The sequence below is a fragment of the Meriones unguiculatus genome, chromosome 15 (assembly GCF_030254825.1).
Source record: "Meriones unguiculatus strain TT.TT164.6M chromosome 15, Bangor_MerUng_6.1, whole genome shotgun sequence".
Classification (NCBI taxonomy): domain Eukaryota; kingdom Metazoa; phylum Chordata; class Mammalia; order Rodentia; family Muridae; genus Meriones; species Meriones unguiculatus.
This window is the reverse complement of record NC_083362.1, coordinates 53094604-53155551: the sequence shown is the minus strand read 5'-3', so window position 1 is coordinate 53155551 and position 60948 is coordinate 53094604. Positions and strand designations below refer to the sequence as shown.

General features: G+C 38.7%; 1 protein-coding gene across 1 annotated transcript; it reads right to left on the bottom strand.

Annotated features, from left to right (window-relative positions):
- Positions 1-17862: 17862 nt before the first annotated feature.
- On the bottom strand, positions 17863-19501 carry LOC110566700 (gamma-crystallin E-like). The gene is made up of 2 exons (XM_021664593.2): positions 19259-19501; positions 17863-18199 (listed from the first exon to the last, which is right to left on the bottom strand). The coding sequence occupies exons 1-2, from the start codon at positions 19379-19381 to the stop codon at positions 17927-17929; spliced, it is 396 nt and encodes a 131-aa protein (XP_021520268.2). The 5' UTR covers positions 19382-19501; the 3' UTR covers positions 17863-17926.
- Positions 19502-60948: the final 41447 nt, after the last annotated feature.

Genomic DNA, 60948 nt, shown 5'->3' with positions numbered 1-60948 from the left:
GGGTGGGGGATGGGGCGACAGGCAGACTCTGTCCTGCTGGCCAGCCAATCTACCTGAATCAATGAGTTCCAACAACAGTGAGAATCCCCTCCAAGCCTCTGTCCGCATATGCACATGCGCACATGCGCCTGCTCTGCTTGTCTCTCTGTCTTTCTGTTTCTGTCTCTCTGTCTCTTTCTCTCCACCTCTGTCTCTGTGTCTCTGTCTGTCTCTGTCTCTTTCTCTGTCTCTGTCTATCTTTCTGTCCCTGTCTCTCTCTTTCTTTCTCTCTCAAGCAAAGGAGAGGGAGAAGGACCAAGCAGAAAAACTTTTGGGAGAATATTTGAGGTTCTTTGTCCCTTTCTCAACCAGAAAACATTTTATTTCCTCTACAGAATTCATTTGATTTACACTCTTAAAGAGGATAGCACTGATTGAAATATGAGTTTAAATGGGTCACCAAAAGAACTCTCCAACTTTCAGATCCTCGTAGTTTATTTTAGAGTAACCACTCTGCTTTCCATTTCCTCTCATTTCTCACCAGTATTTCTTCATGCCAATAATGGACTGAACATCAAAATATAATTTTGAAACCAGTGACTGTAAGATTAGGGAAAAAAATGAATCAGCCAACAGGTTGTGCCTTTTTCCCAAGAAACTACTCTTACAATGAAAACCAAGGAAAAGGCCTTTTTTAAAACAGCCATTTGGGGTTTTAAAAAAAAAAAGCTTTCTTTTAACTCTGACTTGAATGTGCTCTCCCCATTTGTACCACATTTTCTAAAATCCCAAGGCCCAAAACTAGACATTTTTATCTTAACAGTGAATCCCTGTAGCCATATTTCCTTGCATTATAATACCATTTCAGACTCCAGGCTTTAGTATTTAGGGTTGGAAACTGAATTGCTATGTTGCTAAGAGATTAAACCCTAGGTTAAAATTCTGACAACCAAGCTTCTGTTGGCACATCTGTTACTGACTCTGTGGGAAATGATTTACATTGTGCATATTCGTTTGTTAAAAAACACAATGCTTCCATCAACTTCTCGATTAAAGGATGAGATATAAGAACCAATTATAAGACAGAGAATTGTAGAAAGTTATTAATGAGAAGGCACCTTTGCTTTTTTTAATTGTACCATTATTTTATCTGTGGTATCATGAGCCATATTTCTTTAAGCTGTCTTTCTCCCCTCCTTCATCCAGTGTGTATGTGTGTGAATGCAGGTGTGTGTGTGTGTGTGTGTGTGTGTGTGCACATGAGTGTGTTTGTGCGTGCCTTTTCGTGCAGTATGTATACAGAGATCAGAGAACAATTTATGGGATTTGGTTCTCCCCTTCCACCATGTGGGTTACAGGCTCAAATCAGGTAGTCATGCTTGAGAGCAAGCCATCTCACAGGCCCTCACACAATCGATTTTCTTTTTTAAAAAAACATTTCTTATTATTTAAAACAATTCTTAAATGTAATACATTTTGATCAAATTCTTCCCTTCCACAAGTTTGTCTGTATCTTTTTTCTTCCATATTCACCCAACTTTAAGTTCTTTCTCAAAAGTCAACCCAAAAGCCCAATGACAAAAGCCAAGGAAAAAAATCCCAAGAACAAAACATCCATAGAAAACAAAACAGAACATGACTTCCCCTCCCCCCCAAAAAAAAACCAAAAAAACAAAAAAACAAAACCCAAACACAACAAACTGTCACCAAATAAAAGCATGCACGAGTGAGTGTTTGTGCACACACACACAGGCACACACACACATGATGCATGCACACATGCACAAGCAAATAAACAAACAACAGCAAAAAGCTGATCTACTCTTCCTGAATGTGAGTTCTCCCTGGAGTGGCTGATCTATCCAGCATCACTCCACTGGAGAAAACTGATTTTCTCTCTCCCAGCAGGTACAAATGATAGTGCCTGTATTAACCCTTTCCGTAATGGCTAGGCTTATAATCATCCATTCAATTTTCAAAATATATTTAAAAAATAAAATATAATATCAAACAAAAATTATTACCTTAGAGTTGGATAAGACAGACCAACAGAAAGAGAAGAATCCAAGACAAGACACAAGAGTCAGAGACCCACTCATTCATATGTTCAGGGATTAGAGAAATACAGTCAACTGGAATCCATAGTAGAATTATAGAGGACCTGGTTCAGACCTGTGTGTGCCCTCTGCACGCTGATCAGTCTCTGTGAGTTCATATATGCTTTGCTCATGTTGATTTAGAGGGCCTTGTTTTCTTGGTCTCCTCCATTCCTCCGACTCTTACATTCTTTCTAGCTCCTCTTTTTGTTCAGGGGATCCCTGAACTCTGAGAGGCAGGATTTGATGGAGACATCCCATTTAGGGTTGAGTGTTCCAAGGTCTCTCACTCTCTATGCAATGGGTGGTTGTGAGTCTTGGTATTTGTTTCCATTTGAAGCCAGAGGAAGGTTCTCTGAAGATGGCTGAAAAGGGCACTGACCTATGAGTATACAATATCATTAAAAATCTGTTTATCATTATATTTCTTTTTCGTTCTTTTCTTTTGTTTTGTTTTAGACCAGTATTATTTGGTTTTGCTATCTATTCCCAGGTTCTTGATTACCCAAACAGTGTCAGGTATGGGTTCTATGTCATGGAGTAAACCTTAAGTCAGATCTGTTATTGGTTGGCTATCCCCACAATCTTTGGGTCACCATTGTCATATCATACCTTACACCATTGTAAATAAAGGTTTTATTACTGTCTTGTCTTTTCAGTGAGATGCAGAACACTATCCTGTAACAAAGATACTAGCTCAATGAAGGCACCAGCTTGACCTCTTCATGATTGTTGAGTCATGTAATTGTTGTCTTCAGTTTGGGGAGAGCAACCTACAGTCTTGGCAACAGTCTGAGTTGTTTGGGGATTCCTGGGGAGTCTCTCTGGCCAACAACTGAATTAAATGTAATGCACTGGAGTTTCATTTGGTGACGAGATGGCTAGTCATGTCTCCTCCTCTCCCACTAGTTGGTGATTTCATTTAAATTATCTTCATATGAGATTCCTATATGTTTCAGCATTATCCTTCAAGTTTACCTTAACTTTAGTTGTCTCTTCCTCCCTTTTGCCACCTATCCCCACCTCTTCACTTGATCCACCTAGCCCAGTGATCCCTTTCTCCAAAAATATCTTTTCCATTTTCTTTCCTAATGAGATCTGTCTATTCCATTTAGTTCTGTGGTTCTCAACCTTCCTAATCCTGCTACACTTTAATATAGTTCCTCGTGTTGTGGTGACCCCTAACTATAAAATCGTTTTGTTGCTGCCTCATAACTGTAATTTTGCTACTGTTGTGAATCATAATGTAAATATCTGATATGCATCCTTCAAAGGGGTCATGTTCCACAGGCTGAGAACCAATCCTCTAGTCCCTTACTCTATACATGCCTTCTGTGGTTCCACAGATTGTAACTTGGTTATTATGCACTGAACAGCTAATATCCATAACAAGTGAGAACATATGATATTTGTCTTTCTGGGTCTGAATTACCTCACTCAGGATTTTTTTTTTCTAGTTCCATCCATTAGCCTGGAAAGTTCATGAAGTCTTGTTTTGTTGTAACAACTGAGTAATTCTCCATTGTGTATATGTACCATATTTTCTTTATTTTTCTGTTGAGGGACATCTAGGTTGTTTCCAATTTTTGACTATTATGAATAGAGCAACAACAAACATGGTTGAGCAAATGTCACTGTGGTAGGATTAAGCATCCTTTGAGTATACATCTAATGGTGGAATAGCTGGATCTTGAAGTAGACTGATTCAAAACTTCCTGAGGAATCACCACACTAATTTCCATGGTGGTTGTACAAATTGGCATTCCCACCAGCAATGGAGGAGTGTTCCTCTTACTCCAAATCCTCAATAGGATGACCTGTCACTTGTTTTGTTGAGCTTAGTCATTCATACGGGTATAAAATGAAATTTCAAGATGGTTTTGGGTTTCATTTCATGATAGCAGAAGATGTTAGACATTCTTTCAAGCGTTTCTCAGCCATTTGAGTTCCCGCTATTGAAAATTCTGTTTAAATATGTATCTCATTTTAAAGTTGAGTTATTCATTTTCTTGATATCTAGTTTCTTGAGCTCTTTACACATTTTGAGTATTATCTATACATTGGATGTGTAGTTCATATTTTTCCCCCTCATTCTGTAGGCTGCCACTTTGGCTAAATGAGTCCTTTGCCTCACAGAAGCTCTTCAATTTCATGAGGTTTCACTTACTAACTGTTGATCTTGGTGCTAATGTCTGTGCTAATGTGCTCTGTTTAGAAAGTCTTCTGTGCCAATGAGTTCAAGGCTATTCTCCACTTTGTCTTCTATCAGGTTCAGTGTATCTGGTTTTATGTTGAGGTCTTTGATCCATTCGGAGTTGAGGTGCAGGGTAATAAGCACAATTTGATGGAGTCCATGTTTTTGAAGTATGTCCATATGATCTTCTGGATTTCCATGGTGTCTGTTGTTATGTTCCCCTTTTTGTTTCTAATGTAATTTGCATATCCTCTCTCTGTCTTTTAGTTCATTTAGATAAAGGTTTGTCAATCTTATTGATTTTCTCAAAGAATCAAGTCTTTGTTTCATTGATTCTTTGTGGTTTTCTTTTTTTTTAATTTCTATTTTATTGATTTCAGCACTGAGTTTAATTATTTCTTGCTGTCTATTCCTTTAAGGTATGTTTTTCCCCTCCTCCTCCTCCTCCTCCTCCTCCTCCTCCTCCTCCTCCTCCTCCTCCTCCTCCTCCTCCTCCTCCTCCTCCTCCTCTTTCTTCTTCTTCTTCTAGAGACTTTAGGAGTCTAGTTAAAGTTGCTGGTATGAGAGTTCTCCAATTCTTTTCAGATAGGCACTTAAGTGCCATGAACTTGCCTCTTAGAACAGCCTTCATTGTGCCCCTAAAGTTTAGGTATGTTATGTATTAATTTTCATTCCATTATGGAAAGTCTTTTATTTCTTTGTTAATTTCTGTCTTGACCTTTGTTTCATTGACTAGAGAATTCTTCAGTTTCCATGAATTTGCCAGCTTTCCATTTCTTCTGTTGTTGTTGATAGCCAGCTTCAATTCCATGGTGGTCAGATAGGAGCCAGGGTGTTATTTTTATTTTCTTGTACCTGTTGAGACTTGCTTTGTGTCTGGGTATATGGTCCATTTTGGAGGAAGTTCCATGAAGTTCTGAAAAGAAGGTATATTCTTTTGTGTTTGGGCAAAAAGTTCTGCAAATATTTGTTAGGCACATTGGTTTATAACTTCAGTTATCTCCTTCATTTCTTTGTTTAGTTCTTGTCTGGATGATCCGTCTATTGGCGAGAGAGATAGTCTCCCACCATCAGTGTGTGAGGGTCATTATGTAGTATAATTAGTAGTAATGTTTCTTTTACAAACCTGGGTGCACTTGGGTTTGTGGCATAGATGTTAAAAATTGAAATGCTCTCTAGGTGTTTTTTTTTTTCCTTAAGTGAGTATGTAGTCTCCTTCCCTATTTCTGATTAGTTTGGTTTGAAGTCTATTTTGTCAGATATTAAAATGGCTACAGCAGCTTGTTTATTAGGTCTATTTGTTGGGAATATCTTTTTCCAACTCTTTGAGGTGATGGCTATCTTGAGTTTAATGTGTGTTTCTTGAAGACAGAAGAGGAATGGGCCTTTTTTTCTGTCATTCTTTTAGTTTGTATCTTTTTATTGGAGAATTGAGATTATCTGTATTAATAGATATCAGTGAGCAATTGTTGACTTCTGTTACTGTATTTGTTCTCTCTCTCTTTCTCTCTCTCTCTCTGTGTGTGTGCATATTTTTTGACATTGCAGATCTGAAATTATTTATCTTTGTGTTTTCTTGTATGTTAACCTCTTTAGGTTGGTGTTTACCTTCTAACACCTTCTGTAGGGCTGGATTTTTAGATAGATATTGCTTGAATTTTTGTTTTATAATGGAATGCCTTATTTTTCTTCATCTCTGGGATAGCTGAGTATAGTTGTCTGTGCTGGAGTTTGTGGTCTTTGTAGAACTTCTGTCCAGGCTTTTCTGACTTTTAGTTTCTCTTAAGAATTCAGCTGTAATTCTCATAAGTTTGTCTATATATATTACTTGTTCTTTTCCCCTTGTAGCTTTTAATATATTTCTTATGCACATTTACTGTTTGGATTATTATGTACTAAGGGGACTTTCTTTTCTGTTCCAGTTTATTTGGTGTTCTATGTATTTCTTGTATTTACATGGGCATCTCATTCTTCAGGTTAAGAATAATTTCTACCATAATTTTGTTGAAAATATTTTTTGTGCCTTTCTTTGACTTTGATTCTTCTCCTTCCTCCATTCCTACTAATTTTAGGTTTTTGATTTGATAGTATCCCAGATTTCTTGGGTGTTTTGTGCCAGGAGAATTTTTAGATGTAACATTTTCTTTGGCCAAAGTATCTAATTCTTCTGTTGGGTCTTTAATGCCTGAAATTCTGTCTTCCATCTCTTGTAAATTCTGTTGGTGCATCATGACTCTGTGGTTTCATTTCAAGCTCTCAAGCTTTTTATTTCCAGATTTCCCTATGTTTGGGCTTTATTTACTGATTCTATTTCTACTTTCAGGTCTTGAACTATTTTATTTATTTCCTTCTACTGTTTTTTCATAGATTTATTGTGTTTTCATAGATTTCTTTAAGGGATGTATTCATTTCTTCCTTATAGACCTCCATCATATTTATAAAGGTTGTTCCAGTGCCTTTTATTTGTGCTTCAAATATGTTGGGATACTCAAGACTTCCTGTGGTAGAGTTTCTGGGCTCTAGTGAAGAAATATTATCCTGGTTGTAATTGATTTTTTTTTTCAGTATTGGCTGTGTTTTTTTTTTTTTCACATGTTTTTAGACATCTGGAGTTGGGAAGGTTATAATTCTATATGCTGATGTATGGCTTTATATTTGTTCAGTGTATGTTTTATTCCATGGTTTCTGTTTCCTCTCTACTTCTTATGAGACTGTGGTGGTTGTGTGATTACTGTAGGAAAATTACTGGGGTCTTGTTAGGTGTGCTCATTGGAGGTCCAAGAACAGTGGTGGGGCTTCACAAGAGGAAGGAAAGCTGGGTAGTCCACCAGATTCTGCCTAGTTGGTCCCCTTGGGATGTATGCAGGGAGTGAGGGAAATGCCATCAGAAGATCTGCTGGAGAGGTGGAGATGAGGGAGACTGGATTTAAAAAAGCAGAGGGAGATGTGATGGTCTGCAGTTAGCCTATCTGTTTCTCTGCCAAGGGCAGCCTGTGAGTTTGCAGGGAGTGCCTGATGGAGCTGGGGATGGAATAATGAAAATAGTGGGGGATGGGAGCTTCGAAGAGGAAGACCCAGTGCTATCCATGAGGGATAGGACAGGGGTGCTATCTCAGGTGTTCTTCTGTAGAGATGAGAAAGAGGCTGGGAGATTGGACTTGAAGCAATGGAGAAAGAGGTGAAGATCTGCAGTTAGCCTCCCTGCCTGCTTGGCAGGAATTACAATCTGTCATGAATTATTATGAATAATGCTGCCCTGAGTTTTTGCTAGTAAGTTTTTGTGTAGATATAGGTTTTAATTTAATTTGTACAAGTACAGATAAAATGATATATCAGTGTTTAATGATTTGAAGAACTAGCACACTGTTTCCAAAGTGGCTGTACCATTTATATATTCCTACAACACAGCATATGACAGTTTTAATTTTTCTACGTTCACATCCTTTTTATTATCTGACTTTTAAACATTATTACAGGCATTCCTGTGGGTGTGCAGTCGTGTCTTATGACAACCCATTAATAATGTTGAGTATCTTTTCCACTGCATATTGGACACTTCTATGCATTTATAGAAAATACCTATCAAGATATCTTTTTCATTTTAAATTCCATTATTAGTCTCATATTTCTAGAGATGCAATTGCCACTTTGCATTTTCCCATTTTTCAAGTTCTGTAACTCCTGGCATGAAGATGATTTTACTTGATTAGTTAAGAAGCATCCCTCTCTTTCCAGGAAACTTCTTCTGACTATGCATCATTTCCCACAATCTCTTCGTTTGTGAACAAAAGTTTTCTTGGTAAATTGAAGCTGCAGTTTTAGTCTAAGTGAAAGTTTAGTGCTATAAATTAATGAATGTAATTTTTGTTACCAGTAATCACAAACAATGTAGCCTCTTAGCTTTCCCTTATACTCAGTAGATGCCAGAGATCTTATAGACACTTAAATTGTGGTACAAGGCACTTTAAGTCTCATCAACTAAAGTGAACTTTTTTTTTTTTAAGATTTAAGTGTGGAATTTGGTTTTAGACTTAAATATTTTCTTTCCTATTGCTTTTGGAAAATGGTATGACAAATTATTGAGGTGAGGGATCCTAAAAAATATGTCAAAAGAATTCTTTAAGATCTTTATACATACTAAAGAAAAAAAAATCGCTCTTTGTTTTCTTTATGCTACAGAAAATCACTGTCCGTTAATGAAGCCTGAGGCTGCCTGTGGTACATTGAAATTTTTTTTTAATTTTTCATCAATTACACTTTATTCATTCTGCATCCCCCCATAAGCCCATCCCTCCTCCCCTCCCAATCCCACCCTCCCTCCTCCCTCTGCTTGCATGCCACTCCCCAAGTTCACTAATAGGGGAGGTTCTCCTCTCCTTTCTGATCTTAGTCTGTCAGTTCACATCAAAAGTGGCTGCATTGTCCTCTACTATGGCCTGGTAAGGCTGCTCCCCCCCAGAGGGAGGTGATCAAAGAGGAGGCCAATCAGATTATGTCAGAGGCAGTCCCTCTTCACATTACTATAGAACCCAATTGGACTCTGAACTGCCCTGGGCTACATCTGTGCAGGGGTTCTGGGTTATCTCCATGAATAGTCCTTGGTTGGAGTATGAGTCTCTGGGAAGTTCCCTGTGTTCAAATTTTCTTGTTCTGTTGCTCTCCTTGTGGAGACCCTGTCCTCTCCAGCTCTTACTATTTCCCAGTTCTTACCTAAAATTCCATTCACTCTGCCCAACAGTTGTCCATCAGGCTCAGCATCTGCTTTGATAGTCTGAAGGGCAGAGGCTTTCAGAGGCCCTCTGTGGTAGGTTCCTAGGTTGTTTCCTGTTTTCTTCTTCTTCTGATGTCCATCCTCTTTGCCTTTCCGGATGGGGATTGGACATTTTAGTTAGGGTCCTCTCTCTTGCTTAGTTTCTTTAGATGCACAGGTTTTAGTGGGTTTGTCCTATGTTGTATGTCTATATGAGTGAGTATATATCATGTGTGTCTTTTTGCTTCTGGGACAACTCACTCAGGATGATCCTCTCCAGATCCCACCATTTACCTGCGAATTTCATGATTTCCTTATTTTTCATTGCTGAGTAATAAATTTTAACAGTAAAATCGTCTTCAGCAAAAATGAAACCATGAAGTCTCTCTAAAGCCAAAAAAGTAAATAATGGAAGGAGTTTTTTATTTAATAAAACTGAAATAATATGGATTTCAGAATTTATAGTGACCTCCCATCACATGACAGAGCCTCGTGTATGAAGATGGTGAGCAATCCTCAGCTCCTCTTGCCCAGTAGGGAAGGGCAAGGCAACACCACCTGTCCAATTCAGATATCCCCTTTCGGTTGGAGTCAGTGTCTCTCCTTTCAACACTTACTTCTTACACAGTGTGTTTCCACTTTTCTTTTCTCATCAACTTAGTTTTGACCAAAAATTCGTTGAGTAGATTATTCCCCCCAAAGCCTTTCCCCAGACACATTCACATTCCACAGAAAATTCTTAAAGAAAAGAACTTTACTTAAGCAATGAAATAAATTTCCCACAGGAGGCTAGCGTGATTCTAAGAATTTTTTTTGACTTATTGAAAGTTCTTCTTCTTTTTTTTTTTTTAAGATAATGGCAGATGTTCTTCATAGTTTCATTTAAATAAGAGAAAATATTCAACATGCATTTGTACAGCCAGATTTGTCTTAGCCTCAATTTATTTACTTATTTTTATTTGTTTATTTATTTATACAAATAAGCATTATATTGAATAATTTAATTACTTCTCTAATGTTTCCACTTCAGTCATTTATATTAGTGCACAAACTGGTTCCACGTTCAATACAAATGTCAACTCTCTTCTGGACGATTATCTAAAGGGTATGCTAAATGCTAAAGGAAGTTTTAGAAAAGAATTACTTTAAAGATATTCTTAGCAATTTATTCATACACCCTCCCCAGAAGAACCAATTTTTAAAATCTAGCACAACATTTAATGTTTGTTTAAAAAGAGTCATATTAATATATAAATAAAAGTTATTTAAGCAATAGATTTCTTTTTATGTAGAGCATAGGACATTCAGGGCTGGCATGGAGACAGAAGAAAACACATCACACTGTCCTCTAGCTTCTTAGAAAACTCAGTGGGTAGCTGACCAATGTGCTTCTCTTTATTCATGAATTGTGTAAGGTGCAGGCAGGAGGGACAGGTTCTTCCTATACTGCAAAGAGGGAAAGAAAAGAAATGCTTCTCATTTCTTCATGTTGGTTTAATTTCCTTTTATGAAAAAGTATTTTCTTTTTTTCTAATGAGTAGGCAGTATGCTTTTTTATTTTTTTATTTAACTTTTATTAATTACACTTTATTAATTTTGTATCTCCCCATAAGCCCCTCCCTTCCCTCCTCCCGGTCCCACCCTCCCCCCCTTTCTTCATGCATGCCCCTCCCCAAGTCCACTGATAGGGGAGGTCCTCCTCTCCTTCTTTCTGATCTTAGTCTATCAGTTCTCATCAGAAGTGGCTGCATTGCCAGGGTTCTTTTAAAAGCCTGCAAGTCATTTTTGCAAGTAACTGTAGTCTTCAGGTTATTGATCACAGATACAGAAATGAGAACTACAGAAATGCAGCAGGCTAGTTTTCTTTTTAAGACAAATTCCATGTAAAGTGCTTTCAACTCAAATTGCCACAATGAAAAAAATAGTGTCTGTTTTGTGTTTGTCCCAAATTTCTTACACCATCTTTCACATCCAATGGGACCCCAAAGAAAAAATAAGTTTCTCCTTTTCCATTTGCAGATCTGCAGCTCTGCAAGATGATGGTTCCGTTCTGCTAATGCATCTAATCCCAAATTACCTAGTTTCTGAAGTGCAGAAAATGATAATCAGCTTCATTTTATGGGATGCTCTCAGTCACAAATAGTGGAGCTAATTCTAATCCAAGCGTTATGTCTTGTCTACATTAAAAGGAAATCTCATTTGGGCTTGAGTTTTATGCTGGGTGATAAATATGGATCTATTTGCTTTTTTTACATGTAGAAAATGCACGTAGAAACCATTTGTTGAAGAAACTGTCTTTTTCCCATTTTTTTGGGAACTTAAAAGGAGAGAATTGTCTTTCTAATAATTTAGTTTCCTTTCTTTACTAATTGATGGATAACATAAAAAAGAAAGGGCTTGCTCATATTCATATGGTACCTTGGGAACAGCATGCTTGAAATGGTCACAATTTATTCAGAGGAGCAACAACTTACCTCTTTAAAATTTAGACATGGAGCTTGTAGATCTGGACTGAGACACTGCTCATGTGTGATGATGGTTTCAATGAGAATGACTCCCACAGGCTTACATATATGAATAAATATTTGAATATTTGTGGACATTCTACATAATAATTAGCATGGTGTCTTGAAAAACCATAACAGTCATAAGAAATTAAAAAAATAAAACACTTCTAGAGCCCTTTCAGATGAAAGAGCGCTGATGACCAAATACAATGTAAGACTCTGTATTGTTTTTGCAATTAAAAAAATTATTGAAAAAAAGCATGTGAAACCATAACATAGTCACATAATCCTATGAGAATATTTCATAGACTGAAGCAATAAGCAGAATTTATACCATTAACTATTAACCTCAAAAAGAATACATTTTTAAAAGTGGTTTATTCTGAACCAGCTGTGAATGGCCACACCTGGGACCAAGGTTCAAGTTGTCCTGAATAATGTGTTACAATATGGAAGTGATTATGTGCACTTTTATAGTCATACAACAAAAGAAATTTATGTGACATCACCTTCCAAATGCATTGGTGGGAAAGACAAGGAAAACTGTGTTCAGTTTAGATGTTATCTGACGACGTTCTTGGCTTTCCAGTCGGCACAAGCTACTTTCCCAAAGTTTGACCTTATAATTGAAAAACATGTTAGGTGAGACCCAGAGTAAGTAATGGATGCCTAGTCAAAGTACTAAGTAGTCCAACTTCCCCCAATCATAAAATGCTATTCAGTTCGCCAGCCTTGATTGTAGAATCATTAACATAGATGAGGTAGCTTTTCCCCTACTCCCGGGAATTCAGCTCACAGTATGATAAAAACTTAAAAGAGTTCCCTGCACTCTGCCAAAAGTTTGGCTATGAGTCTCAGCATCTGCTTCCATACCCTGTTGGGTAGAGTCTTTCAGAGGTCCTCTGTGGTAGGCTTCTGTCCTGTTCCCTGTTTTCTCCCTCTTCCGATATTTATCCCATTTGCCTTTCTGAATGAAGAAGGGGGAGATAGAAAGACAAGAGCTCCACAAGGAGGGCAACAGAACTTAAAAATCTGGGCCCAGCGGTCATTTCTAAGACTGATACTCCAACCAAGGACTATGTATGGAGATAACCTAGAACCCCTTCACAGATGTAACACATTGTAGCTCAGTCTCCAAGTGAGTTCCCTAGTAAGGAGAACACGAGGAGTCTCTGACTTGAACTCAGTGGCTGGCTCTTTGATCACCTCCCCACTGGGCATAGGGCTGAGGGGAAGCCTTACCAGGCCACAGAGGAAGACAATGCACCCAGTACTGATGAGACCTGATAGGCTAGGGTCAGATGGAAGGGGAGGAGGACCTCCTCTATCAGTGGACTGGAGTGAAGAGGAAGGTAGAGCAGGATTGGGAGGGGCTGAGGAAGGGTGCTACAGGTGGGATACAAAGTAAATAAATTGTAATAAATAAATAAAAAATAAATAAATAATTTAAAAAACTTATAAGGGAACAGTAGCATCATATATGAATCACATATGATCCTCTATGAGAAATACACATCATTTATAAAGTTGAACTATTATCAATGCATATTAATGTGAATCAAACTTTTAGTCTTTGCATCCATCTAATTACTGAGTGTGTGACATGCAGGCCACCCTAAAGAGGTTTTCACGAAATTAGTCACAGCTGCAACTCTTATTAAAATAACCTTTTATCCTTCAAGCACTGTAAACATTCTGTCTTTTTTGATATTTTGGTTTCAGTGACTTAGAGAATTCTTTCCATCATTCTCTGACAGCTCCTATCTCTATGCCTACAAATGTGGCAGGATAAAAATAATTGAATGTTCGGAGCAAGCATCCTGGAAACTTTTTCCTGAGTCTTATCTTGCTTTAAAAAATGACTTCTACTGAATTCTGAAAACCAGCACTCGATTTGAACAAAAACAAAAGTTTCTTTTTGATGTTTTCTTTGGTTTTTATCTATCTACATTCTATTCACAAAATGCAGCACACAATATTCACATCTTCTCTTAGGCATGTTAATAAATAGTTCATGAATGAATCGTGCCCTATTTCTCTAGATTTTAGTTTTCAATTTCCACGAAAAGCCGCCCTCGCTATATGCTTTCACAATAGCCAGCTGTTTGACAAATATTGTCAGATGCTGTTCTGCATCTTGAAGAGAAAAACCTCTTGCTTTGCGTATCCTGGCAGCTGTGCAGTATTTCACTGTTACTTCTTGTACAGGGGAACAATGCATTTTTTACAGCTAACAGAAAGCTATGGCTGCACTATTTCTATCAAAACGATAACAAACAAAAACACCTCTGAGGTCTTATTGTCTTGCTCTCTTTCAATAGTTGAGAAGTAAAATGGATGCATTGGAAGGAAGAGGAAGAAGATGATGCGGAGGTGAAACAAAAAGCACACAAGTGCACAGAGGAAAGAGGCTAGAGGTGCCTTCTACTCCCCTATGTATGACTGTAAACTATGGGTCATGTAAGGCCAGGGATTATCTGAGATAGAATCTTAGCCCAGTTTCTGACTTCCTGACATGTGGTCATTTTTGTTTCTGCTGTGGCTCTTAGTGGGAGTATTATTTTCAACCCAGACAGTGTGGAAACTTTTTTTTAATCTTTCTAAAAATTCTTTATTAATTAAATTTTATTCATTTTGTATCCCCCCATGGTTCCCTCCCTTCTCCCTTCCCAATCCCTCCCTCTCTTCACCCTCTGCATGCATGCCCTTCCCCAAGTCCATTGATAGGAGAGGTTTTCTTTTCCTTCCTTCTGATCCTACTAAATTAGGTCTCATCAGGAATGGCTGCATTGTCTTCTTCTGTGGTCTGGTAAGGCTGCTTCCCCCTCAGGGGGAGGTAATTAAAGAGCAGGCCAACTGGTTCATGTCAGAAACAGTCCCTGTTCTTATTACAATGGAACCCACTTGGATACTGAACTGTCATGGGCTACATCTGTGCAGGGGTCTTAGGTTATCTCCATGCATAGTCCTTGGTTGGAGTATCAGTCTCAGGAAAGACCCCTGTGGAAACTTTTAATCTCAGGATAACTATTGCTATGATAAAACACCGTGACTGAAAACAAACTGAGAAGGAAATGGTTTACTTGGCTTATACTTCCACAACACTGTTCATAATTAGAAGCAGTCAGGACAGGATCTCAAGCAGGGCAGGAAACTGGAGGCAGGAGCTGAGGCAGAAGCCATGGAAAGGTGCTGCTTACTGGTTTGCTCCTCATGGCTAGCTCAGCATGCTTATAGAACACAGAGACACCATCCCTGAGATGGTACCATACACAATGGGTTGGACCTTCTCATCAATCACTAATTAAGAAAATGTCCTACAGATCTGCCTAAAGCCCAATTTTATGAAGGCTTTTTTTTTTTAAATTGAGGTTTCCTTCTCTCAGATGACTTTGGTCAAGTTGTCATAAAACTACCCAGTTTCTATGGAGAATCAATGAAACATATGAGAAACCAGCCACAATAAGGGGCATTGCACAGCAACACACTCTGGCAGAATATTGTGATATGTGAGAACTTTATAAGCCTGTCTCTTTTGGCCTGCAGTACTCATTTTTTAGTACAGGTTCTACCTGTTCAGAGATAAGGAAAAAAAAAAACACCCTTAAGATTTACTACATTACATTTTCTATGTGCCTTAAGATTCTTGTATTCCAATGTCTTTAGGTAAGGCTTGTACTTTCTGGCTGGTATGGGTTTTTTTATTCCCTGGTTCTGTCTATCAGCACAGTTGTGACATTCCTCTTACTTTTCTGGCCCCTAAGGGTTTACTCCTCCTACCTGTCTCCGATCATGGTATTCTCTTCCCCAAGCAATGTTTTGTTTGTGACTAATTTATCCTAACTCATCAGAAACTGTTACTTCACAAAGGTTTTTTTCCCTACACCTAAATGCAGGATTTCATTATCACTTCTCATCTAGAGTAAGAACTTATGTTTTAGATCTAACAAAAAATATACAAACACAAAACAAAGCCTATAACTGTGCCAAGTCCATTGATATGCAAAATTCTCCTGGATTCTGCTCCTTCAATAAAATAAAGTGAATAAAAAAGGAAACACCATGAAGATGATGAGGTGATGACAAAATCAAAAGGGTACAGAGAAAAGATACTAGAAGTGCCTTTAAATGACTGTACACTGTAGGCTAGGTAAGGCCAGAGAGCATCTGAGGTACATAATTTCCTTCACCCCCAAGTCTATTTTATGCCCCACGCACTATTCTAGATCTTCCAGGGACTGCAGATGTGGTAGGATAATGTCTGTGGAATTTCAGAGCTTAGAGGCAAGACAAATACACAGACTCCAAATTGAAAACATTGCAACTGAAGAGCTATCACTGTGCAAGGGGCAGACTGGAGGGATTTGCTGAGTGGGAACTCATTTCAGTGGGATCCATTTTTGCTGTTGACATTTCATTTCACTGAAGCGATTCAATGGGCCACTCAAAACAAAAGAGCGGGACTCACTCTTCCCTCACTTTCTTTGATGACAAGTGAATTATAATTTAATTGAGCATCTCCTCACAGGGGAATTCTGTAATGCTTAAACATTTTACCTGCTGTCTATTAAACTCACAGAATAACACAATTCTAATGCCAAAACATCTTGCACCCAAATGCTAAGGTTTGTGTATTGTCTGAACACACATTCCCATTCATCTTCTATCTTGACTGTCTGTCATCTACACTCAGTAGAAATTTAGTAAGGATTGTAATCTTAGACCTAAGACTTCTATTTTAAAAACTTTTTAAAAGTTGCTATATTTTTAAGAGTTGAAAGATATGGGTAAAGTTGGTTTTAATTTTATTTGTGTATGTTTTATTTGGTCTAACATATCAAATACTCTCTAAACGTTAAATTCACATTCTATGGAAACATTTAAGGGGCTATTTGTGCTCTTCCAACGGAGTCTTTGGATCATGGTGCTCCTCTCGTGCGAAGGAAAGATCTTCACTCAGACTAAACTCACTTCAAGTGTTCACAGCCACAGGCGCACTAGACACAGCAATTCTAGAATGTCCTCAGAGCTTCTCTAGCTATCTTGGGGCTTGCAAGTAGATTGAACAAATAAAATATCAGTCAAAAATAATCTAGCTATTGTATTCTAATATTTGAGCTTCTGAAGGCAGTGTATTTCCTAGCTGATTGGTGTTTTCATCCAAGTAGAAAGTAACTTGATCAAAAAGAAGACAGGGAATGTGAAAATCATCACATGTAAAATTAAAAGAATGCAGATTTACAAAAAGGAAAATAATTTCCTTATTTCATAATCAGCTATTTAGTTCACCATGAATTTACTTCCAAGAGTTGTCATTTTGATTATTAAAGCGAATACCATGAGTTGTATAGTAATCTGCTTTCTTCCCCCATTCCATGCAAACATACAAAATATAGCATTTGTACATAAAGAATAACAAAATGCCTGCTTCGATTTCATTTCGTGACTCCTAGCTGTAAAGTCATCTTGAGCTTCCTTAAACAAGCCCCCAACTCCCATGTTTCATTTCTTAGTGACAGAATTGTTACCAAAGCTATTGGTGAACTCAGTGTCACAAAAGATGTATCCAAGTTTGGGAACAATATCTGCCGGGTCCATGATGTGTTTATGAGCTTTGCATGCCTGTATTGTATTTTCCTAACCTTGGACTCTCCCCAGTCTCACACTGAAAGTGTTCCTTTTTCCATCAACTCACACCACAGAGCACTGTTTAGCTCCAATGGAAACTGCATTTGACAGAGTCCTTTGACTTCTTTTAAAGAAGGGTCCTGGTTCCTAAATCTTCCTACATGCTCTCAGCATAGACAATATATTTTTAAAAATCTCTTCAATCCCAAAGTTTCAGACCATTGGGAAGTGTCAGACACAATTGTGGCAACAGGTAAGACTCTAACCCCTGTCTCCCACTGATGCAGTTTTACTTAGCCATTCCCCTTCTTTCAATCACCCCAAAGGAGTTTCAACTTTAAGAGCACTAAAGTTGAAGCAAATGCCCTACCTGAGAGCTCACGGAGCAGCTTCCGGGAATCTGCTATATGAAAGCCATTGTCCATGACACAAAAATGCAAAGACATTTAATTTGCATCAATGGCTCACAAGAAGAGTATTATTGCTCCCATCTTCACAAATTAGGAAACCGAGGCACAGAAATGCTAAGTGGCTTGCCCTACCACCTATAGCTAGTGAGTAGATGGGGCCCAGGTTCCTGAGGATGAGTTTCTGGGCTACTCAGCTCACAATACTCACTGAGCATGAGCGTAAGAATATCCACACTTTTCCTGTCTCCAGTTTTACCACACCCTTCAAAGATGAACAAAGTAGCAAGGACTGCATAACTGCATGGAACACACAGGAAATATTTTATTAACTTCCAAATGATGAAAGGGCAAAGTTAGAAAATTCAATAGTAATCCATGATTCTCCTCAGGGAGCCCACCCTGGCATTCATGGCGCCCCAGTCGTGGTAGCGCCTGTACTCTCCGGGCCTAAGCAGGTACTGCCGCCCCCGGTAGTTTGGCATCTCGTAGAGGACCCAGTAGCCCTCCATCACGTGGAAGGAGTGGAAGTCGCTGAAGTGGAAGCGATCCTGGAGATTGGAGCAGTCGTCTGTGATCTCCACCATCTGGCCTCTGTAATCCTCTCTCTCATAGATCCTGATCCTGTGAGAGCTGGACTGTGTGTCCGAAACAGTGGACAAGGGGACATCAGAAAACCTGACCTGAGCTTGGCAAGCCAGAACCCTGGGGTGTCAAGCTGCCCTGGGGGATGGGCTTCCCTTGTCTTTCCTATGCCAAAGGTGACTGAATTAAAAATAATAATAATAATGGTCAACACCAGGTAAGTCACAGGACACTGTGGAAGAGCTCAAGTCACACAACCCCTCTATCTATCCCTTCGTTTTGCTTCAGGCCCTGTTTTCAAACCTGGAGATCAAGACCATCTTAAAATTTAGGTTTAAAGAGGCTGTGGTGGTGCATGCCTGTAGCTTCAGCCCTTAGGAGATAGATGCAGGAAGATTTCAGTTTTGAGAGTTGAGGGTTAGACTGCATACAACACATGGGAAGTTGGGGGCTTGCCTTGGGTGCACTCCGAAAAGCCAGGAAAAAGACAGCACCGGAATGAACTAAGTAAATGAACTAAAGAACGGAGCTCAACTCCCAGCTCTAACGTATCCTGGCAAAGCACATTTATAAAACCCAAAGCAAATGTCAAAGATTCTCAAGAGGCCTGTGCAGGTCAAGACTGTGAAACGTTTACAGCGATGGAAGTTCAGGCTGCCTGTCCTTACTACCCTGAAGGAGGTCCAGACCTCCTTCCATTTCACCTTCCATTTCAGCAGGCTGTCCCAGGGTCTTCTTCCTCTGTAGGGAAGATTCTCTTAAGCAACATAACTTGAAGAACGGGCAGCTGTTTGCTAAAGTTCCATCCTCCATACATTCAAAATATTACAGCTTCCAAAAGGGCTTATGTATGCAGCCAGATCGGATCTTTACAAAGCCTGGCGCACAGGGCCCCACCAAAAGAACACCCAGCCTTTTCTGGTAAAGGGAAAACTGAATTGCAATTCTCAGTGTTACAGGTCCTTCTAAGGAGCTTGTGGCATTTCCCTGAATCCCAGAGCACCCCGACAAGGACGGTGAAAGCCACCCCATCCCTCTGCTCAACGAGTAAGTGTAACTGTATCAGGGACAAGATGAGGATGAAGGTCAGAGGGACGTAGGAAGGGACTCACGTGGGGGATGAGGCGGCAGGAGCAGATGGAGTCGCTGAAGCCCATCCACTGCTGGTAGTCGGGGTAGTCCCCGCGACGCAGGAAGTACTGGCAGCCTGCGAAGTTGGGCTGCTCATAGAGCATCCAGCAGCCGCTGTCCACGCGCACAGAGTTGCAGCGGCTGAAGTAGGGCTGCAGGTTGGAGTGGTCGCTGCTGCACTCATAGTGGCGGCCCTGGAAGCCGCGGTCCTCGTAGAAGGTGATCTGCAAGGCAAGGCAGGGCTCAGAGGCCTGGTGTGGCCTGGAGCTGAGGGCGGCTCCCTCCCCAGGCCCGGGGCCCTCTGGGCTCACCTTCCCCATGGCTGGTGGGTTGGATGGGATGGTTCTGTTGGATGTGTGCGGCTGGGAGCAGGATCTATATAGCAGGAGGTCTGCTGCGTTGGCAGGAACAGCACAAAAGGGGCCCCCCGGTAGGACAAGGCACTTTCTCTCTCTCCTTTCTATATAATGACTGTGGGGGAGGCGTGGGTTATTGTACGTTTTTCTCTTAGACTTTCCAGAGCTTTCGAATGGATGACGAATCATTGACCTGGTTAAAAGGGTCACTTGATGCGGCTCTGGCCTTTAAATGGCGCTGATTTGAGGAACTGAAATTGAGTAAAGATGCTTAACTAGTTAACCATTGTAATTAATCAGTTTGTCATCCCCAGACCAGGAGAATTTGAATAACAATTCGTGATAATGATGGGATCTGCATCCCTAGGAGCTTGAGGCTTTTAGGCTCAAGAACTGCTGAAAGTTCAGGGGGTCCAGATGGGAATGAGTGTACCTTCTCCACATGGTGTTCCAAGTGGGATCTGGATTGGATGACCAAGGAGAGTCACCAGAAAGGTCTGATTTAACAGGAACCCGGGGCTCTGCTCCCTGGAACTTGGACCCTCCCAGGGATTTCTCGATGCATGTGAACAACATACAGATCATTTGAAATCTCAGTTTTGCAGAATCTCTGTTGTTGTTTGGTTTGGTTTTCTGTTTTTGGGGAAGCAAGGCCTGCTTGCTCACTGGTTTAGGCTCTCACTCCAAGGCTGGTCTTTTCTTCTACCCGGACCCACGATCACCCCTATCATCCCTAGCTCCAACCACACTAGAATGCTATTGTCGCATTCCGGCTGAAAACACTGTGGGGACCGTTGGGATCACTGTGGGGTGGTTAGCAGTCTCTGGCCTCTACCACTCACACAGACAATATATTCCCTTCCTCACTTCCCAAGCCATGACCACCCTCAGTGTTGAGTCACTGCTGAATGTACACCTAGAGAGCGATGTAGAAAAATCACCCGTGACCCAAACCACTGTTCTAGAAGTTCTCGCCTTGTTTAGTCCGTATTTACTGTTTCCCTTCACATTTCTGTCCTCAGTTCTCCAATGCATTTAAAGAGTAGGTTTGAGAAATTGAAGAAACACCTCAGAAGTAACAAATGCCGCTCAGGGTGTCACTGAAGGAAGCAAAATTTCCCCTCAATGAAACAGAGCATCTCGTGTGTTTTCTAACTTGAAAATAATGCTTTAGTTACTGTAATTACATCTTAAAAGGACATACATCAAAACCCTTGCTAGATTGTGCCACTCCTAATACTCTTAATAATACAAATAGATTATCTGTTAGTTACAGTATGTGAAAAAAATTACCTTATGTGTATAAAAGCTTCCTGAGGCTGGCAGCAATTTAGTTTTAAAAGTAAAATCTGTAGAGAAAGAAGAGTAGTAGGTCTAATAACCTTTGAGATGGCAAAATGTCTGAAAAAACAAATAGGTCATTACAGTGTAACAAGGACAATAGGAATAAGAAAGGGTCTGGGCAGCTAGGGATCAGGGAAGAGTCCCAGGCACAGCTCCAGACTTCTGGCAAAGAGATATGCCCAAGGAATGCCTTTCAGACTCAGGGTCTGTTCTAGAACCTGGTTTTAGTTCAGATACCTTTGTTAAAGGCTTCTAAATTGTTCTTTCTAGCCATTATTTGCATAGAAATTAAGGGCAAGCTGTGTTGCTTGTTTTAGAAATCACGACGAGAGCAGGTAGTTATGGTGCTCTTCAAACTTCAACTGCGCTGTCATTCTATCCACAGAGCTTTGTGCTAAGCAGAATTATTGTGAAATAAATTCTTCCAAGAAATGGAAAGCAAATAGTGTTGCTCTACACACTCCATGTACTGGGGGTTGAATGCCAGGGCTTCTTCCATATTAGCTGTCGTTCCTCTAAGCTACAGCCACAGTCCTTCACAGTTAGAAATTATGGAGAGAGACCCTTCCTTTCCTGTATGACTAAAAGAAGATAAATAATGTATGTGACATTCAGCAAAAATCCTAGCAGAAACACAATATGTTATTATCCTTGCTTCTCCCTAAGATTTCTAAAGAACTTAAGCCCTTCATCCTCTGGTCCATCATGGATTTTTTTTTTTTCGGGGGGAGGCAATGGGAGTGAGGTCAGCCCTTTCGATGACCACACAGGGTGAAATTGACAGGTGAATCATTGTCAGATAAAGGATATCTTTCTAAGTATGTTCTTGGAAAGTAAATATAGAAAATGTAAGGAACAAGGATTCCCAAATACTTTCTCCTGAAGGCTTGCAATAAGCTTTCCTAAAGTGATCTGGCAAAATATACTGTTTCTAGTTGATTGTTTTGTTATTTGAACCTTTGGAAATCTCTGTGAGAAATAGCTATTCTCCTTCAGAGATACATATAATGAATCTCCCAAAATAGTCTAAGGTATTCCAAGAGTAAAACACTTAAGATTATACATTATATTTCTATTCTAAATTCTATATTGTACAACAGAATTTTGTAATTAGTTTTGTATTATTAAGAGGCAGCAATAGTTCCTTAACACCAATCACCGTAAAATACCAAGACTCTTAAGGGAGACTTGGAAACAAATGCAAAGTATTATTAGCAGCAAAATTAATTATCCAAAGAAGAAAAGGCATCTCTATCAATCACAAATCTCTTCTGATAAAACCCTATGATCTAATTTTTTAATTCAGGATGACAGCTGTTTTCTTTCAATTAATTTATAGCATTTATATCTATGATAGAAAATAGTGTAAGACAATTCATTCCAAAATTAGTTTGACAAGGCAGCTGTGAACGGCAGACTATGAAACCCATATACAGAACATTTCTTCATCAGTTGTATGCTAAAAATAGATGTGAAAGTAAAGAAATTTCCAACTTTAAAGCAATAGGAAAAATGAAAGAGGATGCATATTACATGATCCAGATGTGAAGGTATCTAAATCTAGATTTCATCTGGAATAATACAAACACACACTTTCTGACAAATGAATCTATAAAATGTGACAGTAAAATGAATATTTACTTAAATTTAAGATTATCATTTTCCACAAATATTGTTAAACTTTTCAAACATCTTACATATCTACTACTAAAACAATTCAATGCAACCAAGATAAAAGAATATTAAAAAATAACTCTGGGAATAGGTTTGGTTATTTTTATTTGTTACAGGGAAAACGTTAATCATTATATCTCTCTTTACCAAGTAGCTCACTACGGTATTGACAAAAGTAAATCAATCAGGGCCTAAAGAAATAAAATATAAGCAAACAAACACTGCACAGAAGTCACGACTCTTGTCCTGCTCTCCCTTTCTTCCTGCTGTTCTCATTCTAGTGCTGAGCTTCATCTCTCATCCTTTTGGCAAAATGTACTAAGAAAATCTAAGATTATTATGGCCTGTAGGAAGTTTTTGTAAAAGCCTCTATAAATCAATACTAAGTTAAGTCAAACTTTTCAAAACAAACAAACAAACAACAACAGCAAAAAGAAAAACTCTTGGCTTTTTTTTTCTAAAAAAGAAAATAAAGAACACTGAATAGAGTTGGTCATATCTTAAAAACAGTGGATTTTCATTTACTATGGGAATATCAGAATAAAATACCATCTAGTACAATGAAATATATAATATAATAAATATATAATATAATAAATATTAAATATAATTAATAAATACTATGCTATACTAATTAATATTATAATATATAATATAATAAATATTTAAAAGCTCACTAAAAGTGGTGTCATAGCGTTTGTAATTTATTTTGAAACATTTAGACTCTCATGGGCTTAATAAGATGTATGCTGGGTAGTTAATCTTCACTATCAACTTGAGAAAATTTGGATTTGCCTAGGAGATACACTCACTTCAAAGTGAGTCTGTGAGATTGTTTCTATAGAAATCTAAGGTGGGGAGATGCGCTCCAGAATATAAGTAGCAACATTTCACAGGGTGGGATCTCCAACTGAATAAAAACGGAGAGCTCCAGAAATTCCTGTTCACTGCTTTCTTTTTTTAAATTTTAATTTTAATTTTAATTATAGTTTATTCACTTGGTATCCCAGATGTAGCCCCTTTCCTCATCCCCTCCAAATTCCACCCTCCCGCCCTCATCTCCTCCCATGCCCTTTTCCAAGTCCACTGATAGAGGAGGTCCTCCCCACCTTCCATCTGACCCTAAGCTATCAGCTCTCATCAGGACTGGCTGCATTGTCTTCCTCTGTGGCCTGGGAAGGCTGTTCCCCCCTCAGGGGGTGGTGATCAAAGAACCAACCCCTGAGTTCATGTTCTCTGCCTCTTAATGGTGGAGATAGGAGGAGATGAGAGGTCAAGACTGAGGGACCCTTCTGCTGTTACTTCTTCCCTGCCCCATTCTTGCCCAAGAACTAGATTAAGGCTTCCCTCGCTCTAGTACTCTACCAGTGTTTGGTCATAGCAATAAGAAAAGTAAACAGTTTACCTAAACTAATTCAATACAGACACTCACACAACCTTATTTGTTTCCTTTTCCCTCAGATAAGGGATTCCAGATGTCTTACAGATCAATTTTAACCCTTAAAATTCTACACACAATCAAAACTCTACTTTCTGCCAAAGGAGGAGGAAAAAAATGCCAGAGGGTGTTTAAAATGAAAACCAGACAGATTTTGTGATTTGTTTATTCTGCTTAAGTGGGAATTGGGAATACTCTGCTAGATTTGCTTTTATTTCCTCAGATCAGTATTTAGTTTAACGGAAAAATCAATTTTCAGCTCAGACGTAAATTAGGTGAACAGATAGAAATGTATTTAGAGGAATTTCTTTTCATACGCTCATCATCTTCGTGTCAAGATAACTAAATTCCTTTGTGTTATAAAAGAGCAGTCTCGTTATTGACACCTCCTCTCCCGTTATTCCTCCCTTCTTATTATCTATGTTCTTTTAGCCCCGCCCCTTTGTTTCATTCTTCTCCCTCTCACAGATGCACATATATGGAAAAGCTTCTGAAATATGAGTGTGTGTGCACACACGCTAGAGTGCTATAATTTGATGAGTGCCACTAGCACTTATAATTACCTGATGCAGGCGATGAAAATGCTCTTCCCTGGAGCTATATGTCACCAAATAAATAGCCCATCCCTGGGTGTTGTATGTCTTCTCTTGAGTTGTTAGGGTTGTCCAGAGACTCACACACACCCTCTTGGTTGTCCACCAGAAACTGATGGTAACATCCTGTTGTTGAAGACACCACACAGTTTGGTCACAGGGCATGGAGAATGCAAGTTGGTACTGACTGGAAAGCTTCCTCTCTGCTGTAAATCCGGCCAGAACACAGGGTGAGGCATCTCGTAGGTCCCAGGGATGAGCCTATTACTTCTATTGTCTAAGTGGAAATAGTATCAAGCTGTTACTTGATACTGCATGCTCTCTTTATCTCTAAAACAATAGATTAGTGACACTCTTAGACCTCACCAGATAGGATCATCTGTACAGTGGACAATCTTTTCACCTCAATAAATCCGGTAAAAAGTGGATCATGTGAAGAGTACTATATCCAAGAAAGAGTGTAGGGACTACACTATCTGTGTACTAACACAGAACCATGGGAAAATATGTAATTATTTTATTCAAGACCACTGCATATTTATTTACTTCTTTCTTTTTAATTAACTGTACATTCATTAATCCTTTGATAATTTAAGTTGATACATGCATCCACATATTCTGATCATATTTGTCCCCTCCACTCTTTCTCAGAACTCTTCCCAGATCTACTCTCTATACCCTTTTCATACCCTTTTATTTTTGATAAACCACTGAGTCAAATTTGTGCTGCTCATACCCTTGAGTGTTGGGCCATCCATTAGAACTTGGTCTAGCTACCAGGGGACTAGCCTAATTGGAGAATTCTCTCAATTTTCCTTGAAAAACAAAAACAAAAAAAACTTGTGTGTTTTATAGATCAGGAAACATACCCATGAGACACAAATACATTTACTCTATGTTCAGTAGTTAAAAAAAAAAAAACCAAAACATGGCAATACATGTAATTCCATAACTAGAAATCACTAGGATCTGGGAAGAGATGGGGAAGGAGAAAAGCATGCTCAGTAAATATTGTATGAAATTTTTCAATTAAAAAATTTTAAGATCCCATTAAATATTTTTTCATGGAATGGAAATGCAGAGTGAGGGGAGGCTCTGAAATGTCTCTTTATCTCTGTCCTCTCTGCTGTCAGGAGACTTTTCTTGGACAGAGCTTTGCTTCTGTAAGTGAATGTTCATCCTCTTGCCCTATCCTTTCTCACTGACCTGAGTGAAGAGCAAAAGAAACAACGGTAGCTCAGGCTGCCTACCAGCTGTGGCTGTTTCATCTTCAGGCTCGGGCTGGGTTTACATTGAGCTGCTAAATTGTCCCAGTTTACTGGAACCAGACTTCTGAGTCAACAATCACCTTTACCCAGAAACAGAAACTGCAGTCGTAATTTCTGGAAGGACCATGATAGCCGGGATGAGTAACTTCAGCAAAAGGTCTGGAAGAGTCCTTGATAAAATAAAATTAACAGAAACAGGCCCAAACCTCAGATAAAATCATGTTGGACCTGCAAGTATATTTCAGTTCATTGAGCATTTACAAAAGCAAATCACTGAATCAATTCCTAAAATGCAGGCTACCCTTCAGAGACCGCATTCTCTTTTCATAGCACCCACAAAGGTGATTTCTATTATCGGTAGCCAAATTCAAGACAAAACAAAACTAAAAGACAAGCACATAAGTAGAAAGTTTTGCAAAGTGTTGAAAAGTACAGCTAGCTCAATTAAACACAAAAATATATTTGTGTTGCGCATAAATCCTATTCACATAAGTAAAATGCTTAAGGAGCTCAGTCGTGTATTACAAGCTAACAATGATAATTATCTGAAAAGAAGATGGAGGATCAAAATTGTATCCCAAGCTTATATGGATTTACAGTGGATCCTCATGCTTTACTGAGATATCATTCCTTCCCCAAGAGTATAGCCTGTACAAATACAGCTCAATGGCACTGTAATGTTTGGAGGAGAAGATACAATTATTTAGTACTTTAGTCAGAGAGTTCATCAAAGTTTTATACAGTGTTACATACTGAAAGTTGAAGATTTGGTTGAACCATTTGGGCTACCTTGCTGGATACATTCTCTTTCTCTACCTCATGTGCTAATCAACAGTTTGCCCCATCATCCTGTCATCCACATAGATCATGTCCTTCCCATCAAGTAAAATAGCCTTACAGAATATGTGCCTTGATTCTCCTGCTTGATCTAGAAAATAGAGCAAGGGTTGGGTTTTTGTTTTGTTTTGTTTTTGTTTTTTATTTTTGTTTTTTGTTGCTGTTTTGTTTTTTGTAAAAGATCTTTTATAAAATAATAAGTTTTATTATAACACCTCTATCCAGCTCCCTAGCAGCTGTGAACACAAGAACCATCCAGGCATTTTAATCTGATTCAACTCGAGTCAATTCAGTTGGCTAATTTAAGTACTCATTATGTTTTCATTACACTGCAAATGTGGTGCAGCTATCCATCACAGATACCCATTGCGCACAATGCAATGTCTTGTGTTCCTTTTCTCATTGATTTTCCCAAGACTTCACTATTTCTTACCTCATTTTATTAATGGAAAAACTGGTGTTTTGCTTCAGATGGTTGTTATGAATGCTAGATAATAAATAAAATAGCTCAACAAACTATCATCTTTGAGTCCAGTAAATCTACTCTACTGTGTTTAAAAAATATTCAACTAAATGACCACACAATGAGTTCAGAGAGCTAGCATCCATAGTTTTAGTGAATATTGGCATATATACAATTACCCAAAGAGCACTCAAAAAAGGGGAGGTGAGGAACAAGAGAGGGAGACAGAGAGACAGACATGGACACAGAGAGACAGAGAAAGAGAGAAAGAGAGAGAGAGACTCCTCTTGCCCATAGACCATAGGGCTGGCCACATTGATCATCTTGAGCCACTGAACAGCCTGAGACTGTGACTTTCATTTCTTACTATGGACAGACAGTGGAACTGAATACTTTGGTTGGGGACCTTGAAAGTTTCTCTAGTGTTGTTATTCCCACGCTCATTCAGAAAACGATACATACTCTGATCTAGGGAGCCCATTCCCCAGTTTTAAATTCTTGTGCAGAATTTTCTCAACTTTCCTTAGAAAAATGTTTGTGTTATATAGATCAGAAATACAACCATGAGACACAAATGCATTTTTTCTATATTCTGTGGTGAGAGCAGAAAGCACTAGGTAGCTGCAGCTCAAGGCAGCCTGACGCTGAGGCTGCTCTTTAACATCTGGGCAGATCACAGAGCCAACACTGGCAATTTTTGGTGGCGTTCAGGCATAGATTTTTAATGACCCACTTAGATATGAGCCAGATGCCACTGCCATAAGCCACTTCCATTGCCACACCTTCCTTATGATGGGCTATCCTCAAACTGTGAGGCAAAATTAAATTCTTTGATTGGGTATTTGGCTGTTTCTCCCCTCTCTTCTTTGTGGTGTTTGAATGAGAATGACCCCCATAGTCTCCTACTTAGTCATCAGGAGTGCAACTATTTGAGAAGGATGAGGAGTTAAGATCTTGTTGGAACAGGTGTGGTCTTATTGGAATAATGCCATTGGGGGTGGGCTTTGCTTTGAGATTTCAAAAGCTGAAGCCAGGCCTGGTGACAGAAGCTCTTTTCCAGCTGCCTGCCTACTGGGTGTAGAATTCTCAGCTCCTTCTCTAGCACCATGTCTGCCTGCATGCCACCATGCTGATAACGACCTAAACCTCTAAAATTGTAAGCAAGCCCCATTTAAATGTTTTCCTTTTTAAGAGCTGCCATGGTTGCAGTGTCTATACATAGCAATAGACTAATGTCTAAGACTCTTTTTAATGAAGTCTGGGCCCTTAGTCCATGCATGATACAACTTCAATGTGTACATTTTCATTGGCATTCTGGTCTTCAAAACTCCATCAGCATGATACATTAAGCTCTGCCTATCACTCTAGGGTTTCTCTTAACCCATGGAATCAAACTTTACCATTTCACCCACAAACCAGTTCTGACAGTCTGTAAAACACATGGTCAACTTTATCTGAGCAAACAACGACTTGCTCCTGGTACTGACTTTTTGTTTTCTTGTCGTTATGTGCAATAGGAATATAATATTTCTTTCTCACATCTAGGTGGGCCAGAAAACAGATATAACATCAAGTGTGGGCACTTGGACTTTTTCCTTTTCCTCCATTCGGTCAGTCTTGGCCCTAAAACCATGGGATGGTGTTACCTGTCTTCAGGGTAAGTCTTCCTTTCTCAGTAAAACATCTCAGAAAAATCTTCATAGATCCCTTAAGAGCTGTGTTTCTTAGGTGAATATGAACCCAGTCAAGTTGGAAATAGAATTTAACCATCACATTACTATATGACGTTACTATTATAAAAACAAAACCCAGAAAATGAAAATAGCATATATCCCACCCACCACCCTTATTCTTTTTAAAGGCAGGGTATATAATATGTATTCAGAGTTGGTCTAGAATTTGTTGTGTAGTTATAGCTGGCCCTTGATCTCACAATTCTTTTGCCTTGGTCTCTCAAGGGCTTAAATACCACCATGCTCCACTTACAATTTTTCTTGAAGAAAATAGCTATTTGTGGTGTCAACTAAGTTACCCACCAATCTCATGTCAAGTCTTCAATGTCTCAAAAGAGGCCGCATGAAAGTTTGAGAATTATCATAGGAATCTGGCATTATGGGAGAATTCATGCTATTAGCATTATTTCTTGTTTAAATAGCAATAATTTATCTTATGAAGATATGTTGGCCCAGGAAGAGATTGCTTATACTGGCCTCATCTTGTGTTTTGCTAAGGCATGGAAACCTTCATCTAGAACGGAAGACAAGATATAAAATCAATCAGCAGTAGCCCTCTACACCCACACACACACATAAAAAGAAATATTCCATGACAGAGAAGCATTTGAGTGAAAAAAAAAAACATAACAAATTAAACACACACACACACACACACACACACACACACACACCAAACAAACCAAAAAACAAAGACAAAAGTTCATTGGGACAACCCAAAGCTAGCTACAGATCTGGATAAGGTTTAGGTCATAGATCTTAGTGTCTTCTTTATACTTTTTACATGTTTTCAGAGAGAAACTATATAATGTATACTTCTAAAAATATCTAGATGCTGGATTTTAAAATGTGTTTTTATACTATACTCAGTAGGCACTATACTTCATGAATGGTAGCTTGGAGGAGATATCCTCAAAAAGACCCATATCTCATAGATGCAGGACTCCCCCAGTGACTAGATTTGTCTCAAGGGCTTCTGGATGATCTTGAGTAATTTTTCTGAGACTATGTGGCAGAAGAAAAGACTGTGACCTAATATGGGGCATTTCTAGCCACTTTCCTCTCTCAGTGTTCTTAACCAAATGAGACTTTCTCTGACCAGTCCTTATTTTTTAGTTCTTCATGTCACATGAGTGTGTGTGTGTGTGCATGTGTGTGTATGCATGTGTGCATATGTGTGTTGTGCATGTGCATGAATTACATATATATATAATATGTACATTATCTCATCTGCTCTTTAATAAAACATTGCATCCTTAACTCTCAAGGGAAACGATTTTAAGAATCCTCTCTAAGTGTGAAATAAATACTCCATTCCATTCCTTTGCTATTATCCAGTGAACTATCTTTTCTGTTCTTCCTTTTCTGCTTCTTCCTCCTCTTGCTCATTTCCCTTCTTCCTCTTTTCCCCTTTCATTCTCTTCTTTTTCTTCCTAATTATTTTTTTTAATTTTTAATATTTATTTATTTTTATGAGCATGAATGATTTGTCTCCATGCACATCAGAAGGGGTCATCGGATTCCATTACAGATAGGAACTGAACTCAGGACTTCTGGAAGAGCAGCCAGTGCTCTTCACTACTGAGCCATCTCTTCCCAAACAGCAAATTCCACTTCCCTGAGATTCCCCTCGGCCTTTCTTCCCACATCTAACACATACTGAGTTACATGATTGCGTTTCAAGTTTTCTACCTATGAACAATCCTTATGAGACACCTTTGCTCATCTTTAATCTGTATCTTTAGAGAAGCTGAAGGGAATATGTAGGGCTTGTTGCAAACTAGCAGCTATCTTTAGCCATCATTTAGAAATACAAACTGCATTTGTTGAATATGTTAGCAAACAAACAAACAAACAAACAAACTGTCTGCATAGGCATTTTGGGTTTGAAATAACAATAAAAATGAACCCAGTGTAAAGTACTAGAAAAAATTAAATGCACATCTCTAAAGCTGTGCTGTTTACTATCAGAGGAATAGGAATGAGTCTCTGAGAATAGGGGAAAATGTATTATAATTACCGCTAGCTTGGGGATTACTTGGAGATGGCAACTGGAGTGGTCCTCAGAGAAACGGAACCACGGGAACTCAAAAAGTAATAGAAGGAAGAGGTGATGAGTAGGCTGGACAATATCGGGGCAGCCACAGTGGGAAACAGTGGTATTCAAACTAATATTCTATTATTGCTTAGAAAGAGAGAAAATCAAAGTTTGCCTCTGAGACTGAAGGGACGCATAATATTAATAGCTTGCATCAACATAGGGGGAAGGTGAAACTCATGCCTCTTTTCCCCAGCTCACTCAAACATGGCATTTGTTGTGTGCTGGCTAACTACTCCTGGGCAGAAGACTGGCCCTGGAGTGTGCTTGATATATTCCGCTCTATTCCAATAGAGAAAACTGATTTTTCTTGTGCTGGTAGCTCTCCATGGCAAATAGCTTCTTGGCTAGTGGAAGGACCCTGCTTCCACTTCCCCATCTCAGCTCCTGGATGCTGCCTGGCTTAAACCTATGAAGGCCCCATGTGCTGCCACAGTCTCTGTGAGTTCCTATGTGGATCAGTCGTGCAAGACACAGCTTTTTTGAAGTCAGCCGCCGCCACTGGCTCTTACAATCTTTCTGCCCCCTCTTCTTCATAAATTCCTCAGCTTTGTTGGGGTGGATGAAATGATCAGAACAGATTGTACAAAATATTAAATACATACATACACACACACTGGGGGAAATGGCATTCTGTAAGCTTAGTTCTTATGCAAGTGACATCATTTCTTTTTGTATTTTTTTTTTAATGATATGCTCTATACCTTAGGAACCACACTTCCAAGATAGTGATTAAATCATAATTAAAGGAAAAATAGACACAAACAGGAGAGCAAATATCCATGCGGTCTTCAATCCCAAAGCTTTAATTTAATATTATCAGTGAACAGGAAGGCTTATAGATACTTGAGTTCTCCCTCTCTTTGTTAAAATATATTTTTTATTACTTTTAATTATGCATTTGTAAGTGTGTGTGTCTAAATGTGTGTCTACACACCTGTATCCAGGTGCCTGTAGAGGCCATGGGATTCTCTGGAGCTGGAGTTATAGGCAGCTGAAAGCCTCCCAACGTGAGTGATGGGAACTAAACTCAAATCTTCTGCAAGAACAGTGTGTGTTCTTAACCACGGAACCATTTTTCTGGCTCCATGCTTCCTCGTAGTAGCTCTCATCTTATCTTCTCAAATCTTCACAATTAAATAGCTTCCTCTGTCTGTCATCACCCCAGGTGCTCCCAGGCTAGGCAGCTGAAAAGCATATCAGATGATCTCATAGAATTTAAACTCCTAATGCCATTTGTAACCAGGAGCACCCAATAAATTCAGTCCTGGGGGTGGTGAGATAAAAATTAAAACAAAGATGTAATTATCAAATCAAGAGTGACTCACGGCCCAGAGTTTAAAAAAAAAATGTATTTAAGCAATATCCAACAACTGAACTGTTTGAAATGCAAAGCATCACTGCTTCTTTCAAACCTGTTCTTAGAAGGGATCTATTTACATGCTCTGATTATTCTGATTCAGATTTTGTTTAAATGAGTGGTGTTAGAATTTTTCTAATATTTATTTCCTTTAAAGCAGGATGTAATTAAAGTAGCCTTCAAAATATTTTAAAGCAAAATACATAGAGGAGGGAAAGAACCTGTAATGCCAAGTGAACTTTAACAGAACATCTAAAGGCTAAATTTAGACACGAGAACTGTAGTTTACTCCATTGTTCATTTGCCCACTAAAATGCAGACAAAAGTTTAAATGCTGCGTAGGTTTCTTACTGACAGATAAGAAGAAAAGCTGATACCTACTCACAGGAGGTGCCAGTAAGTTCCTTCCATACAAGGAATATTCCCTCAAGAAAAATGAAGGAATAAGGAAATATTCTTATGACATAGCAAAGTGTCAAAAATCAAGTGACTAATAAATTAAACCATTCCTCCATGCAATTTTCAACTATACAGTTTCAGCAAAACCGCTCCTGTAAAAGCCACAACATAGTTTTTTCCCACTGGGAACCACAGTAATAGCGAAGATAAAAATCAAATTTCTAGAGATTGTTGGAGGCTGGAGCAGCTGTCATCAGTTCTTGTAGTGTTAATCCAGGAAGCCTTATGCATAGGTGGAGTCACATGCAGAGATTGAACACAAAGAGAATATAATTAACTTTACTTTCCATTGACTATATCTTGCATTGAGTTTCGTTATTAGATGTTCTTCAAAATTAATTTTTAATGAAAGCATTCACTAACAAATGCTTTACTTTTCTTATGGAATCCCCTCCCTATGTCATCACCAATGGGTAAGAATGATAATGGGGATGAGGACTTGAAAGCATCAGTCGCTGGGGCCTGGAAACCTGGTGCATCAGGCAGAGCTTGTCACAGGGTGTGTAATGCCAATATATTCTTCTCAAACTCCAGGATGACTGGAACCCCTTCCCTCATAATGTGCTTGAAAGAAACTAAAACAATGGATGGGTGTAAATGAAACATTTTCTGGAGTCTATAGATCGCCTAAAAAGAAACACTTATTGATTCTGTTTCCTCTTACAGTAAAACAATTAAAAAAAAAAAAGGTGATGTGGAGCTAACTACTGCTTTCTTTTTTATTTTCAGGGTTGTTCCTTGGACAAAGATTCCAGAAGTTCCGACCTGGAAATCATGCTGTCCAAGCCTCATTTCCAGTTTCCTGTCCCGCCTACCCTTTCTCCCAGTCATTGACCTCCCAGGTCAGTAACAGCTGCTTTTGGCCCTGTTCATTGATTTTTGAGAAGTGGGTTTTCTCTTGTCCTTTCAGTCTCATTGTTATTCTTGCCTGGTTCTCCCTGAGCCATAGATAACATTCAATAGTGAGCCGACTTAATTTTCACAACTGAAACACTGGTCTTCCTGATCTATGGGAAAGTCTTCTTAGAAAAAGAATTTGAGGTAGTGAATTGCCTAAGACTCATGTTACTTAAAAAAAAAAATTATAGGTTATCAATAGAGCCCCTCTGTCATTCTTCTAACCCCCCAAAATTATGCTACCTCCTGCCTAAGGTAGTTGTCACTGTCTTCTGTGTCCAAGGAGAGTCCCTAAATAGAATAGAAACCAATAGCTCACCCAGGTAGCTCCCATTAATAACATCAGGAACATAAAAATATGGTCAGTATAAAAATATGTAGTTGGTGAACAGGTGATCTACTTTCCAGGCCTGTCCACCATGAAAATATAGTAGTACAGTAGTTTTTTGAAAAGTTATCCATATAACATCCTGCTATTGAAAAATAAATAAAAACCACCCATAGCAATGATACAACCATTCCCCTGATGTCTACACTTGACATTTCGAAAAATGTACCTGAAGTTCTGAGTCTTGCTGTTTTAATCTCATAAAGAAGCATGAATTGTGAAGCATGTGAGTACACCTCTTGGCTCTCTGAAAACTGAAGGAGATACAAGAGGTATATACTCAGTTAATCCTTTTGAGGTGCCCTCCCCATGCTGGGAAAAAGACCATTTAGGACAGCGATATATATATTCTGATCACAGTTTTCCCTCCTCATCTCCTTCCAGATCTTCTTCACTTCCATATCCTTCCAACTCCATGCCTTTCTGTCTCTCTCTTAGGAAAGTAAACAGGCATATAAAAAGACAAAGATAGGGCTGGAGAAATGGCTCAGTGGTTAAGAGCACTGTCTGCTCTTCCAGAGGTCCTGAGCTCAATTCCCAACAACCACATGGTGGCTCACAGCCAACTATACTGGGATCTGATGCCCTCTTCTGGTGTGCAGGTGTACATGCAGAACACTCAGACATAAAATAAATAATAAATAAAATCTTAAAAAAATAAAGACAAAGATAAATGAACAAGCAACCAAACAAAAAAAAAAACTAAGAAATAACATGAGAAACACATATACACAGAGAAACACCAAACACACACACGTACACTATACACACAAAATCTACAAATAGTCAAAATTGAAAACCATAATACACAAGCAGAAGACCAGTAACAATAATTAAAAAAACCTACAAAACATCTTTGGTTTGTGTTGTGTTGGCCATCTACTTCTAGGCATGGGGCCTGCTCTTAAGTGTAGTTTGTATAATCAGTGAAACTCTATTGCTATTGTGTGTGTGTGTGTGTGTGTGTGTGATTCCTGTTGTATTTGAAGGACACCATTTCCTTCGTATCGTCTATCACTCCTTGCTCTTACAATATTTCTGCTTCCTTTTCTGCATGATTCCTTGAGCTCTGAGATGAAGGGTTTAATGAAGACATCTCATTTGGAACTGAGTGTTCTAAGGTCTCTTATTCTCTGCTCATTTTCCAGTTGTGGGTCTCTCTGTTAGTTCCCACTTACTGTAAGAGAAGGGTTCTCTTATGATGGCTGAATGAGGCTCTGATCTGTAGGTGTAGCAAAATATCATCAGAAGTCATTCTATACCTATGTTCATTTTATCAAAACAATAAGATTTAGTTTCACACTCCGTCCATGGCTTATCTGGTTTCACATTCTTGGCCACTCATGCATGAGTTCCATCTCATCTAGTGGGCTTAAAATCCAACTAAATAGTGATTGGTTACATTCACTTTTCTGTAACTTTTGTGACACTATTGGACCACCATATCATGAAGGCATGTCATCATTGTAGAGCTAAGGGTTCTTAACCCTTTGATTTCTAAGCTCCAGTTTTGTGCCTTCCTGTGGCCTTCCCATTGTAGAGCTATTGCTCATACACTATATATATTGATATAGTTAAACTCTGAAAATCTTCAGCTAACAAACAGCTTTAATCTCAGGGTAAACTATTGTCTCTGTCTTATAGCAACAGTCCAGCCTGTTTGTTTGGCATTAAATTGACATTTATGATATAAATATTTAAGTATGTGGCTGGAGTGCTCACATTCCCAATTCAGCTTTCAGAGGGACCTGAAGAATCACAAACATGATTTTCCCCATCCTGTCATATCTGGTCCTGTAAAACTGATGTAAAAGTTCTATCTTTGAATATATAAAGTTATAATTTTAAAACCTTACTAGTTCATAGCCTTTACACATTCTTCAGTGTTTTATGATTCCTTGACTTGAACAGTCTCTTTCACATCTGCTCATATAGAGCATTGTCAGATCATACTATTTTCTTTCTTCAAAAAATGTATGTTTATTTCTTACTAAAGAAACATATTTCCATTTTTAAAATGACATAGAAAACATTATATGACATAGGATGAAAGTAAAGTGACAGAGGGAAGAAAACATTTCCATATTATTTTATTGTCCAGAATACTTTGAGTAGATCAATACTAAGCAGGCAAAAAGAATGGCTTCTTAATGGAAAGGATAAAGGAGTTCAAGGGACCCTGTGTCCACAACATAGAGTTTTTGGGACAGGTTACTATGGATTGTAGTTCATTAGACGTGACTGCTAGGCAAAAATAGCCATTTTGCTTAGCATTTTATTATTGACAACACTCAAAGTGAGAGGCTCATGGGTTTATGACTCAAGATATTTTTTTGATAAAAAGGTTGATTTATAATCAAGCACCCTTATAAAAACTGCTTATGCATTCTCACTATTGGAGTGATAGTCTTGTTGAAACCAATTCATTTCTACTCTCATTGAAACAGACATCTCTGGGTTAAGGAAGAGTTCGGCCCTTGCAGCAGCATTTCCTTAGAGACAACACTGGCCACAGGGAAAGTTAGGTGGGCTGACTCTAGTTTATAGATAGTAAATGGGTCAAGTCATAAGAGGTTATCTGCAGTTGTAAGCGTGCTCATGTATTTTTCAGTCGTGATGTATTTTTAGATTGTGATAGTCTCCAGAAAAGCAAGAACACGTTATCCAAAAAGATAAGGTATTCAATACACAGGTTCCAATTGTCCCTGGTAGTTTGGATCATGGATTACCTTTTTTTAACCCTATGTCTATTTTACTCACTTAATACTGAATTGGCACCTGCTCAAAGCAGGTGCGTTATTAAAATAAGGCACAGTAAGACTACCTTTTGAATGAGTCTGAAAAAAAGGCCAAAACATTATTTGCAGTGAGTTAAAGTTTTAAATGTGCGAGCAAAAGATAAACAGATGATTAATCTCTTCAGAGAAAGCAATCAGGATAAATTACTATTATCTCAGAAATCAATTTAAGAGAAAATAACCTGATTTGAGAACGAGAATTTCATTGTTTTTTAAATGCATTCATAATTGACAAGTTGTAACTCTCTGTATGGGGTGCACTGAGATGTTTTGATAATCCAGCAATACAGAATTTTTAAATAAGGCTAAATAATGAATCCATCACTGAACACACTTACCATTTTAGAATTACTTCTTTATCTTTTGTCCTGTGTTTGAGTGATCATTTTGAATCTCCCTAATTTCTTTAGCAGCTGAAAAGCAAATAGAAGACTGTTTTTTTTCCTTAAATGTTGGGGTTGCTTTTCTTAGAAAAAAAAACCCTGATAACTTCTTAATTTAAATTTGCATATTAGAAAATGTTACATCAGGAAGAAATTAGAACTATAAAATTTGAGCAAAAGTAATTGGAATTTTCATTTCAAATAAATACTTGAAGCATGTCTAACTAGTCAAAACTTCACATGTGTTTATTTGTAGCACATGAATAGTGTTACATCACTGACAACTATTAAATGGGCTAAGTTGTCTGCTTTTGGGGACATTTTGCTTTGACTTCATCACATACATGGCTGTTTAAGATTAATTTAATAAATAAATTAATTTCATTAAGAAAATGAAAGATGGCATTTTTGTTGTCTGTACTTTATTTGTAAATTCAATTGAAATATAGTTACATTATTTCCACATTCTCTTTCCTCCCTTCTAACCTTTCCCATGTAGGCCCCCTCCCAAATTTGTGGTCTCCTCTTCTTTAACCATTATTGTAACATATATATATATATATATATATATATATATATATACATATATGAATAAACATATAAATACAAGCTGCTGAATCTGTTCATTGTTGCCTACATGTGTTTGTTTCCAAGGCTGAACACTTAGCATTGAACAACCAATCAGGGAACTCATCCCTGAGGAAGACTGAATTGCCTTTTCTCACCAGTGTTTAATTATTTTAGCTCTTCATCTGGGGTGGGCCCTGTGGTGTCTTGTATAGGTATGGCCCCCATAGACTCATATGTTTGAATGCTTGACCATAAGAGGTGGCACTGTTAGGAGGTGTGGCCTTGTTGGAGTAGGTGTGGCCTTGTTGGATGAAGTGTGTCACTGTGGAGGTGGGATTTGAGGTGATATAAGCTAAAACTACACCTAGTATGGTACCCAGTCTCCTTCTGCTGCCTGTAGATAAGGAGGCAGAATTCTCAGCTCCTTCTCCAGCATCACGTCTGCCTGTGTGTTACCGTGTTTCCCACCATGATAATAGTGGACTGGACCTCTGAACTGTAAGCCAGCCCTGATGTTTTCCTTTAGAAGAGTTGCCAGGGTCATGATGTCTCTTCACTGCTAGAAGTCTCAGCCAAAGTCACCCCCATATTCTCCTAGGAGCCTACTCTATTGGACTTCTCCAGTTTGTCCCAGAGATGCCCCTTTGGTTTCCTTTCTATCTCCCAGCCCTCTTACTCCCCACCCCCCTGCTCCCCTCACTTTTAATCCCCACCCTTGTTCCCCTTTTCCACCCAGTTCCCTCTCTATCCACTTCTGTTTATTCTGTTTCCCCTTCCGAGTTGACTTCAAGCATCCTCCCTTGGCCCTTCAATATTTAGCTTCTTTGGGCCTGTGGATTGTATCAAGGTTATCCTGTTCTATATGGCTCATATTCACTTAAAAGTTAGTACATATCATATGTCTTACGAGGTCTGGGTTACCTTAACCAGGATGATATTTTCTAGTTCCATCCATTTGCCCACTAATTGCATGATTTCTTTGTTCTTAATAGCTGAATAGTATTCCATTTGGCTCAGCCATTAAAGGCTAGGCTCAGAACAAAAATATAAGAGAACATACCATCTTTGTCTTTCTGTGTCAGGACAATCTTTTCCAGGTCTATCCTTTCTCTGCAAATTTCATGATGTCCTTATTTTTAATAGCAGTGTAGTATTACATTGTGTAAATGTACCACAAGTTCTGTATCCATTCTTCAGTTAAGGAACATCTAGGTTGTTTCCAGCTTCTGGCTATTACAAATAAAGCTGCTATGAACATAGTTGAGCAAGTGTGTTTGTGGTATGGTGGAGCATCTTTCAGGTACAGCCCAGGAGTAGTCTTGAGGTAGAACTATTCCTAGTCTTCTGATTGATTGATTGATTGATTAACAAAGTGGTTGTACAAGTTTGCACTCTCACCAGCAATGGAGGAGGGTTCCCCTCCCTCCACGTCCTCTCCAACATGTGCTGTCACTTGAGTTTTTGATCTTAGCCATTCTGATAGGTGTGAGATGGAATCACAGAGTCATTTTGATGTGTGTTTCTCTGATGACTAAGCATGTTGAACATTTCTTTAAGTGTTTGTCAGCCATTCGATATTCTTTTGTTGAGAATTCTCTGTTTAGATCTGTAACCCATTTTTAAAACTGGGTTATTTGTTTTGTTGATGTCTAGTTTTCTGGGTTCTTTATACATTCTGAATAGCAGTTCTCTGTTGGATGTAGGGTTGGCAAAGATCATCCCATTATATATGCTGCCTTTTTGTTCTTTTGATGGTGTGCTTGCCTTACAGAAGATTTGAGGTTCGTAAGCTCCCATTTATTAATTATTGATCTTAGTTTCTGAGTTGTTGGTGTCCTGTTCAGGAAGTTATCTCTTCCAATGTGTTCAAGGCTCTTCCCTACTTGCTTTTCCCTAATGTGGAGGTCTTTGATCCACTTGGATTTGAGTTTTGTGCAGAATGACAGATAAGGATCTATTTGCATTCTTCTACATGCAACAAATGTAGACCAGCAACATTTGTTGAAGATGCTTTCTTTTTATCATTTTATAGTTTTGGCTTCTTTGTAAAAAATAAAGTGTCCATAGGTATGTGGGTTTACTTCTGGATCATCAATTCAATTCCAATGATCCATCTGTCTGTCTTTATGCCAATACCATGTGGTTCTTGTTATTATTTCTTTGTAGTACAGCTTGAACTCAAGGATGGAGAGACCTCCAGAAGTTCTTTTATTGTGCAAGATTGTCTTAGCTATCCTGGATATTTTTGTTTGTTTTTTTTTTTCCATATGAAATAAAATACTGTTCTTTCAAGATCTATAAAGAAGTATGCTTTAATTTTGATGGGAATTGCTTGGAATCTGTAGCTTCAGTAATTTGGCCAGTTTTACTATGTTAATTCTATCAATCCATTAGCATGGGAGTTCTTTCCATCTTCTGATATCGTCTTCAATTTCTTCCCTCAGAGACTTGAAGTTCTTGTCATATAGTTTTTCACTTGCTCTTATACCAAGATATTTTGACAGTGTGTATCGCTCAGGCTAGCCTTTAACTGATCTTTCTGCATTCACCTCCTGAGTGCTAGGCTTATAGTTGCATACCACCTTGCTCTTTTTAGTGGCTCAAATACTGTTATGGACCTGATAAATATGCCAGATTTTCATCATCCAGATATTTGCATTAATTAAAGCATTTGCATGTCATTTACATATCCCTTCAATAAATATAAGGGGCTATGGACTCCAACTAGAAACTGACATTCTCACTACCTAGTTTGCTAAGAAACTTTGCTCTATTGATTTAACATTTTGGAAGCAATTTGGAAAGGTAATTTTAAAATGTCACACATATTTTGGTGAATTTTCTTAAGTTTCTAGTTAGTAGAAATTCTGTGGTATGTAGATATGCTAAAAACTCATTATTTCAGTCATATTTACCCAACTTGTTTCAATGATCACATATGTTTTCTTCTCATTTCTATGCCTTGTTAGTCAATTTCTCTTACTTAATTGCCTGTCAATTCAAGTACTGGCATTTCTCACAAATAATCAAGTGCCACCTACAAGATAAGCACTTTTTTCTAATTAATTATAGTGACATGTTGAGAAAATTCTTAATGTTTATTAATAATTTTAAATTCACAATTATCTCTGACTTGGTAATTACTCAGAACTTCCATTTATAATTACGCAGTTACATTATAACCAGGCCAGGAGAAATGCACTGGATATTTCAATGCTTTGCTAATTATGATAATTTATTTCATTTTCATTTGCATTATTTCTGTTAATCAATTTTTCACTTTCTTTAGTTTGTAATTAAAATTTATTATTATTAATTTGTATCTGTAGATAGTTGATGCTTTTTGCCTAAGATATCATTATTTTTGCGTTTAGTTCTATAATATCACCTACAAAAATAGGACAAACTGAACATGCAATTGAGCATGTGTTTGCATGTTCACATGTGTGTGTGCCTGTGAGTGAGCATTCTTGACCTGACCTGAGTTTACTATTTCATAAGATAAGTACAAACACTGGAAATTTTTGTTCTTTGAAAATCTTATATATGTATGCAGTATATTTTGAACTTGTTCACCCCACCTCCATCCCCCTCCTCTACTTTTCCTGGAATCCTCCCTCTCACACCCTCTTTCCAACATCATGTCTTCTTATTCTTATTTTATTTTTATTTTCATAACCTATTGAGTCCAGTTAATTCTGCCTCTGTGTGTGTAGGTCTAAGGCCATCCCTCAAACCATGCCAACTTATTAAAGGTCACATCCATGAGACAAATTAATTCCATGATTTCCCAGTAGCCATCAACTGACACTATCTCCTTAGCTGGGGCAGGACATCCACTATCCAATATGCAACGTTGGCTAGATTTTCTCCCCACCAGACTGCACTGCACAGCATCTCCCCATGATATGAAAGTTGGGCATTGGTGAGACAGCTTTCAGTCAATACCACCTTGATTTTCCTGTGACACAAGTGTGTGGTGTTTTTAGCCATAGGGTCTCATCGTCAGGTTCTGAGGATCGACCGAGAGCAACGGCAGTAAGTTGTATCTTGAGATCTCGTCACACACACACCAGCAACTCAGAAAGACTTATGATAGTTTGAAGGCTATTTTAGACATACAAGAGTTTATGTAGATTTCTATTAAAAAGGAAGCTAAGCATAGAAGCTAGAAGTATATTGGTCCCTGATCCATCCATACCTAGACAAATCCATCTCTGTTGTAAGCCTCAGCTTCTTTGCCTAATATTTGGAAATGTTCCCAAGCAATAGACATGGAACAAATTTCAACTATTTTCTGTCCTACGTGCTGAACGGCCTGAGAATACTGGCACATGGGATACTGGAATGTATTATTACTTCAATACAACAGAAAAAGTCTGTCCTTAGTGGATGTGCTCTGTGATTTTGTATGACGCATGAGAAGGCAAAGACATGGAAACACAGAAGGAGGAATAATCAGTGAAGAGAACTCGGGAGATTTGGGACTGTGATCAAGATGCTTGACATAAGCAGGCATTAATAAGGACAGTGAGTGAGGGGAGGAAAAGGGGGGATAGCATGACTAATGGGGACAACTGTATTTTTTCATATATATCACTAGAGAATAAATGACCTTTTTGAATATTTTATGTCAATTATTGTTATGTTTAATCATTATATATTAACTAGTGGGCTTGCTCGCTATTAACACATTCTAAACTTATTTTCTTGAACCTATTTTGTATATGTGAGCTGGTTATCATGCTTGAACCATTGTTCACCTTAATATCTTTGTTGGTGATGAAATGACATATAAGGAACCTTGAAATAACAATGAAACCATTAGAAGCAAGCATTCTGAAAGATAAAGCCATCACTTCATTAAGATTCCTTCTTTTGAGAATTAACCTGTTATCAAAAGCTAATTCAAGCTTGAATCATAAAGTAGACATACTAACAAGGGGGAAATTAATAATACAGTATAATCATGGACCTCTGATTTTGTATAGTAATTTTTAAAATGCATTTAAGGCAGTAGACAACTAGGCTTTATTATCTTTTTTCTCAAAATTGAACAAAACTCAGAGCTAAAAAAACAAAAAACAAAACAAACAAACAAAAAACCCAAACAATAACAGCATATAAGTGTTCAGACAGAGTCATTTAAAGGAGACATCAATGTGGCAGGTGATGAAAGAAATTATTAAAATGATATTCATTTTGTGAATTTAGATTTAATTAAAAATTCAACACTCCTAAGCATATATCCAAAATATGCTCAAGTACACAACAAGGACATTTGCTCAACCATGTTTATAGCAGTTTTAACGGAGGAATTAATACAGAAATTGTGGTGCATTTACACAATGGAATACTACTCACCAGTTAAAAACAAGGAAATGATAAAATTTGCAGGCAAATGGTGGGATATAGAAAAGATCATCCTGCGTGAAGTATCCCAGAAAAAGAAAGACACACGTGGTATATACTCACTTATAAGTGGATATTAGACATATAATATAGGATAAACATACTAAATTCTATACACCTAAAGAAGCTAAGCAAGAAGGAGGACCCTGGATAAGATGATCAATCCTCACTCAGAAAGACAAACGGGATGGACATTAAAAGAAGGAGAAACAAGAAACAGGACAAGAGCCTACCACAGAGGGACTCTGAAATACTCTACCCAGCAGTATATCAAAGCAGATGCTGAGACTCATAACCAAACTTTGGGCAGAGTGCAGGGAATCTTATGAAAGAAGGGGGCGATAGTAAGACCTGGAGAGGACAGGAGCTGCACAAGGAGAGCAACAGTACCAAAATATCTGGGCACAGGGGTCTTTCTGAGACTGATACTCCAACCAAGGACCATTCATGGATATAATCTAGAAAAACTAGAACCCTTGCTCATATGTAGCCCATGGCAGCCCAGTATCCAAGTGGGTATCCTATTAAGGGGAACAGGGATTGTCTCTGACATGAACTCAGTGGTTGGCTGTTAGACCACCTCCCCCTGAGGGAAGAGCAGCCTTGCCAGGCCACAAAGGAGGACAATGTAGCCAGTCCTGATGAAACCTGATAAGCTAGGGTCAGATGGAAGGGGAGGAGGACCTCCCCTATCAGTGGACTTCAGGAGGATCATGGGAAGAGATCAGAGAGGGAGGATAGCTTGGGAGGGAATGATGGAGGGAGTAGAGCTGGGATACAAAACAAATAAACTGTAATTAAAAACAATTCAACATCATGCAGGTATAGGTAAAACTAAACATAATAGTGATCGGTCAATGATGATTCAGACATTGATTCAAGAGGGAAAATATAGAGGTACAGATCATAGTGGAGAGTTTTCATAGAAGACATTAATTCTAAAGTTAATCAGAACATGTTTATTACAATGAAGGTAATTACTTTTAAGTGGTTTTCTTTTCTTTTCTTTTTTTTTTTTTACTTATTTAACTCTTTTATTTATTTATTTATTTTCTTTTTTTTTAATTTTTTTTAAATTTAATTTTCTTCATATCAGTTACATTTTATTAACTCTGTATCCCAGCCGTGTCCCGATCTCTCATTCCTTCCCAGTCCCTCCCTCCCTCCCTCATCTCCACCGTGCCCCTTTCCAAGTCCACTGATAGGGGGACCTCCTCCCCATTCATCTGATCCTGTTTTATCAGGTATCTTCAGGACTGGCTGCAAAGACCCTCCTCTGTGGCCTAACAGGACTGTTCCTCCCTTGGGGGGTGGGGAGACCAAAGAGCCAGTCATTGAGTTCCTGTTAGAAAGTTAGAAATAGTCCTTGTTCCCCTCACTTTGGGAAACCAATTGGTTACTGAGCTACCACAGGCTACATCTGAGCAGAGGTTTCAATGCAGTTTATTCAGGAACCTTGAACAATCATCTGACCCTGGGGAAAGCCAGCCCACAGCTTAAATAGCCTCTGGGTAGCCAACCCCAGCGTGCCACCTGGGCAATGCAGATAGGTCCACATACATGGAAGCAAGCCAGATCCTCAGCCTTAGCCAAATATGGAGTTGTTTGTGACAGAGAGCACTCACCATCGGGAAGGTGGAAGGCAGAAACCAGCTCCATCTTTAAGGCATAGCATTCCGCAGCTCTCTATAGTTCTCCCTTTTTGTTTTAGACGCATCAGGCAAGAGTAGAGGTCTGATCTCTGATATTAGAAATAAATTGGGACTTTGTTCATTTAGGTGTCATCCACCCAAAGAGCATCAGACCCGTCCGATACCTTTTTCTCAGAGGCGGGACCTGGGGCATCAACCCGCATGCAATCAGACATGCTCTTCTTTGGGTCCAAAGCGGCTGACCCTGAGTGCAGTGCTTAGCCTCGCATCCTGAGCGTAACATTTTGGCTTTTTATGGTAGCCAACCATGCTTGGGGAGACTGTCTGCTTCAATGGCTGTAAAGGCCTGAATGATCATGGCTGCATTACGCTGTTGTGAGACTCTAATCTTGCATATATACCACAGGCAAACCAAGGAGACCAACACCAGAAGGCCTGCTAACGCTCCCATGCCCGCCCATTCCTTCAGATGATTCATGGCTGCAGCAATCCATGATGATAATCCTGTGGCTAGTCCTGCGTCCACTCTGGTAGAATTTACTGTGACAATGGCCACTCTCAGCTGCTCCATCGTAGTATCGAATTCTCCAGTCCAATTACCTAAAATATAGCTCGATAATTGTTTAGACAGATTTGCAGCACAGGAAAAATTCTCATGTTATATGCTAGTGACTCAAAGTCCAGCATATTTTCATTGACAGCCAAGTTGAGCGATTTGCCATAGGGTATCAATTTGCTCCTGCACGAGGTCAATCCCCTGATTGAACACCATCAAGCTTCCTTTCTTTTTAAGGAAAAATACAGAGCATGAACAGAGCAACACATTTGGGTTCCCTATAGTGAATTTCTTTTTCATTGACATATTAGTTGTTACATATTTGAGGCTGACGGGGTAAAAAAAAAACCAGGCCTAACAGTGAATGGAGGAAATTGATGAAAAGGAGAACCCAACGTATCTGCTACTGTAGAGTGGGCAAAAATCAAGAGGGACCACCTCTATAAAGATTACAGGCATCCAAGGAATGCTGAAAATAGGAGAAATGACCTTCTTCAGGGATGAGCACACATTTGGTTTTATAATACCAATTGCTCATCCCTGAAAGCATATACATACAATTAACACTATCTATACTGAGCAGGTTGTATTTGTTTGTATGTATGTACAGAACAATTAACGAATAAGAGGCCATGAACTTGAAAGAGAGCTAAGAAGTATATATGCTAGGGTTTGGAAGATTGGAAAAGAAAGGGGAAATGATGTAATTATATTATAATCTCAAAAAAATTTTTTTGAACCAATAGAAGTGGAGAATAGAATAGTGTTTACCAGAGGCTGGGGATGAGGGTTAAGGGATAAAAATTTTAGGTAATAAGAAGAGTAAGTTATGATATTTTCATGCAACATAGGGTGACTATAATAAATAAAATGTGTATTTTAAAATATCTAGAGGAGGAAAATTTAATAACTTCAGCACAGAGAAATGATAAATGAAGTGACAGATGTGACAATTATAATGATTTAATTATTATAAAATGTATACATGTATGAAATACAGTAAGATGCACCTTATATCCCTTTTGTTTGCAATTAAAAATTAAACATTTAAAACTAATAAATCACAAAATCTGAAGGTAAATTATACTGAATTAAGTAAATCAAGCTTAGGCAGACAAATGCCACGTGTTCACACTTCTATGTGTGTCCTAGCTTGAAACCTTACGTTTTGTGTATTTAACTTGGAGTGCATTTAGAAGCTAGAAGATGAGAAAAGGATGACTGAAGGTGATACATTTATGGACAGAAGATAGGATAATGTATGTGAAATGAAAGTAGAGTGTGTAATGAAAGTAGAAGGGTGTAAGGAAGTTGTAAGGTGATGAGGATGGGGAAATTTGGGGGTATAGAAAATGTTAGCCAAATGAAGTCTACATGAAGAAGCCACATAAGAACCTATGATCTTGCAACCCGAGTGGAACACATGTGGTGAGAAAGAATGGCGGAAGGGGTGAGGAACTATTCAGGTTGATAATGCTCTTCCCAAGAGCTAGGCATAGACTGCCTAATGCAAACTCCAGTGCCGGTTAAAAGGGAACTTCACTTTCAGTTATGTGTTAGGGGAATCTAAAATACTCCCCAGACAATGTAGACTATTGGTAATGTCCTTGGTTGTCTCCTAGAACTACAAGATCCTATTGCTGAAAACTCATAATTTGGACACAAGGCATGAAGACATTGAACTAAAACTGACCTGGAAGCCTTCTCCTTGAGAATGAGCTCTCATAGTATGTGAAGGTCCTATTCAAGCTACCAAAGGAGAAAAACAATCAATAATCCTACCCAGCTGTAAAGTCTATAAAACACAATGGCCAGCCAGCAAGATGTCATTAATTATATAATAAAGGCACTATAATATTTGGAATACCTGGTAGCTGTCTATTTGGGTTAAAGATCTCAACAGGACAGAATTAATACCCACTACTGTAAAACTAGTCAACTACCCATGGCTGAAGAGGCCAGAGACTGGAGAAGAAAACCTAGTACAGCCATTTTCCTGAAGTAGTGTAGTCCCTGATTATATTCTAAGTACGCATTTTCACTCCCCAAAACATGTTGCTGTCACCTCTTATCCAAAAAGCTCCTTTTTGTGTCAGATGGCAGCTGTTATAGAGATCTTCCATTGGCCAAAATACAAAGACTAAGTGTCCGTGAGGTGCCTGAACCCACATGGTACATGTACATGACAATGCCTACACCTAAGGCCCAGGGAACAGGGCAGAAGAGAGGCTGGAAAGACTGTAAGAGCGAGAGGACAAGGGTGCCTGCAATTAGTATCTTCTAGACACGACAAGGAAGGAGAGCCATGAAATACCCACAATATGATAACCCAAACAATCCCTGCATAATGATAATGCCAGGCAACATGCCAACATGGGTAGGGGTAATTTCAGACTGTCTCCCCTCTGCATGAAGAGCTGTAGGCAATCAACTGCTGTTGAGAAAAGTAGAATCAGTTTTCTCCAGAGATGAGAACCCTATTAGGGTGTCTAATCGCAAAACACATGTACATATGGCTATCACTAAATGGAACGAGTAGGTTAAGAGGTGTGTGTGTGTGTGTGTGTGTGTGTGTGTGTGTGTACGCAAAATTAATAATAAGAATTAGAGATGAAGTCATGAATTCGGGAGAGAGTTGAAGGTAGGAGGAGGAAGGGTGTAAGTGATTTTAATACAGTTGTCATTCATGAAACATCTCAAAAACTTTAAAAATATATATAAGTTAAAATATCTTCCAGCATGCAGTGAAGGGATCATCAGGCTCCACCTCTGGCTGATGAGATGGATATTTGATGACTGCTATAGGGAGAAGAATCACCTTCCTTAGAGGGATAGGCGCTGTCAGGATCCCTGTACACCAGAGGGTAAACTTCACAGCCATGTGCAGAGGGATAGCACTGACTGAAGCAAGAATTACATGCATTAGGAAGAAGAAGGGAGTAGGTGAAGGGAAGCAGTGGAGACAAACAATGTTAAGATGCGCTGGCTGGAGACTCCTGTAGGTTTCAGTCTCCTTCTTATCAATCAATTGATAAGAAATAGGAGCAATCAGAACAGCCTTGAAAAGCCGTCAGTCAACGACAGTCATTTCCTGTAAATTAATCTCTCGATGTAGCAAGAGCTACAAGAAAAGAAAGTCTATAAGGCAAAGCAACAGTCTTGAAATAAAAGATGAGTGCAGTGAGATGAATAAACACAACATCCCATGTTTATGAGGGAGGGTGGGACGGGGAGGAGATGAGGGAGGGTGCTACCATCGGGACGCAAAATGAATAAATTGTAAAAAGTAAAAAAATAAAATTAAATTAAAAAGAAAGTAAACTCTATTTTAAAATGAATCAGCTGTACTGGCATGTAATTTATGTGAACATGATACATTGTCCATAATTTGTTTATAAAGGCTTCATTTTTATTTTAACTATTTTGACAATATTTAAAACTGTTTTAAAATCTACATTAAAGTCTGTAGAGATAGCTCAATGGTTAGGAGTACTTGCTGCTCTTAGTACAATCCTGCTAAAAATTGGCCTGAATTCAATTCTCAGCACCCACACTGCAGTTCACAGCTGTCCATAACTCCAGTTCCTGAAAGATCCAACTCCTTTAAGCCTCTGTGGTTATCAAGCACTCATGTGATACACTTACATACATGCAAGCACTCACACACATAAAATAAAAATAGGCTTTTAAAAAATAAAATAAAATTTATATTGTATTTCCTAGAACTATTAACATTTCAGCATTATTCCTTAAACAACAACAACAAAACAGTATTGAGAGTTCTTGAAGAACAAAATTCAGGACCCAAACATGGGAATGATTGATAATCTTTTAAGTTCTTAGTATACTGGCTACTTTTTAGTAGACTTTCTGACAACCAGCAGAGTGAAAAAACAATACGTTTTATAATAGAGCTCACCATTTTCATAAGGCTACAATACAGCAACAACAACAAAAACAACATAAGATCAGGAGGGAATAGAAGGTCAAAGAACTGAATGGAGAGAAAGACATGAGAGCCAGGGTAGGTGTGTTCAGCAGCTTTGGAACAGAGTAATTATGGAATAATAGCTTCCCACCCCCACAAAAAGAATCCAAGTGATGGCTTCAAAACAGTACCCTAAAATCACAAATTACTTAGTTGACAATAACTTGTTTTATGTGTAGGTGTAAAAAAAAAATACTGCTTTTTTTCAAACGATACAATTGATCTTTCCTGTTGTTGCTGAATAAAAGACACAAGACACTTTTTTAGGGAGAAGGAGAGATTAGATGGAGAGTTTTTTGAATATAGTCTATATTTGGAATATTATTTTCTATAAAGGACATTTATGTAAAAATGACTTCAAGTCTTTTCTGTAATGGATCCCTAGGGCCACAAAGACTCTAGATACGGCTGGGAGGCAAGAAAGCTGTGATTTATAGGGATCTCTTTGTTCAACTTTCTTCATGTCTCTGTTGTTTGTTGTTCTGTTTTGGGTTTTTGTTGTTGTTGTTGTTTTAACATCACCCTGTGGCATACAAAAATAAGCAGTTAAAAAACAAGAAAACAAGTGGGAAGAGACAGCAGATAAATAGAAGAAAGCCTATTTAGCTTAAACTTTCCTGCTTCGTGTTTTTGTTTTTTTTTTTTTTTCTTCACTAAAGGAACTTTACAAACTTATCTCTGATAAATGGTCACAGCATACAGAGCAGTTAGACTTTTGACATGCAGCCATAACATGTATACTTTTGGGACTTCAGCTCCACTCTAAGGAGGGATCATAGAGTCTCAGTTTTTAAATTAGAACTTTGGAGTAAGACTAGAGGGACAGGAAGTTTTCTGTGAGATTTTGACTACAAGAATTGTCAGAGAGGCTGCACCCACGAAGTTTTATCAACATGGATGCCTAAACAAGAACTAAACAACTAAGATTCAATGTACATACTAATTTGGAAAGGGGACAAGCATAGGGGGGCCTCACTCTAGCCGAAGAACTCCAAGCAGCTGAGGAGTTCTGAAATACTGCTCTTCCCCATGTGATGATTTGAATGAGCATGGTGCCCATAGGCTCATATATTTGAATGTTTACTCACATGTTAGTGGAACTGTTTGAGAAGAATTAGAAGGTGTGGCCTTGTTGAAGGAAGTGTGTCACTGAGGGTGGGCTTTGAAGTTTTAAAAACTTATGCCAACTCCCCCTTCCTTCTCCCCACTGCCTGTGGATCAACATACAAAACTCTCAGCTCCGGCACCGTGCCTGTCTCTTTCTCATCATGATGATCACGGACTAATCCTCTAAAACTTTAAGCAAGCTCTCAGTGAAATGCTTTATTTGATGAATCGCTTTAGTCATGGTGTTTCTTCATGGCAGTAGAACAGTAACAGTAACTAGGACACCAGGGGGAAGCCCCCTACCTGATTCTTTAATGTCAAAGCTACCAATATCTTTCTACAATATAGTACTTTAGTCTTCATGTCTTATCGTGTAATTGTGTGGCGTATTTATCTGTTGTGCACTATAATCTAACATGCTCCAGGGAAGACACTAGATGCTGCCCCTAGTGTCTAGCAACATATCTGATAGACCTTAAATAGAAGAAACAGAGCGTCTCTCCTCTTTTTCTTTCTTTCTTCTCCCTCTCTTTGTCTTGTTTCATGTTAACTATGGAAATCACTGGAAATAGCTCGATATTTCTGAGCTTTATACGATAACATCTTCTTTCTCACCGTTATGGAATGACATTAGCAATAAGGTTAGCATATCTACATTGGTAGTTGTCACAGGAAGCATTTAGTAATTACTAGCTTAATTCCACTAGGAAGAATGGTGACATTCCCTTGTGGGAAGGATAGTAACACCATGTCAACTGCGCACATCAGATACTGTCTTTATACCCAAGGGCACCGAGCTGGATGCTAGCATGAAGAAAGAATTCGAAGTTTTTACTTTTTTATGGGCTGTGACTCAGCGATAGGATGGAGGACCAGGAAAGGGAGATTTTGCTCAGGGGACTTTTGCTCAGGAGATACACTCACTTTCTTTTTCTCTACTCATCTTTGTTTTTTCTTCTGTAGCAGCTTTCTCATATTTAAACCAAGTATCCAAATGTTGCCATACCCTAATGATTTCCACCCTGCTGAATGTTAAGGAGTCTTCAGCAGAAAATATTACAATATCATAATTATATCTTTGCAATTAAAGTTGTCATTGTTTAATTGACATTTTTTTAACATGTCCTTGTCTTTGCCTATCTCCAAAAATCTGTTTGGCAAAAGGCTTGGTAGGGACTTTGATACAGCGTTAATGAGTTAACATAAATTATTAAAACCTAACTTTTAACTTTTTAACTTTTTATGTAGCCAGCTTAATACATGAAAGTTATGTTTTAGGTACTTTCCTGTTACATTGCCATTATATTGTCCAATACAGTTACCTTCAAACAATGAACTTGTGACGGTACAATGAGTTAGTTAATTTTATATTATATGAAGTGCTTTTATGTCTTAATGCTAAATACTTTAAATTTTTCTATGATAACTTGTTCATATTACTTAATTCTCTTTGTATATTTGTGTTAGGTAGAAATTTTATTCTCATATAAAAACACTGTTATTTGAAAAATGAATACACACACACACAGAATGATAGAGAGAGAGAGAGACAGAGAAAGAGTAGACTAAAAGTCTCAAGTTTCTGGACACATCTTCGAGAAGAGTAGTCAAGTTATTCCTCCTCATCCTTCCAAGTATAATTACAAACCATGAATATTTTATAAATAAAGAAATAGGTTCTAGGAAATAATGAGAAAACAGACTTATTATGATAAAGTGACAAAAGCAACCTAAGGAGAAAAGGAATCTTTTGACTCATAGGTCAAGCTCACAGGCCATCATCCTACAGAGAAGTAACAGCAGCAAGAGACTAAAGCAGATGGTCACACTGCATCCATATTTGCAAAAGAAAGGATGCAGCAAATGTCTCAACTCAGCTCCCTTTATCCCTTTCATATAGTCCAGGGGTGCAACACAGAAAAAGTGATGGAACCTACAGTTTGCAGTTTTTCCTACCTTTATTAACATAACCAAGATAATCTCACACAAACTTCCTGAAGTTGTACTTTTTTATTCTTTTGTTTTGTTTTCAAGCAAAGATTTCCCTGTAAAGCCCTGGCTGTCCTGGAATTTTTTCTGTAGACCAGGCTGGCCTCAAACTCGTAATTCTGCCTGCCTCTTCAAGGAGTGTGCCACCACTGCCCAGCTTTAAAGTTGAATTCTTGAAAATTTAGATTAACCTTAACAAATCACATAACCTTCCCTCTTTTGTCCCCCAAAAGTTTCATGCTCATCTCATAATGCAAACTGTAATTGAACTTTAAAAGCCTCCATGATCATTAACAATTCCAGTGGTTTAAAAGTCCATGTCTCCTCGGACACTGAAGTAGTTTCTTTTTTAAAAAAATTATTTATTTATTTATTTATTTATTTATTTATTTATGTATTTATTTATTACAGTTTATTCACTTTTTATCCCTGATGCAGCTCACTCCCTCATCTCCTACCAATCCCCCTCCACCCCTCTTCTCCTCTTCTCTCCCTATGTACATCTTGGGCTTAATCTTTCCTGCTTCACACAATGGCCTTTTAGAGCTTCCATGTGGGGATTTCTACCTTGCTATACATTACTTGGTGTACACACACACACACACAAACACACACACACACACACACACACACACACATATGTATGTATATGTATGTGTGTGTGTATATATATATATATATATATAATTGCTATTTTATTTGGGTTCTTATATCTCACGTCCTTCTCCACTTCTTTAAACTATTTCTTACTGATCAGGGTCATTGGTTTCCTACGGGCAAGTCTCATCTTCTTTGACAGAATATTCAGCAATCCAGCAAACTAGCAAATCCCCAGTTCAGAAATCCAGCAATAGCCAAAGCAGCAGCAGCAGCAGGAACCTACAACAGCAGGAATCAATGCAGCAGGACCAGCAAAGGGGGAGCAGCAGCTTCCACAGGTCCTCTCCCATTCACACCCTCTCAAGAGTTCCCAAAATTAACTATCTGCAGCTGCCAAAAAATCATGCCCTGGTCAGAGCATGAGCCACATTATAATTAGCTGCTCTGGGCAATTTGAAACAGCCCCATATTCCACACTTGGGATTAAAATAACAAACATATTTACATAATGTAACTGTGTTTTTTTTATTTTTATTTTTTAGGGTCAGTACATAATCTTTATTCACAGCTTTGGCAAACCATATTTTCTGATAATCTAATTGTTTCCATTCTTCATGGACCTTTTTACCTTGTTACAGTTTCACCAGGCAGCAGCCCCCAGGTGAACACAATTTCAGGATGCATTTGCTGCTCTAGCAGCACTCTGTTTTCTGGTATCCATGCAGTATGCCCCCTTAATCCAGGCAAGCGTTTAGATTAGCAGGCGATATAATTTAAGGATAGACTCCCCTATTTTCTTTCTGCAAAAACTGTATCCTGTGTTCTTTTGTTTTTTATATAATTTTTATTTTTTAAATATTAGTCATAGGTTATTTAATTTTTATCCCAGCCGTAGCTCCTTCCCTCATTCCCTCCCAATCCCACCATCCCTCTCCCATCTCCTCCTTCTCCTTTCCAAGTCCACTGATAGGGGAGGTCCTTCTCCCCTTCCATCTGACCCTAGCTTATCAGGTATCTTCAGGACTGGCTGCCATGTCCTCCCTGTAGCCTAGCAAGGCTGCTCCTCCCTCGGGAGAGGGGGGAGGTCAAAGAGCCAGCCATTGAGTTCATGTCAGAAATAGTCCCTGTTCCCTTTACTAGGAAATCCACTTGGATACTGAGCTACCATGGGCTATATCTGAGCAGGGGTTCTAGGTTATATCCATACATGGTCCTTGGTTGGAGAAACAGTCTCATAAAAGACCCCTGTGCCTTATATATTTGGTCCTTGTGGAGCTCCTGTCCTCTCCAGGTCATACTAACTCCTCCTTCTTTCATATGATTTCCTGTACTCTGCTGAAGGTTTGGTTATGAGTCTCAGCATCTGCTAGTACACAACAAGGACATTTGCTCAACCATGTTTGTAGCAGCTTTATTTGTAATAGCCAGAAGCTGGAAACCACCCAAATGTCCAACAATGGAGGAATGGATACAGAAATTGTGGACTACTACTCAGCAATTAAAAACAAAGAAATCATGAAATTTGCAGGCAAATGGTGGGGTCTAGAAAAGATCATTCTGAGTGAGGTATCCCAGGAGCAGAAAGAGACACATGGTATATACTCACTAATAAGTGGATACAAGACCTATAAGATAGGCTGAACATACTAAAATCTGTACACCTAAGGAAGATAAACAAGAAAGAGGACCCTGGGTAAGATGATCAATCCTCACTTAGAAAGACAAATGGGATGGACATTGGAAGTAGGAGAAAACAAGTAAGAGGATAGAAGCCTACCACAGAGGACCTCTGAAAGACTCTACCTAGCAGTGTAACTAGGTTTTTAAAGAGACCAAAACTCTCACTATAATTTGACCTCAGCTTCTTTCTGAGACCATAAGGCCAAACTCCTTGACGCCTTAACCATGTATCTTATATACCGGCAAAACCAACATCATGTGCACATCCTGGCCAAGTCTATTGCCAACCAAGTCTATGAGAGGCAACCAAATTCCCTTGGGCCACACCTGCACTAGTTTCCATGTTCTGATTCAGAGAACCCCTTCAGTTTAGGCTTCAAAAGAATTTTGATCTCCATAAACCAGACCATCAGATGAGTAGGATTTTCTATTAGAGTACCTTTTCTGTAGTTGTAATACAGCACAGGAATTTTCTCTTCAATGGTGCTGATAGTTTGCGCAGTTACAGCTTCTTGCTACCAGCTTGAATGCTTTCCTGTCTTAAAATTTCCTGTGTTAAACAAGCCAGTTTATTATTTTTAAATTCAACTTGACTCAAGTTCTTGGGTACAATAAATCAAATTCTTGACCAAAATTTTACATGAAAGATCCTCAGTCAAGTTTCTGATAGGGCCCTTACTCTTCTTTGAAATTTCATGAGTTAAGCTTCATGAGATTTTTTTGGTCCCCTGTATACTGTATACTATATACTGTCTCTCAACATTCTTGTCTTTCAAGTTCCCAACAGAATAGCAAAGTAAACCCTCCATACAGACTTCCACATTTCAGCCATGAAACAGTTGCAAAGATATGCAAAATACACAATTAAGTTTATCAGACTCCACTTCTGGTACAAATTTTTTGCCTTAATTAATTTTTCTGATGCTGAGATAAAAATGCTCTGTCAAAAGCAACTTAAGAGAACAAGGTTTTATTTTTGCTCAGAGTACAAGAACAAAGCTCACCATGGCATAAAAGTCACAACAGCAGATGATAAAGGCAGCTGGTCACATAGTGCCTGCATTAAGAAGGAGAGTGATCCATTCCTGTTTTCAGATCCTTTTTTTTTTTAAATTTAAATTTATTTTTTTTAATAATTTAATGCTATGCCTTAAAGATGGAGCTGGTATCCGCCTTCCACCTTCCCGATGGTGAGTGTTCTCTGTCACGAACAAGTCCACATTTGGCTAAGGCTGAGGATCTGGCTTGCTTCCATGTATGTGGACCTATCTGCATTGCCCACGTGGCACGCCTGGGTTGGCTACCCAGAGGCTATTTAAGCTGTGGGCTGGCTTTCCCCAGGGTCAGATGATTGTTCAAGGTTCCTGAATAAACTGCATTGAAAAAAAATTAATTTATCCACTTTACATCCTGATTGTAGCCCCTCCCTCATCTCCTCCCATTCCCATCCTCCCTCCCTCTTCTGCCCTATTTCCTAGTCCACTGAAAGTAGGAGTCCTTTTCCTCTGCCATCTGACCCTAGCTTGTCAAATCTCATCAGGACTGCCAGGATCCTCTTCATCTGTGGTCTAGGAAAGCCACATTGCCAGAAGTAAGTGACCAAATAGCAGGCAACCATGTTCATAGCCAAGGCAGGCCCTGTTCCTCTTACAGTAGTACAGTCTACATCCGTACCCACATGTAGACTGAGCTGCCTATTGGCTACATCTCAGCAGGGGGCCCCAGGTCCTCTCCATGCATGATCCTTTTTTGTTGCATCAGTCTCTGTAGGCATTCCTGGGCCCAGATTGTTTTTTGGCTTTGTTGGTCTCCTTGTGGAGCTCATGTCCCTTCCTTGTCCTCCTATCCCCTTTCTTCCATAAGTCTCCCTGCACTCTGCCCAAAGTTTGACTGTGAATCTCAGCATCTGCTTTGATACACTGTCAGGAGGAGCCTTTCAGAGGACATCTATGGTAGGCTCCTATCAATTCCCTCTTTTCTACCACTTCTGGCATCTAGCCTGTTGCACTGCTGAATGAGATTTAAGCATCTTCCCTAGTGTATTCTTGTTATTTAGCTGTAGACTTTAGTATGGTTATCCTATATTATAAGGATAATATTTGCTTATAAGTGAGTATATACCATGTGTGTCTTTCTGCTTCTGGGTTACCTCACTCATGATGATCTTTTCTAATTCCATCCATTTGCCTGAAAATTTCATGATTTTCTTGTTTTTAATAGCTGAATAGCATTCCATGGTGTAAATGTGCCAGAATATATAAAGAAATCAGATACCAAGAAACCAAACAATCCAGTTAAAAATGGGGTACAGAACAGAGCAGAGTTCTCAACAGAGGAATATTGAATGGCAGAGAAACAAAGAAATGCTCAACATCCTTAGTCATCAGGGAAATGCAAATTAAAATGACTCTGAGATTCCATTTTGCACCCGTGAGATTTCTTTGTTTTAAATAGCTGAGTTGTATTCCATTGTGTAAATGTACCATAATTACTATATCCATTCTTTGGTTGAGGGACATCTAGGTTGTTTCTCGATTCTAGCTATGAATGAATGAAGCTTCTGTGAACATAGTTGAGCAAATGTCCTTGTTGTATGGTGGAGCATCTTTCAGGTATATGCCCAAGAGTGGTATAGCTGTGTCTTGAGGTAGCACTAGTCCTAATTGTCTGAGAAAGGGCCAGATTGATTTCCAAAGTGGTTGTACAAGTTTGTGCCATCTGCAATGGAGGATGATTCCTTTTTCTCCACAGCCTCCTCAGCATGTGCTATCTTTTAAGGTTTTTGCTTGTTTGTTTTTTGCTTTTTGTTTTGTTTTATTTTTGTCTTAGTCATTCTGATGGGTATAAGATGGAATCTCAGGCTCATTTTGCTTTGCATTTCCCTGATGACTAACGTTGAGCATTTCTTTTTTTTTCCATTCATTATCAAATTTTTTAAAAAAATTTTATTAATTACACTTTATTCATTTTGTATCCCCCCATAAGCCCCTCTCTCCTCCCCTCCCGATCCCACCCTCCCTCCCCTTTCTGCATGCATGCCACTCCCCAAGTCCACTGATAGGGGAGGTTCTCCTCTCCTTTCTGATCTTAGTCTATTAGTTCTCATCAAAAGTGGCTGCATTGTCCTCTATTGTGGCCTGGTAAGGCTGCTTCCCCCTCAGGGGGAGGTGATCAAAGAGCAGGCCAATCAGATTATGTCAGAGGCAGTCCCTCTTCCCATTACTATGTAACCCACTTGGACACTGAACTGCCATGGGCTACATCTGTGCAGGGGTTCAAGCTTATCTCCATGAATAGTCCTTGGTTGGAGTATGAGTCTCTGGGAAGTTCCCTGTGTTCAAATTTTCTTGTTCTGTTGCTCTCCTTGTGGAGACCCTGTCCTCTCCAGCTCTTACTATTTCCCACTTCTTACATAAAATTCCATTCACTCTGCCCAACAGTTGGCCATCAGGCTCAGCATCTGCTTTGATAGTCTGCAGGGCAGAGGCTTTCAGAGGCCCTCTGTGGTAGGTTCCTAGTTTGTTTCCTGTTTTCTTCTTCTGGCTTTCAGAAGCCCTCTGTAGAAGGTTCCTAGGTTGTTTCCTGTTTTCTTCTTCTTCTGATGTCCGTCCTCTTTGCCTTTCAGGATGGGGATTGGACATTTTAGTTAGGGTCCTCTCTCTTGCTTAGTTTCTTTAGATGCACAGATTTTAGTGGGTTTGTCCTATGTTGTATGTCTATATGAGTGAGTATATACCATGTGTATCTTTTTGCTTCTGGGACAACTCACTCAGGATGATCCTTTCCAGGTCCCACCATTTACCTACAAATTTCATGATTTCCTTATTTTTCATTGCTGAGTAATATTCCATTGTATAGATGTACCACAATTTCTGCATCCATTCTTCAGTGGAGGGGCATCTGGGTTGTTTCCAGCTTCTGGCTATTACAAATAAAGCTGCTACAAACATGGTTGAGCAAATGTCCTTTTTGTGTACTTGAGCCTCTTTTGGATATATGCCCAGGAGTGGTATGGCTGGATCTTGAGGAAGCACTATTCCTAGTTGTCTGAGAAAGTGCCAGATTGCTTTCCAGAGTGGTTGTACAAGTTTACATTCCCACCAGCAGTGGAGAAGGGTTCCCCTTTCTCCACAGCCTCTCCAGCATGTGTTGTCACTTGAGTTTTTCATCTTGGCCATTCTGATGGGTGTAAGGTGAAATCTCAGGGTTGTTTTGATTTGCATTTCCCTAATGGCTAATGAGGTTGAGCATTTCTTTAAGTGCTTCTCTGCCATTCGGTATTCCTCTACAGAGAATTCTCTGTTTAGCTCTGTTCCCCATTTTTTAAGTGGATTACTTGGTTTGCTGCTTTTCAGCTTCATTAGTTCTTTATATATACAGGATATGAGTCCTCTGTCAGATAAAGGGTTGGTGAAGATTCTTTCCCAATCTGTAGGCAGTCGTTTTGTTTTGATGACGGTGTCCTTTGCTTTGCAGAAGCTTTTCACTTTTAGGAGGTCCCATTTATTGATTGTTGCTCTTAGAGCCTGTGCTGTTGGTGTTCTGTTCAGGAAGTTTTCTTCTGTACCAATGCGTTCTCAAATTACCAACACAATTCTTTACAGACCTGGAAAGAAATTTCTCAACTTCATATGGAATAACAAGAAACCCAGAATTGCTAAAACAATCCTCTACAATAAAAGATCTTCTGGAGGTATCTCCATCCCTGATCTTAAGTTGTACTATAGAGTAACAGTTTTAAAAACTGCATGGTACTGGCATAGAAACAGAATGGTGGATCAATGGAACCGAACAGAGGACCCAGAAATAAACCCACACACTTATGGACACCTTATCTTTGACAAAGATGCCAAAACCATACAATGGAAAAAAGATAGCATCTTCAACAAGTGGTGCTGGTCCAACTGTATGTCTACATGTTGAAAAATAAAAATAGATCCATACTTATCACCCTGCACAAAACTGAAGTCCAAGTGGATCAACGACCTCAACATAAAACCAGACACATTAAATCGGCTAGAAAAAAAAGTGGGAAATACCCTAGAACTCATTGGTACAGGAGCATTTCTTTAAATGTTTCTCCTCCATTTCATATTCCTCTGTTAAGACTTCTCTGTTTAGATTTGTGCCTAATTTTTAATTGAATTATTTGATTTGTTGAAGTTTAATATATTGAGTTCTTTATCTATTGTGGATATTAGCCCTCTGTCAGATGTAGGGTTGGTGAAGATATTTTCCCAGTCTGTAGGCTGTCGGCTGTCGTTTTGTTCTGTTGACTTTGCTTTCCAGAAGGTTTTTCAGTTCCATGAATTTTCGTTTATTAATTGCTGATCTTAGAGCCTGTGCTACTGGTGTTCTGTTCAGGAAGTTGTCTCCTGTGCCAATGAGTTAAGGTTCTTTCCTACTTTTACTTCCAACAGATTTAGTGCATCTGGTTTTAAATTGAGGTCTTTGATCCACTTGGACTAGTTTTTTTGCAGGGAGATAGACATAGGACTATTTGCCTTTTTCTACATGTGGACAATTCAGTTAGACCAGCACCATTTGTTGAAGATGCTATCTTTTTTCCATTGTGTGGTTTTGGCACCTATGTAAAAAAAAAAATCAAGTGTCTGTAGGTGTGTAATTTATTTCTGAGTCTTCAATTCAATTCCACTGATCCACCAGTCTGTTTCTATGCCATTTCAAGATGATTTTATTACTGTTGCTCTATAGTATAGCTTTAGAGCCAGTATGGTGATACCTCCTGAAGATTTTTTTGTCATACAGGATTGTTTAGCTATTCTGTTTTTTGCTTGTTTGTTTTTCCATATGAAGTTGAACAGTGTTCTTTTAAGGTGTGTAAAGAATTGTATTGGTATTTTGGTGGTAATTGCAATGAATCTGTAGATTGCTTTTGGGAAGATGGCCATTTTTACTATGTTGATTCTCCTAATTTATGAGCATGGGAGACCTTTCCATCTTCTGATATCTTCTTCAATTTCTTTCTTCAGAGACTTGAAGTTTTGGGGGGTTTTGTTTGTTTGTT

What these genes read in the sequence shown, in the direction of transcription:
- LOC110566700 (XM_021664593.2), bottom strand. Translation starts at nt 19,381, where the DNA reads ATGCTCTATGAGCAGCCCAACTTCGCAGGCTGCCAGTACTTCCTGCGT. An exon ending in CCTGCCGCCTCATCCCCCAC is followed by an intron (nt 18,200 to 19,258) that starts GTGAGTCCCTTC and finishes TCGGACACACAG; the next exon opens with TCCAGCTCTCACAGGATCAG.